This window comes from Urocitellus parryii, chromosome 6, assembly GCF_045843805.1.
Source record: "Urocitellus parryii isolate mUroPar1 chromosome 6, mUroPar1.hap1, whole genome shotgun sequence".
Lineage (NCBI taxonomy): Eukaryota > Metazoa > Chordata > Mammalia > Rodentia > Sciuridae > Urocitellus > Urocitellus parryii.
In genome coordinates this window covers 36,035,321-36,098,937 of record NC_135536.1, presented here as the reverse complement: position 1 = coordinate 36,098,937, position 63,617 = coordinate 36,035,321, and the positions used below count along the sequence as shown (strand labels likewise).

At 44.2% G+C, this 63,617-nt stretch overlaps 4 protein-coding genes and 1 non-coding gene across 7 annotated transcripts; 2 read left to right on the top strand and 3 right to left on the bottom strand.

The window, feature by feature from the left end:
- Positions 1-13,264: 13,264 nt before the first annotated feature.
- Trnar-acg (transfer RNA arginine (anticodon ACG)) lies at positions 13,265-13,337 on the bottom strand. Its single transcript has one exon. It is a non-coding gene; the product is annotated as a tRNA-Arg (tRNA).
- A 324-nt stretch (positions 13,338-13,661) lies between these two features.
- Positions 13,662-21,875, top strand: Prmt5 (protein arginine methyltransferase 5). Its single transcript, XM_026406085.2, has 17 exons — positions 13,662-13,802; positions 14,404-14,522; positions 14,822-14,907; positions 15,089-15,223; positions 15,957-16,069; positions 16,214-16,263; positions 16,464-16,627; positions 17,069-17,230; positions 17,402-17,479; positions 17,572-17,630; positions 17,713-17,835; positions 17,924-18,099; positions 19,138-19,247; positions 19,469-19,562; positions 19,741-19,857; positions 20,055-20,119; positions 21,320-21,875. The coding sequence occupies exons 1-17, from the start codon at positions 13,693-13,695 to the stop codon at positions 21,470-21,472; spliced, it is 1,914 nt and encodes a 637-aa protein (XP_026261870.2). The 5' UTR covers positions 13,662-13,692; the 3' UTR covers positions 21,473-21,875.
- A 1,533-nt stretch (positions 21,876-23,408) lies between these two features.
- Positions 23,409-35,577, top strand: Rbm23 (RNA binding motif protein 23). 3 transcript variants are annotated; one of them, XM_026406055.2, is made up of 14 exons: positions 23,409-23,564; positions 28,550-28,625; positions 29,188-29,300; positions 29,788-29,835; positions 30,080-30,253; positions 30,677-30,730; positions 30,881-30,998; positions 31,087-31,239; positions 31,321-31,458; positions 32,487-32,552; positions 34,081-34,276; positions 34,359-34,469; positions 34,566-34,650; positions 34,735-35,577. In XM_026406055.2, exons 2-14 carry the CDS (start codon positions 28,560-28,562, stop codon positions 34,736-34,738), a joined length of 1,326 nt encoding a protein of 441 aa, XP_026261840.2. In that variant the 5' UTR covers positions 23,409-23,564; positions 28,550-28,559; the 3' UTR covers positions 34,739-35,577. The 3 variants fall into 3 exon arrangements, with proteins under 3 accessions (XP_026261840.2, XP_026261841.2, XP_026261843.2); XM_026406056.2 differs by lacking the exon at positions 34,735-35,577 and having other exon boundaries at positions 34,566-34,654; XM_026406058.2 differs by lacking the exons at positions 23,409-23,564; positions 28,550-28,625; positions 29,188-29,300 and adding an exon at positions 29,582-29,627.
- Positions 35,578-45,430: 9,853 nt separating this feature from the next.
- Positions 45,431-50,180, bottom strand: Rem2 (RRAD and GEM like GTPase 2). Its single transcript, XM_026406123.2, has 5 exons — positions 50,067-50,180; positions 48,453-48,794; positions 48,145-48,218; positions 47,047-47,254; positions 45,431-46,566 (listed from the first exon to the last, which is right to left on the bottom strand). Exons 1-5 carry the CDS (start codon positions 50,167-50,169, stop codon positions 46,271-46,273), a joined length of 1,023 nt encoding a protein of 340 aa, XP_026261908.2. The 5' UTR covers positions 50,170-50,180; the 3' UTR covers positions 45,431-46,270.
- A 4,464-nt stretch (positions 50,181-54,644) lies between these two features.
- Lrp10 (LDL receptor related protein 10) lies at positions 54,645-60,793 on the bottom strand. Its single transcript, XM_026406102.2, has 7 exons — positions 60,185-60,793; positions 59,743-59,787; positions 59,119-59,254; positions 57,536-57,726; positions 56,400-57,417; positions 55,942-56,071; positions 54,645-55,824 (listed from the first exon to the last, which is right to left on the bottom strand). The coding sequence occupies exons 1-7, from the start codon at positions 60,216-60,218 to the stop codon at positions 55,237-55,239; spliced, it is 2,142 nt and encodes a 713-aa protein (XP_026261887.2). The 5' UTR covers positions 60,219-60,793; the 3' UTR covers positions 54,645-55,236.
- Positions 60,794-63,617: the final 2,824 nt, after the last annotated feature.

Genomic DNA, 63,617 nt, shown 5'->3' with positions numbered 1-63,617 from the left:
TACACTTATTACAGGTGCTGCCTCTTTACTCTTTCAAAGTCAAACCCTTCACTTGCCTCTTACCACATCTGATAAGTCTTGATCTTTCCCTTGGATGAGAGTGAAGGAAATCACCTATAGAACTTGGAGTAGGATTGCTCTGGATGAGGAAACTCTGGGCTTCTTGGACAAACAAAATCTGCTTGTGTAATCAAGGAAGGCTCATTGTGGAGGTACGCTGAGAAATGACCCTGCCACGATATATTGGGAACTCAGCGCCCCCTAGAGGCCAATCTGGACATCTCCAAAGAAGAGCGGAATTCCTGGGGTCCAGCCATGCTGTGCTGCTCCTCATACAGGAAGGCTTTCTTCTTGTTACCCATTTTGAAGGATTTAGACTAAGTTTGTTCAAGGAACCAATAGGTTTCTTATACTTTGAAATAGTGGAGGTAAAGGAGTCAATACATAATGGACTAGATTAGCAATTGTAGAAATAGTTTACCCTAAGGGGGCTGGGGTTGTAGCTCAGTGGTAGAGTGCTTCCATAGCATGTGAGGCCTTGGGTTCGATCCCCAGCACTACATAAAACTAAATAAACAAAATAAAGGTATTGTGTCCATCTACAACTAAAAATATTTTTAAAAAAAGAAATAGTTTACCCTAAAAGATGGTTTGTATTTGAATGGCTAAGGTCCTGCCTAAGTGCTAAAGTCTGGTGTCAGGAAAATGCAGCTGAAGTTTAGAAAGACCTAAATGTACAAAGCCTGGCTGAAGAAAGAACATGTAACCAAAAGCAAATAAACTACTTAGGGTTTAGAAAAGGGTTATCCAGAGAGTAAGGTCAAGGTTCTCAGGAGAAATTGAACTTGATATGGATTGGACTCACATGATTGTGAGGGCTGGAAAGTCTGAAATCTGTAGGACAGGCTGGCAGGCTAGAGACAGGCAGAAGTGATGCTGCAATCTTGAGGCAGAATTTCTTCTTCAGGAACACTCAGTTTGTTCTTAAAAGGCCTTAACTGGCTGGGTGCAGTGGCATATGCCTATAATCCCAGTGACTCTGGAGGCTGAGGCAAAAGGATCACAAATTCGAGGCTACTCTCAGCAACTTAGCGAGGCCCCATCTAAAAAAATAATAAAAAGGATTGGGGGGTGTAGCTCACTAGTAAAGTACCCCTGGATTCAATTGCTATTACTCCTTGTACCCCCCAAAGGCCTTAACTAATTGGATGAAACCCACCCACATTATCAAGGGTAATCTCTTTTACTAAAGTCAACTGATTGCAGGTGTTAACTTCATCTATAGTACACCTAACTTCATCTATAGTACACCTTCACTGCAACATATAGATAAATGTTTGATGAAATATCTGTGTTCTAGAACAATCCAGTCTTAGTGTCAGAGGACTGTCTTCAAGGTGCTGTGAAACTGAAGGGACAGATAGATCAAGTTAGATCAAGGATAGCAGAGTGCAATTTATGGGGGGGGACTTCCTAATTAAATCAGGGTCCCGGGTGGCAACAAGGCCAATTGGATCCCTGCCATTTGGGTGAGAAAAAGGGGTGTATGTATGTGTTAGGACAAAAGCGATTTCATCCCAGCTGGAATGTACCTAGTTTATCTTAAGCTAATATCAGTCAGGCACATTCCTGGAGCCAGGGTCTGATTGTAAAGCTCCACATACCACTCTAATGGCTTTGTCTATTTATAGTTTTCTGGGAAACTATACAGGAAAAACAGACTAGAAGCACTCAGGGACAATCATGGCAGTTAAACTTCAAGATGGCAGCAATCATGTCAAGCTGAATCTATACAATCTGGGCACTGTAATAAACTGGCCAAGTCAACATATTAAATTCACTATCAAACTAGTATTTCAGTTTTTTTTTTTAGAGAGAGAGAGAGAGAGAGAGAGAGAGAGAGAGAGAATTTTAATATTTATTTTTTAGTTTTCGGAGGACACAACATCTTTGTTTGTATGTGGTGCTGAGGATCGAACCTGGGCCGCACGCATGCCAGGCGAGCGCACTACCACTTGAGCCACATCCCTAGCCCCAGTATTTCAGTTTTTATCTAGCTCTAACTTGTTTGAAATGGACGCTGAACGAGGGATCTGAGTTAGGTCACCAGAGAGAATAGTTACACTGGGGACAGGAAAAATCCATGGTTGCAATTCCTCTCCATAAAACAAGAATTTTGAAGCCTGGTGTGGTGGCACATGCCTGTAAGCCTAGCTACTTGGGAGGCTGAGGCAAGAGGACTTGAAGGTAAAGGTCAGCCTTTGTTTTATTTGTTTTCAAATAAAACAAAAAGGGCTGGGAATATAGCTCAATGGTAGAGCATTTACCTAGCAAATGTGAGGCCCTGAGTTTGATTCCCAGCACTGAGGGATGGGTTTGAAACTTTATTAGATATCAGATATGATTTCTTAAGCATTCTGCATGTAGTAGGTCATTTAATTATATTAGTAAACTTTTGAAATTAAATAGTATTACTGTCTTCCATTACAATAGGGAAAACTAAGTAAGGTGTAGAAAGACACAAAGATGATAAATTGAAAAGCTCTGGCATGAACTCAGGAAGTCTGGCTCCAGAATCTGCAGCCCTAAAGACCCTCTGATGCTTGGATCCAAACATACACCCTCAAAGCAACATCATATGTATGGATTTGGCCTTCCGGGTTTCCTGATGGATGGAAGGGATGGCTCCATACATCAGATGAATACCCCTATACCACTGGAAAGCACTATCCTTCCATGTACATTGACAGTGCAACCTAAATACTGGTCTCTAGTGAAATACCGGGGACTTGAAGTTACATAGAGCCTGCTAACAAATGGAAGCATTGAGCTGACAAAGTGTGGCCAGTCCCTGAAGCAGAAGACTTCGCCAGTGTCCTAGACCTACATTCCTAAGAGATGAGCTAGCACAGCCAATGGCCATCTTTCCCCTCCACTGCCCCAACCTACTCGGGTCCTCATTTTGAGTCCCTGCAAATTGTCCTGACTGCCTCTCTTCCCACCTAATATGCGTATCACTGCCACCTCAACTTTCATGATGACTTTGGTTTTCTTTTCATAAATATTTTATAATTTTAACTTCATTTTGTCATTTCTCTGATCAAAATACTCAGGTGAGTCAGGCACAATAATGCACACTTGTAATTCCAGCAACTTGGGAGGCTGAAGCAGGAGGATCCCAAGTTTGAAACCAACCTCAGCAATTTAGGTCCTGTCTCAAATTTTAAAAAGGGCTAGGATGTAGCTCAGTGATAAAATACCTCTGGGTTCAATTGCCAGTACCCAAAACAACAAAAACCCCTTAAAAACCATACTTCAGATCTCCCCATTACATACCAAACAGTTCACATGGTTTAGCTATGGATTCAAGCCTTCAAGGTGTAGTCCCGTTTTCCAATCTTCCACCCTGCTTGCACACTAAAATCCCTGATGGACCCACCCCACTAGCACACTAAAATCTGTGATGGGCCCATTTACCACTTCATGCTTTCCTGTGCTTGTTTCTAGAGGGAACTCTTCTCATAAAATCCTGTCACCTTTGAGACCCATCTCAAATTCTGCTTTGCTAATATCATTCCAGTTAGAAAAGTTCTCACTACTGTTTAAGTCCCCACAAACACTTTGTTACAACTTCTTTAGGGCACTTACCAGGCAAACTTGAATAGCCATCACTATGTTAAGAAGCACATTTGACCTATCTAAAATATTGGAAGTTGGAGGCAGGTGGTTGTAAAGCAGATGTTCTCAATTGTTTTGGTCTCAGGACTGCTTTACTCTCCTAATAATTTTTTAGGACTCTAAAGAGTCCTTTGGAAATCTGTATCTTTTGTTTACTTTTTATGCCGTGTGGACAGGGGGCGCAAGACAGTGGTGAGCATTTTGGTGAGTAAAGCTTGCTTCAGAGTTGAGAAGAGCTTCTCACACCATATCCCTGTCTTCCTCCAGTTCTCAGCACAATTGTTGCTCTTCAGTCATATCACAATCTGAATCAAAAAAGTGTTTTTTAATGATTTTTCCCTTTATTACAACCAACCCTGATAATGCTCGTTAGTGCCTATCACCAGATCTCCATCCAGCTCAGTTATCAGACATGTCTACACAAGACCCTATAATGTTGGGCTGGGGAGGTGGCTCAAGCGTAGCGCGCTCACCTGGCATGCGTGCGGCCCGGGTTCGATCCTCAGCACCACATACCAACAAAGATGTTGTGTCCGCCGAGAACTAAAAAATAAACACTGAAATTAAAAAAAAAAAAAAAAAAAGACCCTATAATGCCTGGAAGTTGCATGGGCACTGCAAAGGAGAGAATCTAGAATAGCCAAGCCTATCAGTCTCACAGTATCACCCCTTACCCTTAACATTCCATACAGCTGTAGAGTTCATCTGTTTGTCCATCTGCTGAAATGAGAAAAGAAAAATTCATGCACTGATTTAAAACAAACCAAAAAAAAAACCTAAAAATAAAATCCTTTTCTTTCTAGCTGAACAAAAATGTGCAGTTAATACTTGGCACTTGAAAATGCAGTAGTGAATGTGGAACCAAGCTGTCTGTATATCTGGTAGCTCTCTGCTTTGTTTTCCTTACCAGTATTCTGCCTAGTGTTTGCTTCTGTGATGGTTATATTGCCTAGCAAACACACCTGTGGTTGTGAAAATAGTATAGCAAAAAACAAAAATCCCCGGTTATTGATGTACTAGATTTGTGTATGTCTTTTAAACAGTTCTAGTTTCACCTTACACAGAATAATCAGGAAAAGTGTAAAAACTCAAAAGTGAAATAAAAAATTTTATCAGTTAAAAAAAAGAGCTTTTTTTTTTTTAGTTGTTGATAGCCCTTTATTTATTTTATTTATATGTGGTACTGAGAATAGAACCCAATGCCTCATACCTGCCGGGCATGTGTGCTACCTCTGAGCCCCAGCCTCCCAAGAGCTTTTGTTTTTATAAGTTTTATCTATAGATATTTCCTACATTAAAAATTAAAGCTAGAATACTTAAAATATTTATTCATTAGCAGGGTGCAGTGGCGCATGCCTATAATCCCAGCAGCTGGGGAGGCTGAGACAGGAGGATAGTGTGTTCAAAGTCAATCTCAGCAACAGTGAAATACTAAGCAACTTGGTGAGACCCTGTCTCTAAATAAAATACAAAATAGGGCTGGTAATTTGGCTTGGTGGTCAGTGCCTGTGAGTTCAATCCCTGGTACAAAAAAAAAAAATCATTTGTTTTTAAAAGTCCATTGCATGTTGGGGCTGGGGATGTGGCTCAAGTGGTAGTGTGCTCGTCTGACATGCACGGGGCGCTGGGTTTGATCCTCAGCACCACATAAAAATAAAATAAAGATGTTTTGTCCACCAAAAACTAAATATTAAAAAATTCTGTCTCCCTCTCTCTTAAAAAAAAGTCCATTGCATGCTAACATAAATAATACATTTTAATAAAAACAATTTTCCAAAAGAGAGAGAGAAGAGAGTGGAATTGTTTCATATTTTAGCAAATCTCTTTGATATCTGCCTTAATAGAAGCAGCTAGATTCTCATATCTGCTTCTCTTTGTGGAAATATGCAGCTTAGGCGGAAGCAAATAAAGAGAATCTTGCCTCATATATTCACATAGGAGGTATTAATGCACATTTTGAACCTTGGACCACATTGGCAAATGCTATCATAAAAGAAAAATAAATTCTCTGAGAATCAGAAGAACCAGATTTCTTATTATGGCTCTTCCATTTAATTGAAGCATTAATTTGTTCAAGACACACTTCAGTTTTCTCGTCTACAAAATGAGTATATTTATAATTTCTACTTCACAATTTAATCATGAGGATTGAGATAATATGTTTAAAGTTCTTGCATGAGTAGAGCTTAATAAATATTAATCTGGCTAGGAGGACTACCATATTATTGCTATGATATGAGAGTAACTGCTGAAGCTTGGACAGCTACAGAAGCCTACAGAGAAGGGCATTGGGTAGACCTTTGTTTTTTTGTTTTTGTTTTTTTTTTTTTTAAACATTTTTACCTTAGTTCTCGGCAGACACAACATCTTTGTTTGTATGTGGTGCTGAGGATCGAACCCGGGCCGCACGTATGCCAGGCGAGCGCGCTACCGCTGAGCCACATCCCCAGCGCCATTGGGTAGACCTTTGAAAGAAGGGATGTAAACTAGAAAGAAACAGCACAATAGTGCATGCCTGTAATTCTAGCCACTTACCCACTCATGCGGGAAAATCCCAAGTTCGAAGTCAGCCTGGGCAACTTAGTGAGTAGTGAGACCTTGACTCAAAAGCAAATTTTAAAAAGAACTTGACTAAAAAGAAAAAAAAAAAAAAAAAAGGACTTGGGATGTAGTTCAGTGGTAGAGTGCATTTGCATAGCATGTATGAGGCTCTGGGTTTCATGCCTAGTACTGTCAAAAAAGAGAGCATAAGTGTAATACATACTTTAAAAATGCTGTCTATAATATTTTATCATGCTCAATATTGAAAATTGAGAGAAAAGATGATTTTTTCCATAGTTGAGGTAATTCTGCATGTACAATTTGTAATCTTTGTCATTTAATGGCTTTCTGTGTGTTTGTGTGTGCACTAGGGAATTGAACCTAGGTGCGTTTTACCACTGAGCTACATCTCCAGTCTTTTTTAATTTTTTTTTTTTTTTTTTTTGAGACAGGGCCTCACTAAGTTGTTGAGGTTGGCCTTGAATTTATGATCTTCCTGCTTCAGTTTCCTGAGTCACTGGGATTACAGGTGTGAACCACCGATTAATGGTATATTGTGAGCATTTCTCTTTTTTTTTTTTTTTAAATGTTTTTTTTTTAAGAGAGAGTGAGAGAGGAGAGAGAGAGAGAGAGAGAGAGAGAATTTTTAATATTTATTTTTTAGTTCTCGGCGGACACAACATCTTTGTTGGTATGTGGTGCTGAGGATTGAACCCGGGCCGCACGCATGCCAGGCGAGCGCGCTACCGCTTGAGCCACATCCCCAGCCCCAGCATTTCTCTATATAATTACATTTTCTTTGACAACATTGATTTCTGAAAAAAATATTTATTTATTTGTTCTAATTAGTTATACCTGACAGCAGAATGCATTTCGATTCATGGTACACAAATGGAGCACAATTTTTCATTTCTTTGGTTTTATATACAAAGTAGAGCCACACCATTCGTGTCATCATACATGTACCAGGGTAATGATGTCCATCTTATTCCACCAGTTTTCCTACCCTCATGACCCCTCTCTTGCCCTCTCTCCCCTTTGTCCTATCCAGAGTTCCTCCATTCCTTCCATGCCTCCCACTACAGAGGTAAGCATCCACTTATCAGAGAAAACATTCGGCCTTTGGGTTTTTTGTGACTGGCTTACTTTGCTTAACATAATATTCTCCAACTCCATTTACCTGCAAGTGCCTTGATTTTATTCATTTTTTAATGCTTTAAAAAAGAATAAAAGTGTGCTCGCCTGGCATATGCGGGGCGCTGGGTTCAATCCTTAACATCACATAAAAATAAAATAAAGATGTTGTGTCCACCGAAAACTAAAAAATAAATATTAAAAATTCTCTCTCTTAAAAAAAAAAAAGATTTCTCTTAATCTTTGTCCTAGTTTGTGAAGGTTGTCTATGGTAGCATCCTAGAAGGGAATTTATAGATGTTGTTTTTTATTTTTGGGGGGGTACTGGGGATTGAACTCAGGAGTGCTCTACTACTGAGCCACACCCCAGCCCTTTTTTGTATTTATTTAGAAACAGGGTCTCACTGAGTTGCTTAGGGCCTCACTAAGTTGCTGAGGCTGGCTTTGAATTTGCAATCCTTCTGTCTCATCTTTCTGAGCTCTGGGATTACAGGCGTGTGCCACTGTGCCCCATGATGATGTTTTAATGTTAAGATCAAAGGTTCTGGGGCTGGGGTTGTGGCTCAGTGGTAGAGCAGTTGCCTAGCACGAGCAAGGCACTGGGTTTGGTTCTTAGCACCGCATATAAATAAATAAAATAAAGGTCCATTGACAACTAAAAAATATTAAAGAAAAGAAAAAAAGATCAAAGATTCTCCAGCTCTAGTTCCTGCATCCATAGAAAAAAAAGCACTTCCTATCTGCCAGGGTTCTTGTGAATATAAAGTGTTTTTCACACAATTTGACACAAAATAATAGGTTAATTAATGTTTGCTGTTATTATTATCACAAATTAAATTCATATATTTAATCATACATATAACCAGCCTATTTCTGGGCTATTGATTTGGCTCTTTTATTCTATTTTTTACCAACTACAGTAACTGTTTATTTGTTTGTATATTATTTGTTTCACAGTGTTTGAGGTAAAGAGCTAAAAATTTGAGATTTCCTTCTCTCTTTTTGAGTTTTCTTTGCTTTTCTTGTCTGATTTTATTGCAGATGTACAGTAAAATTATTTTTATCAAGTAACAAAAGATTCCATTAAAATCATGATTGAATGTTGTAAAAGTGAGAAATTACTTGAGCAAGCACTGACAATTTTATAGGATTCATTTTTTTTCTAAGAATAAGGTTTATTTCTCCAATTTTTCAGACTTCTATTATATCTTTCAGCAAAATTTTGTAATTTTGCTTATATAGGTTCCTAACATTTTTTTCAGAAAGTTACAACTAAGTATTTCATCTTGATGTTACTTTTATCATTGTGGATAGGGAAAATCCTAGTAACAATAGCTAACGTATATTGAAAGTTTACCATGTGCAGAGTAGAGTCTAAAAACTTCACTATATTAATAATTTCATCTTTATAACAACTTTTTTGAGATAAGAATTACTATTTACATTCCTATTTTATGAATGAGGAACGTGAAGCCAGAGGCTACATTCACTTGGTTAGTACATGGATGAACAAGGCTTTAAACTCATCCACTCCACAGGCAATACCCCTAGCTAAGATGTTACTGGGATCTTTTCATTTATTTATTTTACATTGTTGGGGATCAAACCCGGGGCCTTACACATGCTGGGCAAATGCTTTACCACTGAGCTACATTCCCAGTCTAGATATTTTTATTAATTATGTCTTCTAAGTGTTTCTTGGTATATAAGAAGGCTACAGATTCACATTTGTCTGCATCACCTGACTTCTCTGCATTGTATTATTCTCATCACTTAAAAATCGATTCTCACAGATTTTCTATGCATTCAATCATATCATCTGCAGACAATGATAAATTTACTTCTCCCATTCCAAAATTTATAACTTCTTTTTTCTATTTCCAGTTTCATTGTATTGAACTTTTCAGAATACTAAGATTATTTAGTTATGAGACTAGACATTCTTATTTCATCTTTACCTGAGTTGTTGAGTTTATATAGATATATGTATATATGAAGAATATGCAAATATTCAGACTATTAAGAATGTTTATAGGACTGGGGTTGTGGCTTAGTAGTAGAGCGATTGCCTGGCATGTGTGAGGCCCTGGGTTTGATCCTTAGCACCACATATAAATAAAGAAATAAAATAAAAAGTCCATTGGCAACTAAAGAATATATTTTTTAAAAGAATGTTTTTAGAAAATAAAACTGAGGGCTGGAGATGTGGCTCAGCGGTAGCGCGCTCGCCTGGCATGCGTGCGGCCCGGGTTCGATCCTCAGCACCACATACAAACAAAGATGTTGTGTCCGCCGAGAACTAAAAAATAAATATTAAAAATTCTCTCTCTCTCTCTCTCTCTCTCTCTCTTTAAAAAAAAAAAAAAAGAAAATAAAACTGACTTAATATGCTTTATTCTTTGGCTATTAAAAAGGATCAATTTTTTTATTTTGGTAGTACTGGTGATTAAAGGACACACTATCATTGAATTACATTCCCAAACTCTTTTTATTTTTTATTTGAAATAGAGTCTCACTAAGTTGCTAAGGCTGGCCTCAAACTCATAATCCTCCTACCTCCTCAGCCTCCTGAGTAGCTTGGATTACAGATGTGCACCACCACCACTACTTGCCTTGTTTATTTTTGACCCATTATATAAATTTCTTTACACCTAACCTGTGTTAAGTCCTGGGGTAAATCCTAATTGGATTTATTATGTTAATACATTGTTAAATTTTGTATTAATTCTAAATATTTTAGGATTTTTACTTTATATCCATAAGTGAGACTGGCCAATAGCTTTTTTGGGGTGCTATTCTGATAGGTTTTGATATTAGGAATGTTCTGGTTTCATAAATAAATTGAGTAGTTTTCCATCTTTTTCTATGTTCAGAACAGTGCCTGCTTTTTCTATTCATTTTGACAGATAAATACCATATAATAGAGATGACAAGGAAGAAAATGCAAATTGGCACAGATTATTTTGCCTCAGTAACTCTGCCACTTTGTAGCTAGAGGACAGCTTTGATTGTGAAGAAGCAATTTGGAGCAGTAGGAGGGTCAAACCTGCTGTTATTGTGTTGTTGAAGAGTGTGGCGGGCTGGACAGGCACTGAGGTGAGCTAGGTGAACAGAGGTGGGTCTGGTGGAGAGGCAAGTACTGAGGGAGAAGGTGAGCACAACAAAAGATGAAAAGAGGCTTTACAATGGACTGGGGGTGTTTACACAAAGACCAAAAAATGGGGATCAGATAGAACTGGGCGTGAAGGCAAGGAATACTGGCAGGCTTGGTGGGAGAATTATCTGAGAATAAAGTACTCCTTCCCTTCCAAAAAAATCTCTAATGCTCTCTGGCCTGTTGGTCACTGGCTCCTACTGGAAAAAGTAACCAAAGCATTTGCCCTCTGTGTGAATCTTCATCCCAGCAAAGGCCTACATTCTATCTACAACAGTAATTCACATGCTTCAGAGTTCAGTGTGGAGGGCAGAGCAGACGGAAGCAGAGCATAAGATCAATGTCACCAACTTTTTGACTTAAAGCCTAGTACATGCAGCCAAGTCCTATAAGAGATTCTGTTTCTTTTTCAGTCTTTCCCTTCTTGCTTCTCTACAGCTCAGATAGGCAAACCCCCACTTACATACTTTTTTTTTTTTTTTTTTTAAATAGCCTATGAAAGCTCTGTAGCAAAGAATGGGAGTAATGTGGTTTGGAATTACTGTGAACTATTCAGCATGATGCTTGCCACATGGCTGAGGCCATTTTGAATGAAAAAACAAGGACAACACAGACAAATGAAATTCAGCCCATGTAAACTTACTTTGTCAGTTAAACATTTTAAGCTTTTTTTTTTTTTTTTTTTTTTTTTTTGTAGATGGGCAGAATGCCTTTATTTTGTTTATTTTTTTGTAATGCTGAGGATTGAACCCAATGCCTCACACATGCTTTAGGCAAGCACTCTGCCACTGAGCTACAGCCCCAGCCTGGCTTTTTCTTTCTTTCTTTTTTTAGACAAAGCCTTTTGAAAATTATTTTAACTGGCAGAAAAACTGACATAACTGTTTCATAGATTTCCTTCTTTTCCTCTCACAGGAATGGGTACTAACAACCAACAGAACCACCAGTTTGACATCAGAAGTGAGCTGCCAGAGGCACAGGTTGGTCCACAACCCAGATAATTAGCATCTGAAGAAGAAACAACATGTAATAAGTCTTCTATGAATGTAGAATTGGGTTGGGCAAAACTCGGGCAAACAAGCAGCAAGCCTCCTCATCAACTCCTTTTGACTTGTTAACATGTCCACAGAGCACTCATCCACTTCCTGTGGGCAACTACCTACTGGAAAGACCTTCAGGAAAAAATTCCAAATATATTCTGTAGACACTCCACCCTAAAGGAGAGGACCATAACTCCCCTTTCCTTAGATATGGGACATACATAGTAACTTCCTTCCAAAGACTACAGTATGGAAAGTTGGGGTTAGGCAAGTGGGAAGGAGAGAATCACTTCGCAGTGGAGAAAGCTGACAAACTCTACTTTTGCCAGGTGATAAAAGTTAACATCAACAGTCATAAATCATGGTGATTACTATCCAAGTACTCTTGATATGATGTAACGAAAATGGCACTTTACCTCTCTGATCTTCCTTCCTAAAAACAAACAACCCCAGTCTAATCATGAGAAAAACATAAAATAAACTACGAAAGAGGGGCATCTTACAATATACCTCACCAGTACTCATCAGAACTATCAATCATCAAAAACAAGGGACAGCTGAGAAATTGTCAAAGCCAATAGAAGCCTAAAGAGACATGACAACTAAATGTAACATAGTATCCTTCATGGAATCCCGGAGCAGAAAAGGATATGGTAACAACAATATAATAATGATTTGAAAATGGGACAAAAGCACCTCCAACCCCTTTGTAGTACATTTAGTTATTTGGTTTTCTAACTTTCATCCTCTTGGGGCACTTACATAAATATCCTCAAAGCATATCCTTTCCACACCCTTTCTGTGTTTCACAGGGCTCTGTCCCCCCCCCCCCCCCCCCCCCGCCTCGGGGCCCGCGATGATCATCCACTCTTATGGCTTCAAACTGCTTTTCCTCTGGAGACTTCCAAATCTTGTCTGATTCAGATCACTGTTCATGCAACTCTGTATTACACAGCGCCCCCTAGACGTTCAATTCAGCATATCCAAACCCAAACCCTGATTCTCCCTAAAACATTACTCTAGTTTCTCGCCTGTGTTACTGTGCAGAAACCTGGGCATCCCCCTGACTTCTTTCTCTGGGCTCCCCGCTAGCCATCCCCTGAATTCTATCAGCAATTCCTGTGTAGGGACTCTAGTACGTATTCTCCTCTGCAACCCCCACTACGGGCCCTCAACACCTGTGAGGCTCCCTGCCTTCAGGTGCTCCATTATCCTCCCTAGGTCTTTCCTAGCTTCATTCTTTTCCTCCTTTTCTGTGTCTCTAGCAGCTATTCACATGGAAAAAAAACCCGAGTCCCCTCCAGGTAGTTCCACAAATCCTGTGCACTGTAATCCTTTGCCATGGATTCCCTTTCTTTATCTTGAAGTGTAAGTGTGTGTGTGTGTATGCGTGCGCGTGTGTTGTGTGTGTAGGTATTTATTTACATCTTCTGTTCGAGACAGAGAATCACTAGGAATTAGTGGCTAATTTACCGCAGTCTGTTTTAAAATGAAGCACATTAAAGGGGCAAATTCTAATTTAATTGGTCCAGCCACTAAACTCGTTTTCTGCGTTCAGATGGACTTAAGTAATGATACAAGAAACACCTTTGAAAGAAGTGCCAGGAAGAGCTCACCAATTTGAGACATGAAAATCAGAGCGAAAGAAGATAATGAAGGAACGGTAAAAGAGAAAGAATGGGTGCATAGGGTTGCAATAAAGGAGTACCAGTCCCAACGAGCCAGCCAGGAGTCGAACCTGGAATCTTCTGATCCGTAGTCAGACGCGTTATCCATTGCGCCACTGGCCCCGAGACAATCGCGCTAGGCTCAGTGATGACACTTCAAGCTTACACTGCAGGGTTTCATGGGACGTGTAGTCTCATAGTGGGGTTCTATGGATACATGAGGCATTCTGGGAGACTGGAGCTCGTCACCGACGAGAAGCTGAGATTGGTGGATCTACGGGAGCCACACCGCACGTCACTGTGCAGCCCGCGGATTGGCGGGAGGAGCCGTCCCCCCACCCCTCCGCCTCCTGCTCGGGAGCCGTGGACGACGCTCTGGTTGTTAAGGCGACTCGTCCCGCCTCCTGGGGACCTTTTTCCGCTTTGTGATTGGCTACTAGTATCAAGGAATCCCGGCGTGGACAGCGCGAGGGAAAAGATGGCGGCGATGGCGGTCGGTGGTGCTGGTGGGAGCCGCGTGTCCAGCGGGAGGGACCTGAATTGCGTCCCCGAAATAGCTGACACATTGGGGGCTGTGGCCAAGCAGGGGTGAGGGCCGGACCTCCGCGAGTGGAATGCGGGGTCCGAACTCGGGGACTGAGGAAGGCAGACTCTATCGGGGATGAGGGCTTGAGAAACCATTACTACTTGAGGGGAGAATCCTCGACCCCAGGAACGCGAGGAAAGAAACTTATGGGGTGGAGGGTCACTGAATCCAAAAGTCAGGGGAGTTGTTGGGGAAATTCAAAAAGGGCGCACAGTTAATCTAGGGAGGATGAGATTATTGTTTGGGAGTGGGAGGAAGTGTTAGGGGGTAAGGGAGAGAAGAGGTTAATCTTGAGTGGGGAGGCATGGCCAGTACTGGGGCAAATCTGAACGTGATAGTCCTGGAAGGGCAGTGACATCAGGAAAGAAAGAATGCTGCTTTGCGTAGATTTCCATCTTTTCATTCATCTTTTCCTTGTTTGTGTTTCTGGAAAAGTTGAGGCACAATGCAGCCCCAAGGTGGGCTGAACTCAGCAACCCAGAGGGGTGAATGATGGCAGCTGCAAAGGCTATGCAAAAGCATGATAGTCTAAACCCAGTTACTTGGATCTCTGGGCACTGCTGCTCACATTACATGATGATTCTGGGTCTGTCGTGGTTGTAGGTTTGATTTCCTCTGCATGCCTGTCTTCCACCCGCGTTTCAAGAGGGAGTTCACTCAGGAACCTGCTAAGAATCGGCCTGGCCCCCAGACACGATCAGACCTACTGCTGTCAGGAAGGGGTAGGGACCATCCCCTGTGTCCTTTAATTATTAGAGGCAGTGACAATTTATGCTTTATCAGGGCCCTCAGACTCTTCCTTTTCTGACTTGGATATATTGGTTCGTCCTGGGATATAGAGAACTCTTGTTTTCTCCTTGTCTGCTTGCTAAAAGCCTTAGTTCCCTATTCTGCATCAGGCTATCCCATATCTATGATAGCAAAAGTCTCTCATCTCTACTCTGTTCCCTGCTAAGAACTAGAAATTGAAAAAGTGCTGAACCTTATTCAGTCTTTGTCTTTCTTGGATGGGGGAGTGCAGACTGGAATACGCTAATTGTGGGAAAGCTTTCCCCATGGATTCATCCAGACTCCAAAGTGGAGAAGATCCGCAGGAACTCCGAGGCGGTAAGACTTTTGAACTCTCCACAGAATCTTTCTAAAGATTAGTAGGTCTCTCATGAAGCTGGGAAGGGAGAGTAATCCCACACCCCATAGCCTGGCATATCAAGGTAAATCAACAGATACAGTACAATAAAAACTATTTGGTTGTTATCTCTTAACCTTTTACTCTTGATCTCCATTCTAGGCTATGTTACAGGAGCTGAATTTTGGGGCATATCTGGGTCTTCCAGCTTTCCTGCTGCCCCTTAATCAGGAAGATAATACAAACCTGGCCAGAGTTTTGACCAACCACATCCACACTGGCCACCATTCCTCCATGGTATGGCTGTGGGGCTCTTTTCCTGCTGCATATCATGCCAGTCAGGCTGTACTAAGTACCTTCCAGTGCCCAGCTGTTCAGTGGTGTACTGGGCACATTTGAAATGTCAGTTGCTCTCCCTAACCCCTATCAAAGAATATATAGGGCAGGAGGTGTAGCTTAGTGGTCAGCTGCTTGCCTAGCATTTGCAAGGCCCTAGATTTGATCTCCAGTCCTTAAAATAATATAGAAGCCTATAGTTAATCATTTCCATAAATAAAAGACAAGGCAGATTTTTGTACATATAAGAATATGGGGGCTGTGGCTCAGTGGTAGCGCACTTGCCTAGCAAGTGTGAGGCACTGGATTAGATTCTCAGCACCACATATAAAATAAATAAATAAATAAAAGTCAACAGCTAAAAAATATTAAAAAAAAAAAAAGAATATGTACAAGATACAGGCTGGAGTTGTGGCACAGAGGTAGAGCGCTTGCCTAGCATGCACAAAGGCATTGGGTTTGATCCCCAGCACCAAATTGAAAAAAAAAAAAAAAAAAACTAACCAAAAATAAAGGTATTGTGTCCATCTACAACTAAATATTTTAATATATGTACAAGATACAGACATAATCATAAATTGGGAAAGGCTTACAAGGGGATTAATTTGCAATCTGAATCTTTTTAATTGGGGGAAACTTTCTGGACAGGATTAATTCAAAACAAAGTTCTAAAAGGCTACCTGTTCATGTGCAGTTCTGGATGCGGGTACCCTTGGTGGCACCAGAGGACCTGAGAGATGATATAATTGAGAATGCACCAACTACACACACAGAAGAGTACAGTGGAGAGGAGAAGACTTGGATGTGGTATGTCTCCTTTGCTGCTGTATCAGGGCAAAGTACAGGATGAGGGGAAGTACAGGGTGGAACTAATAAGAGTTCTCCTTGAGCTATGGTGATCGGTAGGCCATATGCATTTGATAGTATTTTTCTGTATTTGACTCTGGACAGGTGGCACAACTTCCGGACTTTATGTGACTATAGCAAGAGGATTGCAGTAGGTAAGTCCATAAGGGTCCTGGGATGGTATGACCTCCTGAGAATAAAAGTCAACATTATCATGTATACTGAGCATTTTGATTACTTTCCCTGTGCCTCAATCTGCCTTGTACTTGTGAAAAGGAAACAAATCCTGTGCAAAGGAGCAAGGAAAGGCTTTTGACTGGCAGTGGTTGATAGGTCTCTTTCTTCCCTTGTGTAGCTCTTGAAATTGGGGCTGACCTGCCCTCTAATCATGTCATTGATCGTTGGCTTGGGGAGCCCATCAAAGCAGCCATTCTCCCTACTAGCATTTTCCTGACCAACAAGAAGGGATTTCCTGTTCTTTCTAAGGTGCACCAGAGGTTGATATTCCGGCTCCTCAAGGTGGGTGAAACAGTTCTAGAGGTGGTCTAGCTTGACTATATATGTAAGCTGCTTTCCCTCTCCCCCAACCCCTATGGGGCTGTTTTCTTCTCTGGTTTCTGGAGAATAATTTCAGTTAAGAAAAAAAAAGGACAAATGTCAGTAAGAACCCCAGAAACTTTTCAAAAGGAGCAAGACCTCATGAGAACTTTGCAGAAATCTTCATTTAGGAAGTTACACAGCAAGGATCCATGTGGCCCTTTGAGCCAGTATGATACTTAATATACTATAAAATGGCTTTGTAATTTTATTGATGATTTTGCTTCTTTTGTTGGTATTAGGGCAGATATTTGAGAACTGTAGGTCTGTCCTTATTTCATAATAGGGCTCTTTGGCCATAAACCACAATATCTCAGAATCTTGGTTTCATGGCTGTATCTAATGATCTGACTTCTCTCATAGTTGGAGGTGCAGTTCATCATCACAGGCACCAACCACCATTCAGAGAAGGAGTTTTGCTCTTACCTCCAGTACTTGGAATACTTAAGCCAGAACCGCCCTCCACCCAATGCCTATGAACTCTTTGCCAAGGGCTATGAAGACTATCTGCAGTCTCCACTCCAGGTGGGTTTGGGATGCATTGACAGGCAGGTGGTGGGGTAGAAAATATCTTAATACTAGATACCTCCAGATCCTACCAAAACTCATGAGACAGTAGGAAGTTTTTGATGTTTGGGTGCATCATCTTGCCAGAAACTGGCTAACTTACTTTGTCTTTTTCCTCTCATTTGTCAGCCACTAATGGATAATCTAGAATCTCAGACATATGAAGTATTTGAAAAGGATCCTATCAAATACTCCCAGTACCAGCAGGTACAGTGTGGGCCCAGGTTGGAAAGCACAGGGCCTGGATGACCTCTGTGAGGATGGGATTATAGCCATGAGGTCTTCTCTTCTTCTCCCAGGCCATCTATAAATGTCTGCTAGACCGAGTACCGGAAGAGGAGAAGGATACCAATGTCCAGTGAGTGTTCTCCCTGCAGTTCCAGGTACTTTCGCGCCTTTTCTCTATATGCCAAATCTGCTTGACTCTTCTCCTTTCTTAGGGTTCTAATGGTGCTGGGAGCAGGCCGGGGTCCCCTGGTGAATGCTTCCCTTCGGGCAGCCAAGCAGGCTGACCGGCGGATAAAGCTGTATGCTGTGGAGAAGAACCCAAATGCTGTGGTGACGTGAGTAGCATCTTGCTTGCTGGGAAGTTTGTTCCTGTTGGCAGGTTTCCGTAAGAACTATCATCACCGGCATCATCTCTTGTTTCAGGCTAGAGAACTGGCAGTTTGAAGAATGGGGAAGCCAAGTGACAGTAGTCTCATCAGACATGCGGGAATGGGTGGCTCCAGAGAAAGCAGACATCATTGTCAGTGAGCTTCTGGGTTCCTTTGCTGACAATGAACTGTCACCTGAGTGCCTGGATGGAGCACAGCACTTTCTGAAAGGTGCCTCCAAATTGGGTTGTATGAGGTGTTTGATGGTGGGTGGGGCAGCAACCTGGAGAACATTGCAGAATTTAGGGGGAGGTGGGTTGGACTTGGATCAAATCATGATTTGATCCATATGAGTGAACTCACTGCCTATGTGCCCTTAGCAAATAAAGTCATCTCTCTGAGAGATTTGTAAAATAAGAGTAGTAGACTATAGAGTAGAGATTCTTTACCTGAGGTCAATGGACTCCCTTGAGATATGGTATAATATGTACATTGGGCTTGATTTCATCAGGAATTTTTGTTGTTGTTGTTTGTTTTTGTGGTGCTGGGGATTGAACCCAGGTCCTCGTGCATGTGAGGCAAGCACTCTACCTCAGCCCATCATCAGGAATTTTTGTGGAACTTTGTGACCCCCCCAGAAGTTCACAACCACAACCTAAGAATATAGTCATGTATCACATAGTGTTTCCATCAACAAGGATTGCATAGATGAGGTAGTCTCATAAGATTATGACACCTAGTGATTTCATAGCCATCTTAGTTTGTGTAAGTACGCTCTATCACATTCACACAATGACAGAAATCACCCAGTAGTACATCTCAGAACTTGTTATTAATGCATGACTGTATCTTAGGTTTCTTCAATTTTAATCTGTGACTCTATGAATTAGCCTAGAAATAGAATCCCTGATGATGAGAAGTTAGGAGGGCTGGGGATGTGGCTCAAGCGGTAGCACGCTTGCCTGGCATGCGTGCGGCCTGGGTTCAGTCCTCAGCACCACATACAAACAAAGATGTTGTGTCCGCCGAAAGCTAAAAAATGAATATTAAAATTCTCTCTTTCTCTCTCTCTCTCTCTCTCAAAAAAAAAAAAAATCTATTTTCAAAAAAAAAAAAAAGAAGTTAGGAATAGGCCAGTCTGTGAATGTAACAATATCAAGCTGTCTTCCTGGCGATGACACCCTTCTATGAGTTTTGATGTGGGAAGTTTGAACCTTTGATTAGTGTAGATATATACCATTTACCTATTTTGACCTTCCTGCTGTGCAGATGATGGTGTGAGCATCCCTGGGGAGTACACCTCTTTTTTGGCTCCCATCTCTTCCTCCAAGCTGTACAATGAAGTCCGAGCCTGTCGGGAAAAGGACCGTGACCCCGAGGTAAAAAACTATTCTCTTCTGGAAGGAAGTGATACTCTTTAGTACTGTTTTCTTCCAATGGAAAAGATGAAGTGATGAAAGAGAAGTTGAGGATGGAGGAAAGTGGTTGAAGTAAAACTTATCTTTTTCTGTGTCCCTGGGTCTTTAGCCTTTTTCCCTCAGGGAAGTAGGTATCTCTTGTCTTGTCTTCTCCAGCTCTTGCTTTCTCTCACTTGGGACAGGCCCAGTTTGAGATGCCTTATGTGGTACGGCTGCACAACTTTCACCAGCTATCTGCGCCCCAGCCCTGTTTCACCTTCAGCCATCCCAACAGAGGTAGGTTCCTGCATGGTTGTCCTGACTAGAGCTGGAGTAGCTCACCCACCCTCCTGCTTTCTCCACTTGCTTTCTTAAGTCTGCCCTATCTAGGTTTCCCTTTTGGGTCTTCTCATGCTTTAGTCCAAGTTTTCCAGGACTTCTGATTCCTCATCACCCCCATAATCTTTCCTATCAGATCCTATGATTGACAACAACCGTTACTGTACCTTGGAGTTTCCTGTGGAAGTGAACACTGTGCTACATGGGTTTGCAGGCTACTTTGAGACTGTGCTTTATCAGGACATCACTCTGAGTGAGTGTCTGGGGACTAGGGTATTAGGGTGTGCTGTCTGGGGAGTTTGTGTACATGTCTCATTTAGATTCATGGTAAGCCCCAGAGTCAGTGGAAATCTTTGATTACTTGTTTCCATGATCATAGAAGAGACACTTTTCAATTTCTGCAAAAGGCATAGTCATGCACACATCAATTGTTTTATTTTGTTGGCACAGGTATTCGTCCAGAGACTCACTCTCCTGGGATGTTCTCATGGTTTCCCATCCTATTCCCCATTAAGGTAGGAATTGCTGTTAAAACTTTGTAGGGCCACGTATAGTGGGGCATACCTGTAATCCTAGTAACTCGGGGTGCTGAGGCTGGAGGACTGCAAGTTCAAGACAGTCTTAGCATCTTAGTGAAACCCTCTTTAAAAAAAAAAAATAAGAGGCTGGGAGGCTGGGGATATTAACTCAGTGGTAGAGTTCACTGGGTTTAATTCCCTGTCCTGGGAGGCATTGGGGGAGGGGGGAGACTAGGTTAAGGAGTAATTTCTGCCATTGGTGTTTGCTTCTTTCCTTTTCTCAGGATGATATTTGCTATGACCTATGTTGTGATGTTCTGGTCCTCATAGGTCCTTGTAGGGTCATCTGCAGTACCCTTCAACCTGGCCTTCCCGCATCTACTCTGGCTTCTCTTTTATTCTCTACCTTAAAGCAAGAGTCATGTTTTAAAAACTCAAATCTGATTTTATTGTTCTCCTGTTTAAAACACTTAAATGCCTTTTCATGCCCTATAGGATAAAGGTCAGAATCTGAAACTGCTTGTAAGAGTTGGTATGATTTAGTTTTTGGCTACCTTTTCAGCTGCTGTTCCCTGGCTCCCACTGTCTCAGCCCTATGTACCTTTTTTTGTTTATTTCTCTAATATTCCTTCTTTCCTGCCTCAGGTTTTTACATCTCTTTTCTTTGCCTTGCTCATCTTTTCACCCACCTTTCAGATCTACTTGAATATTTCTAGTGTCAGATAAAACTCCCTGGCCTCCTAGGTTATCACCACCCCCCACCCTTTTTTTTTTTTTTTTAAAGTACTGGGGATTGAACCCAGGGGCACTCTATTGCTGAGCTATGTCCCCTGCCCTTTTTATTTTTCGACAGAGTCTCATTAAATTGCCCAGGCTGGCCTTGAACTTGCTATCCTGTCTCAGCTTTCTGAGCCTTACAGGTGTACATTGTATACCACTGTGCCCAGTAGCATTCTTTCATAGATGCTTTCTGGCACCCTGTACACATTCACAGCACTCATCCACTCATTTATTTATTCAATAGCTCCACCGGTAATTGTTTATTCAATGTTCAATTGTTCTGTATTCTGATAGATTTCAAATAAGTTTTATGAGGATTGGAATGGCTTACTGTGTCATTTACCACACCTACCCTGATACATTGCCACTTAAAATTCATTAGCTCTACCCTGAACCTTCTTTTCTTTCTTCTTACAGCAGCCCATTACGGTGCGTGAAGGCCAGACCATCTGTGTGCGTTTCTGGAGATGCAGCAATTCCAAGAAGGTGTGGTATGAGTGGGCTGTGACAGCACCAGTCTGTTCTGCTATTCACAACCCCACAGGTCGCTCATATACTATTGGCCTCTAGCCCTATGTGCAAGAGTCTAGAGCCTTGGAAGCAGCTTTGGGTTCTCCTATAGCACAGAAGGTGCCGTACATCTGTGGGTGCAGTACATCTACGAATTCTTTGTCCATCAGAGGAGCATTTCCATTTGTTTACCTACTTTATATCAAGGTGGGCAAGGGATTAAAAATTGCAGAGCCCAAGTCACCAATCTGTGAAGACGTCAGACCAGGGTGTGTGAAATTAGTAGTGCTGGATCTGAAGTTACATCAACAAGCATTCAGCTTCAAGAGCTTCGTGGAATAGCCCTGAGAACATGTGGATTTGACAAATTTTCAGCTCTTCCCTGCCTTCTCTATTCCTGTTTTGATGGTTTTGTGTAAGAGGAAGTACAAATAAAGTGAAGTTATGGCCCTTTCCTGCTCTACCCTCCTGCCCCCAGCCTCTGTTTTCCCATACCTCACTTAGATGCAGGCATAATCAGATCTGTCCCATTATCCTAAGATCCAAAGGGGTCTAGCTTTATTCTCCACTAAAGAAGCTGAGTGAGAGCTGCGGGTGGAGCTCAGTGGAGCATTTGTCTAGAGTACATGAAGCCCTGAGTTCCATCCCTGGCACCACAAGAAATAACAAAACCCTCAAATGCTAAGTGGTTACATTTGGACTCCTACATATAGTCCTTTCTGACTAGCTACAGGGAGTTCTTGCCACTAAGACCTGGGGTTAGGTTTTTCTCTGGGGAGGAGGCATAGTTCACCACCTTGAGAAAACATGGAGCTATATAGCCCTTCTGCCTTCCTGAGCTACTGCATTGCCAGCTCCTTTTGTTACCTCTTGGGAGAAGAGACACTGAAAGCCTAGCTCTAGGAATCTTCAGCAAGAAGATAACTTTTTTTTTTTTTTTTTAAATAAAATCAGTTTGAAGACCTGAGATCGTTAGTCCATTTTTTTCCATTTTGAAGAAAATAAGTGCAATGACATTAAATATCCAAATCAAATCTAGCCAAGCTTATTGGCACCTGCCTGTAATCACAGCGACCTGGAGGTTGAGGCAGGAGAATCCCAAGCTGAGAGTCAGCCTCAGCAATTTAAGAGAGACTGGCTCAAAGAGCTGAGGATGTATCTAAGTGGTAAAGCGTCCCTGGATTTGAAAGGGGTTGAATCAGAACTCATCAGGTCCTCTGACTCCACGATATAACCAGCTGATTCTACCAGCTGTTAGGCAGCCATTGTCTCGAAGCCCTTGGAAAGTGTGAGTAGGCTCAGTTATCCCTGGTCAGAGGGCAAAATACTACTGAATCCAAGGATATACTGAGAAACAGTCTCAAACTTACCTTGCGGTGAGAGGTGTGTGTGTGTGGGGGGGCAGCAATGATTTGAATTGAATGGGACTACGCAGAACAAGGCAGACAAATCTCGCACGACTACGTTTCACAGGTCCCAAGTACCCGAGTCAGGAGGTGTTGGGTGAAAAGGGGGTGTGCAGGCCCACATCCCCCATGAGAAAACAGCACAATTACTCTCCACAAAACAGTCTCTGGGAGGACAGACATTCGCACATCGGCAAATCAGTAGAGACTGCCAATGACATCCTTCCACCCTCCGTCCCTCCTCGTTGGCTCCGCCCGCCGCTTTGGCCCAGTCCGTGCTAGTACCCAGAATGGGACAGGTGGGCCCTTCCCTCTTGTTCTGGACCTGTTTCCCCACCTTCCGCAAGTCACTTAGCCAATAAGAGAGTGAAGGCAACTACCAAAGGGGTTTTCACTTTCCTTGAGTCTCTCAGAAGCTGGCCAATCAGTGGTAACTTGATGGTTGCTAAGAGACATTTACGTTTCGCTCCACCCGTACTTAAGAGTTTTAGCCAATGAAAACCTTCACTTTGGACCGTTCCCGCGAAACCAGAGAGATGAGGTCCAGCGCCTGTTTCCGGCGCATGCGCAGATTGCGGAAGGTTCTGGAAGATAGCTGAGGTGCCGCCATTTTGCGGGAAGAGGAGCAGGTCTGACTGCTGTGCTGCTTTTTTAGCTGAGACCGTAGGATATAGCTGAGCTTCGCGCCCCACACACACCTAAAGGAACGGAGAGAACCGGGACCCCCCTGCGGGGACCCGGAACTGGTGAGAAACCCCGAAACTGTGTCCCGCGCCGCTACGTCACCTATGTGTGACGTTGCTGTGTGGCGCCTCCCCCTGACGTCACAGGCAGAAAATGGCGTCATGAGCAAATCAGGCAAACTTAAAATTAAAAAAACGAAAACAGAAAACCCAACTTTTTGTTTATTTTGTTCTGGAAACGTTCACTATCTAAATGTAGCCCACTGGCGTGACTTTAGATATCGGCACCTCATGGTTGTAACTTATACCGGTAAAGTTGCGGCTTCAAGGATTCCAGTGACGTCGCTTTTCCGGACCTCGCTGCCGAGGCACTTAGGGTCGCTCCTTCTGGGGAGGGAGCTCTGACCCTCCGCAGTCTGAGAAGACCCATATAATCTTTCTACCGTTGGTGCCTGGTGCCACCACTCAGAGAGATAAGGGGATTGAGATTTCTTCCTCAATTCCCAGTTCCTTGAAAACTTATGTTTAATGTGTTGGCCTCTGTGAGCTTTTAACTTTCGACTACACACATTCCCTAGGCTTATGGTGAGGCCTCATGAGGTTGGAGCACTGGGACGCTGGCGTTTGCAACGATGGTACAAGTTACTTATAGGACCATTTTATTTTATTTTATTTTTTGTTGCAGATGGACACAATACCTTTATTATTTTTTATTTATTTTTATGTGGTGCTGAGGATGGAACCCAGCGCTTCACACATGCTAGGCAAGTGCTCTACCACTGAGCTACAACCCCAGCCCTTACAGGACCATTTTTTATTTTAAAAAATTTTTTAGTTGTAGTTGGACACAATACCTTTGTTTGTTTTTTTTTTGTGGTGCTGAGGATCGAACCCAGGGCCTCGCACAAGCCGGGCGAGCGCTCTACCGCTGAACCCAGCCCTAGCCCTATAGGGCCATTTTTAAAAGAGCAATTTTGGATCGTTGCACAACATGGGGAGGGTAGTCCTTTTTGCCTTTCTAATTCTTGGTATTAATTAACCTGCCTTTCGTTTTGGAGTTGTTTATGCCGCCTCAGTGATTTAATCCAGGAAATGGTGCTTCCATCAGTCCAGTGACTCCAGGATTTGGTGTATTTTTCCTGAATAGTGGTTCTTCTCTGCCCCTTCAACAGTGGTGTTTGCAAAGTTCAAGCACTGCAGTGGTTGTAGGCTTCTATGTAGTTTTTTGATCAGAGATGGAAGCATACACTGGTGTGTATATATGGATGGGATTGAGTGCACCTTGACCCATAAACTGGGATATAGAATTCGAAAACTACCAATCTAAAAATGTATATTTGGCACCTTGTTGCTTTTAGGACATCTAAAAAGACAACCCAGAGAGACTGCCAGTTTCACATTAACATGTTCTACAGTCATACATTGCCTAACAATGGAGTATGTTCTGAGAAATGTGGTATTAGGCAATTTCCTCCCATTTAAAATATCAGAGTGTAGTTTCACAAACTAGGAGGGCTACTATGTTATTTTTTAAAAAATATTTTTAGTTGTCAATGGACCTTTATTTATTTTATGTGGTACTGAGAATCGAACCGAGTACCCCACACATGCTAGGCAAGTACTCTACCACTAAGCCACAACCCCAGCCCCTACTGTTATTAAACAGCATAATCTTATGGTCCATGTCTTATATATGGTCCATTGACAGAAACAACATTACATGGCACATGACAATATGTCTGTATTTAGATGTGTTTCAGGGTGAAAATTTCATACATAGAGTTCATTTGGAGAGGATTATCAACTTTGGTGAAAGTTTCTGGGGTTTTTGTTGTTTGTTTTTGTTTTTCTTTTGGTGCTGGGGATTGAACCAGGGCCTCCAGCATGCTAAAATTCTAAGCACATTGTATTACACCCAGCCCCCTAACTGAAAGTTTTTGTATATGTTTTGTTACCTGTGCTCTCTGATTCCACTCAATGATAGCAGTTCTTGAAATTAGAAGCATTTAATTTAGAGAGGAAAAAGCGGATTGTAAAGAAGAGTTTTTAACACTTAGAAAATTTGTGTAGATTTGGGGCTGGGGTTGTGGCTCAGTGGTATAGTGCTTGCCTAGCACATGGGGGGCCCTGGGTTTGATCCTCAGCACCACATAAAATAAATAAATAAAATAAAGGTATTGTATCCAACTACAATTAAAAATAAATATTAAAAAATTGTAGATTTGGCAGGCAAAGTAACTCAAAAATGATTTTAAGGTTGAAAACTTATTTTTAGACCCATTTTTCCACAGTGGGCCAGATAATACATGTTGTCATTAGTGTGGTATAGAAGCTGTGAAGGTGTGTCAAATGGGACTGTTTTGATAAACCTATCAGAACATTCATGTTCAGTGATCTATATTTAAAACTAAATATTTTAGTATGCTGGGTTTTTTTTTTGAGAATTTTTTAATATTTATTATTTAGTTTTTTCGGTGGACACATCATCTTTGTATGTGGTGCTGAGGATCAAACACGGGCCGCACGCATGCCAGGCGAGTGCGCTACCACTTGAGCCACATCCCCAGCCCCTAGTATGCTGTTTTGTTTTTTATTTCTTTTAAGTTTAAACCAAACGAAAGAGGTAACCTGATATAATTGTTAGATTTGGAGTCAGAAGACCTCTGTAATCAAGAAGTAACCCCTTTATTTGAGCTATTTGACTTTATACAGTTGAAAAAAATCTCATTTAAAAAAAATCTGTGAATGGGTCAGATATTATCTGCAGCATATATTACCTTTGATTGCTAAATAAACATTAGATGCTGTTATGAGAGTTTAATTCACTGGGTTTTAGACACCTATTTGATTTTGGTTTGATTTTCATCCTCTTTCATCTTCTTCTAAGATTTTTATCTCTATAATATACTTAAAACAGTGCCTAGAAATCACAATTCATATGAGGTAGGTAGGTATAATCATTACACATACTAAAGCATCAATATAGGGTATGGGCTTTGAGGGCAATCAGAATAGCACTGTTGGGTTGTGCATTACCTGTTTTAAGGAAGATAAAGCTTTTGTGGATATGGAAAGTGATTTTGATAGAAATTCCTCAGGTTAGTTTTCTTTTTACAGTATCATTGATTTATAAGCAATTAGTATACAGTAAAACTGTAGACATTAATGTGTAGTTGGTTGGGTCTTATTATGTGTAAACACCCATAAAACATTACTCCCAAACGTTTTCTTATGCCCTCTTAAAATCTTTTCCTCCCAGCCCTTCTTCACCTGCTCCTATACCTACACAACCACGGATCTGCTTTCTGTGACTGTAGATTTGTCTGAATTTTCTAGAATTTTATATAAATGGAATTATTCAGTGTTTTGGTCTGATTTGTTTTACTCAGCATCATTATTTTGAGATTCATCCATGTAGATTCATCCAATAATTCCAAAGCAATAATTTTTAATATTAATGTTGTTTGATATCTTTGTTTTTCTGATTTGAAAGACCTCTGATAAACAACCAGAGTGAAGACAGATGCTAGATGTGAAAGCTTGAGGGATGTGAGCACTTTTTCCATGTCTTCCAGACAGAAAGGCTTCAAAGTGAAATTGGTTAAGCCAATTTTAACTAAAAAAAAAAGAAAAAGAAAAATACACACACACATACACACACACGTTTACACATATATGTATTTTGGGGTGGGTACTAAGGATTGAACCCAGTGATGTTTTACCACTGAGCTATATCCCCATCTATTTTTTAATTTTTTATTTTGAGCCAAAGTCCTGTTTAGGGCCTGAGTTGCTGAGGTTTGCCTTCAACTTGCCGATCCTTCTGCCTCAGCCTCCCTAGTCACTGACGTTATAGATGTGTGCTATTGTGCCTGACTTAATCATAATATATTTCTGAATTGCCTAACCTCTCGTTTATGTTGCGCTGAAAATGCTTAGTGACGAGGCCCTAATTATTGATGTTTGGGTCATGTGCGGAAGAGCTTAAGGCAAATTTGCATCATTCTGGTTTTGCCTTGTCTTGCTTCTGATTTTTGGTCTTGTGCCTTTACTTTTTTATTGGAAATGTGTGCCTATTTTTATGATTTAAGTTTATTAGTATCTTTTTTAAAACTTTTTATAGTTGTAGATGGATAGCATGCCTTTATTTTTATGTGGTGCTAAGGATTGAACCCAGTGCCTCACACATGCTAGGCAAGTGCTCTGCCACTGAGCCACAGCCACAGCCCCTATTAGTGTCTTTTTACATTATAAATTTAAGCCAGTTAGCCAGGTGGGAATTTTGAACAGTAGAATGGAAGCCTAATGTCCCTTGTAAAGTGAATAGTAATTTTGAGTACCAATATTTTCAGCTAGGTGTGGTGGTATATGCCTGGAATCCCAGCTGCTTGGGATGCTGAGGCAGAAGGATAATAAGTTCAGTGCTAGATTGGACAATTTAGTGAGACCCTGTCTTAAATAAAATAAAATAGGTCTTGGGATATAGCTCAGTAGTAGAATACCCTGGGGTTCAGTCCCCAGTGCCTCCAAAATGAAACAAACATTTGACAGTGTTTTCACAGAATAAGAGTTATATTGCATTTGTCTCTACCTGGGTATTCAGTTTCCTTCTAGACCCATGACCATTTCTTTTTTCCCCCATATTTAGTGGTACATATTGGTAGGATTTGTTACATGTTCATACAAACATTGGTCCCTTTCCTCTACAGATCTCCTTTTGATTTTCAAGAGATCCGCCCCTACCTTTCTTTTCCTTTTTCCCAAGTATGAGAGGAAATATATGATCTTTAGCCTTCTGAATTTGACTTATTTTCCTTAACATAGTGGTAGACCCTTGACTGTTTCTAAGCCACAAAGCATAACTAGTTTAGATCTGTAGGATGTAAAAATAAATGTAGAATAAACAATAGCTGGTAAGATCCTTTTAAATTTTTAAGAAAAAAAAAACTGTATTCCTGAAGTCTGTTTCTTGGAGGGAAAGGAATGTGGTGCTAGAAGGGAAGGAAAAATGTAAATCAGATTTTTATGTTTTAATATCTTCTCCTCAGATCTGACACGATGGCATCTGATGACTTTGATATAGTGATTGAGGCCATGCTGGAAGCTCCCTATAAAAAAGAGGAGGTAATATTCCCCACCTCACTCCTGGAATTGGGTTAATAAGAAAGAGCAGTTGTGGATCATCAGTTGAAACATTTTGTGGATCTTCTTTCCCTGCTTGTTTATTATGCTCAGTGACTATTCTTAAAAGGCATAGTCTCTCGTAATCTTTGCTGGGGACCTGTACTCAAGGACCATTCTTTTAGAGAGGACCCTGAAAGCCAGGGGTGGGCACATAATGTGGTGGTGGTATCATGTGCTTTGCTGGTAACTCTCAGTGACAGTAGAAAGTCAGTGAACCTCAGACCAGCGCCAGTTTCTCACTCTCCTGGGACATAATGTCAGTGAAACAGATGTTAGGTAGCTGACATTTGACATCAAAGTCTGTCATTCTGATCTCTTCCTTTTTGGTAGTTTCCTTGCTTCCTCTATTATTCCCCTTGTTAGGAGATCCAGGTGCTCCAAAACTGGCTAGATAATTGAGAGCTTTTGATTTCTTCCTTGTCCACCTTTGTTCTTTTTGCGCAATGGAATCTGTGTGTCTGCCACCTTGTACCTTGTGATATTTTCCTGGCGAACTCCTCAGGATGAGCAGCAAAGGAAAGAGGTTAAAAAGGACAGTCCTAGCAATACCACCAGCAACACCGGCAACAGTGGCAGTGGTACCAGTGTGAGCACCACCACTGGGGAGACAAGCAAGTGAGTGTGGGGTGAAGAAACGGGTTGGCAACTTGGGGAAGGGAAACAACGGCATCCATTGGAGAAACAGCCAGAATAGGGAGGCGGTGGCTCTTAAGACTGCTGACATTTAGTAATGGCTCCACTGGGTCATGGGAACATTGGTGAGTTGGTTTAATGATCTTCTAGTCTTCGCTTTCCAGTGTAGATTTGTGGATCAGTCCTAGCATCGATATATTTCATTTGAATAAAATAGCAAGAGGACCCCTGATTTGGAAACACCAGCTTTTGCTTGGCTTTGGGGGGAAATTGGCCACTTCAGATGACTGACAGCATTCAGGGCTCTGTGTAAGTTGGTGTTGTGCAGTTACTGTGAACTACTGCCAGATCATCTTCTGGGCTTTGGTCTTTTGGTGCTTTCTGTTTCACTCTGTCCTTACTCTCATTCTTTTTCCTTGGGAAAGATAATAAAACTTTCTCAGTAGTAAGAATTTCTGCTCTTTCACAGGAAGAAGAGGAGTCGGAGTCATAGTAGAAGCAGGGATAGAAAGCGCAGGTCTGTAATTTTGGGAACTGATGGGTTTGGGGAATTGGTGTTTTTTTTTTTTTAAACATGTTGATGGACCTTATTCATTTATTTATATGTGGTGCTGAGAATCAAACCCAGTGCCTCACAGATGCTAGGCAAGTGCTCTGCCACTGAACCACAACCCCAGCCCAGATTTGGGGAATTGTTAAAATGGGAAGATAGCATGGAAGGCTATAGGTTAAAGTTCAGAAGAGGTTATTTTTATCTGTAGTCGTAGCCGAGAACGGGATCGGCATAGACGGAGAAACAGTCGCAGCCGAAGTCGAGATCGGCAGCGTCATCACCGCAGCCGCAGCCGGGATCGGCGACATAATAGTGAGTCGAGAAGTCGAGACCGGCGACGTGAAGATCGTGTGCGCTATAGGAGTCCTCCACTTCCCACTGGGTATCACCATTTCTAAACAATGTCACCCTTCTGTCTTACTCTGGCTACAACAAGTGCACTGTGGATCCTGCCTGAGGGTGCTTATCACCCACTGTGATAGGCAGGTTGCACAGTTACTGGAGGGATGGTACAGGTTGAGTACACCTAGGTGAAATGCTTGATACCAGCAGTATTTTGGATCCTGGATTGTTTTCGATTTTGTAATATTTACATATACATAATGAGATACTATGGGATTGGTGGTAACTTTTAATGCATTTTAGTATGCCTATGTTTTGACTGCAATCTTCAATTTTCAGGTTAGGTATGCTCAACCTATATTAATAGTTCGTATATATGAGATAAGGTGCTGGAATCTGGTTTTCTCATAATGAAAGACCCAGCATTGAATAAAGTTTTATTTTTGTTTTTCTCTGTTTCTAGACGTAGGTATGGACACAGTAAAAGCCCTCATTTCAAAGAGAAGAGCCCGGTCAGGTAGGTTAATAATGAGCACTTTTAGGGATTGTGAAATATGAATAAAATGTTGGTAGAGCCAAACTATAGGAATGTGTTTTACTTGAGGGTTAACTGGAGAATAGTAACCAAGGATTGAGAGGAGCAGTCTAAACATGTTTTATGTTTTAGGCAGCCAATTGATAATCTGAGCCCTGAGGAGCGTGATGCCCGCACAGTTTTCTGTATGCAATTAGCTGCCCGTATCCGGCCTCGAGACCTGGAGGACTTTTTTTCTGCTGTTGGCAAGGTAACCTTCCCAACTCAGTGTTCCTCTGAGTAATTTATCTTCTATCTACCTTCATTCTCAATAGGATTTTCTTTGTGTTCTGGGATAGGTTCGTGATGTGCGTATCATCTCAGATCGGAACTCACGTCGTTCTAAAGGCATTGCGTATGTGGAATTCTGTGAAATGCAGTCTGTGCCACTGGCCATTGGGCTGACTGGGCAACGACTTCTGGGAGTACCTATCATTGTACAGGCCTCACAGGTGAGCAGGTTAAGAAGGTGACATAATAAAAGGTGGATAGGAAAGTGGAACATAACCTATCATGTATTTCTGCTTTTTTAGGCTGAGAAAAACCGATTGGCAGCCATGGCCAACAATCTGCAGAAGGGTACTGGTGGACCAATGCGCCTCTATGTGGGCTCCCTGCACTTCAATATCACTGAGGACATGCTCCGGGGCATCTTTGAGCCTTTTGGCAAGGTGAGTAGAAAGGAAAACTTGTGAAGGGGATTGAAAAATGTGGATGGGGCTGGAGTTATGGCTCAGTGGTAGAGTGCTCGCCTCCCATGTGCGAGGCCCTGGGTTGGATCCTTGGCACTACATAAAAATAAAATAAATAAATGAAATAAAGATATTGTGTCCATCTACAACTAAAAAAAAAAAAAAAAGATAGAAAGAAGGAGAAAAATGTGGAGTAGGTGTGTGTGTACTGTTCTTCTGTCTAATTATGATTAACTCATTGCATATGTCCTTGGCAAATGGTCCATGGCATGAAAGTTAGGTTCCATCTCTAATCATGGTGATCAGTAGAAAACCAAGTCAGACACAATAAAATCAAATAAGAGGATCCAGATTAAGTAAGATTAGTTAAGTGTTTTTGAAAAAGATGGCCTTTGTCTTTTTTGATACTGGGGTTTGAACCCAGGGGCACTTTACTGCTGGTCTGTATTCTCAACCCTATTTATTTATTTATTTTTTAGGTGTTGGTGGACCTTTATTTTATTCATTTATTTATATGTGGTGCTGAGAATCAAACCCAGTGCCTCACACGTGCTAGGCAAATGCTCTACCACTGAGCCACAGCCTCAGCCCCTCAACCCTTTTTAAGTTTTTTGAGATAGGTTCTTGCTAAGTGACTGAGGGACTAAGTTGCAGAGGCTGCCCTTGAACTCACAATCCTCCTGCCTCAGCCTCCCAAGTCACTGGGATTACAGGTGCACACCATCACACCCTGCCTTTGTCTCTTTTTAAAAGAAGGTTTGGGGGGCTGGGGTTGTAGCTCAGTGGGAGAGCGCTTGTCTAGCATGTGTGAGGCACTGGGTTTGATCTCAGCATTGCTTATAAATAAAATAAAGGTTCATTGACGACTAAAAAAAGGAGGTGATTTGGGAAGATATAATTTGTTATCCGGAGGTAGAGAGAGGTATTTAGAATAATTTGGGTAAGAGAGATGAAAGATTGTGGGCTACTGAAAATATAATTAATAATTCCTTCCTGTTCCTCTGCAGATTGACAATATTATCCTGATGAAAGACTCAGATACAGGCCGTTCTAAAGGTTATGGTTTTATTACGGTGAGTCTCTTGTCTTCTAGTTTTTAAATTTTTCTTTGGGTTTTTCCACTTGTCTGATTTTGCAGCTTAGCTTCATCCTCCTCCTTTAGGAACTAAGTGACCCATAAATCCTGGTGCCTGAAGCTTGGACTAGCCTTCTGCCCCTTGAGATGAGTGAATTGCTTGAGATCTTGGCTTTGCTCCTACACTGTGTCAGTGGCCTTGGTATGGGGGTGTCCAGGAATTTCAGCCAGCTTCCCTGGTGCTGCATCTTGCTCTTTGGGTAATAGTAATGTTTCCAGGCTGCAGCTAAAAGGTTGGGGGCATGAGGGAGGTTAGGCATGGGTGTTTAATGACAGATTTATAGAATCAGTGCATTCTCATGATAAGGATGGGAATAGGAAGTTAATACTTCCCCCTGGCACTACCTCATTTGAAGCAGTTTCTCCATTGAGAACAACACCACTATAGGAACAACATCGTAGGAAGAATAGTGAGGCTACCCTAGTAATGGGTAGCCTTTTCCTGACTCTCCCAACAAAATTGTTTCTACTTCCTATAACTGGTTCTTCCAGCCCCTTGTGACTCCAGTTTGAGAACTGGCTGCCAGCCACAAAATTGGATAGAAACTGATATTTTCTGGGCTTAATCCAGACAGTGTATGTCCTCACAGTTGCCTACAGGGCAGAGAGCAGTAGGTTGTGTTCTGTCATGGGAATTGCTCACCTTAGAAGTATCCAGTAAAAGCAAGCCACCTACACCACCACCTAGGAACTGTCAGTACCACATGCCAGGCCCTACAGCAAGGATTGCCAGAGTAAACAAAGCCAGCTGTGGTGTTGATGATTCCTTAGTGGCAAGTAACCATTTCTAATTCTGTGTGACTCACACATGGAAAGGCTTCTGTTGCTGCCTTTTGGTCAACAGCCTTGACATACCAACAGCCAACTGGGAATCTTCAAACTGGGTACTGCGGGTGCGGCTGATAAAAAAGGACTAAAGAGCAGAGACTGGTTTTGAACTTGCTGGTCAACTAAAGAGCAGAGACTGTCTGCCCATCATTTAATAGCCAGCACTGGATAGGGATGAGGATATACTGTCTGCCCTCAATACCACAGTGTGTTTCTTCTAAGCTTGGGCTCTGGAGTCCCAGAGTCTGGGCTCTGGAGTCCCAGATTCCTAGTACTTGATTGAGAACTAAAACTTACTAAGCCTGGGGGATGAGTGAAAAACTGAGAAGATTTTACTTCCATTTTACATGCCCATTTGTAAAACAGCCTGTCAGGCTAGATTCCTTACAGGTGATATACTTTTTGCATTGGTAGATATCTTAATGGAGCTGGAATATTGAAAAGTGGTTGCCACTCAGTCTTTTTCAGACGATCATTTTGAGGCAGTGGGGGTCTTAGGTTACATTCCCTGGGAAAGAAAATTTTGTACTATAGTGAATATGTAACTTTCCTGTGATAGAGGGTCCAGGGAATGTTAAGTGGGGCTTTGAGAACATGTCTGACCAGGAGGTGACTGACACAGCCTGGGTTTCTTGTAGTTCTCTGACTCTGAGTGTGCCCGGCGGGCCCTGGAACAGTTGAATGGTTTTGAACTTGCTGGTCGATCTATGAGGGTTGGCCAAGTGACTGAGCGGCTGGATGGTGGCACAGACATCACTTTTCCTGATGGGGACCAGGAGCTGGATCTGGGATCAGCAGGTGGACGTTTGCAGCTTGTGGCCAAACTGGCAGAAGGTAGAGTATCTGCTGGGTGGAGAACACAGGGATGAATTTTAGATCAAGGATTGGTACTTAATCCCACCTCTTGTTCTTTTAGGCTCTGGAATCCAGCTGCCAACCACAGCTGCTGCTGCTGCTGCCCAAGCTGCTGCCTTACAACTGAATGGAGCAGTTCCTTTGGGGGCCCTGAACCCAGCAGCTCTGACTGGTAGACATAGGCTTAGAAAAGGGAATGAAGGGGTGGTGCTTGGAAGAAAGGAATGCTTTTTGCTCACTCAAATCACTCTACATATCTTTGTTTTAGCTCTGAGTCCGGCTTTGAACCTTGCCTCCCAGGCAATTGCATCCCAGTGCTTCCAGCTTTCCAGCCTCTTTACCCCCCAAACCATGTGAGTCTCAAGGCTTAGCTCATTTTATTGTTTGGTTATTCTCTTCTCTTTGGGCTTCTCATTTACCTCTTTTCCTTGTCACAGGTAAATCAGTGGCACAGCACACTACCTCTCTGTACCCTCTGGGTCCTGCCACTCTCTTCTCCTTCTACTGCCCTGTCTTCCATTTGTGGACCAAGCCATCCTGAGGGCATGGACATTGATTCTAGAGGAACTTGGGACCACTCTTAAGACAACAAGAAGAGCTCCTGCCCATGCCCCACTGGGAATGGACTCTGCTGAGCAAAGCCCCCAGTTGAAGAGAACAATCTACACCTGCATTGAACACTTTTGTCTTTGTGTATCTTTTCCCAAGACCACCTTCTTTCCCTTTCCCATCACCTCTTAGTGATTCTTCCTCCATTGGGAAGGCCATAGCGCATTAACTATAGGACCTAACCTCTCTTCCTATATTTTTACCCTATAAACTATCACAGGATCTCTGAATATAGAGGACATTGAGTTACGGGGTGCACTTTGAAGGTGCTGGACTTTTGCTTTAAGGACCCTGGCAGATAGCATGGATATGGGCATGTACATTATGACACCTGGCTCAGGCCTCAGCTTAATTATAGCTTGAAGCCAGAACTACTACTGTAGGCTCAGCATCTTATTGGGAGGCACAGTAGTGATCTATTCTGCCAGGCAATTGGGATTGAAGCCTCAGGGGCTTTCAGGAGTTTAAGTAAAAGGTGGGATACCTTTCCATCTTCCTTTGTACACTTGTCCTTCTCAAGTCCTCCCTTTGGCCTAGGGTGTGAGGATGGAGGGGAGGCTGCTATTTTCCACCACTTCCTATGTGCCTCAACTGATGTTTCAACCCTGGTGGTTAAAGCCACTCCCATCCCCTACCTGAGTATGGGTGAGCCCTTCTCACTTGATTTTATATCCTTGTGTCTATGTACATATAAAAGAAAAGATTATATATATATATATATATATACATATAAACTTTATATAAAAGCCAATCTCCCTGTTGTGGCTGCTGCTGTCCATGTGGTCTCAGTTAGTGTGTTGTTCTGATGTTAAACTTCGGAGCCAAAACCATGATGGTTCCAGGGAGATATATAAAACATTTATAATACCAGTGCCTTTTCTTTATTGTATTTGACCTTTATGGAAAAAAACAGAAGAAGGCTCACATCTGGTGGAATTCCCCATCTGTATCTACCTTCCATTCTTAGCCATGGTCTCCATCTATTGTCATCTTTTTGTGTGGTGGGGGCAGGTACTAGGTATTGAATCAAGGGTTTATTTTACCACTGAGTCACATCCCCAGCCCTTTCTATTTTTTGAAACAGGGTCTCACTAAGTTGTGGAGGCTGGCCTTGAACTTCTGAAACTCCTGCATCAGTCTCCCAAGTCACTGGGATTACAGGCGTGCACCACCTTGCAGGGCTTTATCACCTCAAGTGTCTTCATACCTGCCTGCCCTCTGAATAGACTTTTGACTCCTGTCTGTGCCTAAGGACAAAGCTTGTCTTTCCACCAGATGGCAGTGTGACAGTAGCACATTCTATACCTTTCTTTGAGGTGTTTTGTGATCTTGAGGAGCTTAAGTACCAAAAACGTCTCTTAAGACTCACAGTTTTACCCTGTAGGTTTTGTGCCTACCTTTCACCTTCTGTATCCCAATCCACTATCTAAAAGGATCTGGACATTATATTATATCAGGGCTTCCCTGACCTGACTTCAACAATTATTTTTTTGGCCAGTTCTCTGAATCCCTGCTTTTCATATAGCTTTGCCTGAGAACAGGCTTGGGACTGGTGAATTTCCAAAGAGCAGAGTATTTCAGGAATAGCCCTGCCTAAGGGGAGTTATACCTTCCCCTGCCTGCTCTGTATAACAAGGGGTGGGAAAGAACCTAGCTAGCTTACTACCTAGGAACCAACCAAAGGAGAAGGCCTGAATTCATGGGCAGGGCTCTGTGGGGTTCCTTCATTCTTTACTGATCTCTATGGCAACAGAATGTTAAGACTTTATTATGCTAAAAATATGGATAATTGCAGATAGGTTTTAATTTGTCAGTTCTCAGACTTCTTTCTAAGTGGGGTAATGTTTTGTAGAGATGTTAGACTCTCAGGTTGCTTTCTATACTAAATCACTAAGCACTGGAGGCTTGCTTGTCAGGTGGCCAGTGGGACTGTGGACTAGTTTCTGATTCTTGCTGGTCTCACCTGCCCCTGTTCTTTGCTACTGCCCCACTCCTTCCCGGTCCTATCCTGGTTTACTCTATTGACCTGGAGAAAGGGAAGGAAGATGCACTATTTTTAGGTAGGAACTGCTGGCTATGGCCCAGTCCCCCTATATGTATTGATTTAGCTGCTAATGCATCTTGAGAAGTGCAATGTGGGCCATTATTGTTACTCATCCTGATGCTGTGAACTGGGTCTCCTTGTGCTTGTTTAGACTCCTCCAGAATATTAGACCCACAAGCCTTGCCTCCCTGCCCGTCTTCTCAGATGAGCCTCCACTTCTGCTTGGTTTACTTATGTTCTCATCCTAGCTACTTTGGTCCTTCTACCTCAATTTCTCCTTGTTCCCTGTTCTTAGTTCTTCATATAGTCTCTTGCTAAGAGGAAGACAGTGGTGGAAACAGGGAAATATCTAAGACAACTGCTCTAGTTTTACACTATGTAAGGTGATGGCATTTCATGGATGATAGCTGGTGTCATTATGTATGACTCATCATCTTGTTAACTCATCCCTCTATAGGGGGTAGTTATAGAGGGGAGAGAAGGGGACAGTGAACAGCCTTGTACCCAGCCTAACGTAAAAGAAATCTCCCTCCAACTCTCCCACCTGAGCATGAGTGGGTAGAGAGGTAAAACTATGACCCAGATCCTTTATCAGCAGAGGTAGAATTTCTCCCTAGTTCTCACTTTTTTTTTTTTTTTTTTTTTTGCAGAACCAGGGATTGAACCCAGGGCTTCACACTTTTACTAGGCAAGTGCTCTAACACTAAGCTACATCTCTGCCCTTTTAAAATTTTTTAATTTTGAGCCAGGTACAGTGGTGCATGCCTGTAATCCCAGTGACTTGAGAGGCTGAGACAAGAAAACTGCAAGTTTAAAGCCAGTCTTTGAACTTAGCGAGGCCCAAAGCAACAAAGGCCCACAGTGAGACCCTATCTCAAACAAGGGCTGGGGATGTGGCTTAGTGGTTAAACACCCCTGGGTTCAATCTCCAGTACAAAAAAAAAAAAGTTTTAACAGGGCCTTGCTGAGTTGGCCAGGCTGGCATCAAACTTGTGATCCTCCTGCCTTAGCCTCCCACGTAGTCAGGATTACAGAAGTGCACCATCATGTCTGGCTTCTACCAGTGCCAATTATAAATGAAATTTTCACCTGATTTTTGGTTTATATAGCCTATGATTCTGTCTTCTGTAAGGCAATACCATTTCCTCCCTATTCTTTAAACTTGGGTTCTTGTCATTCTGGATACTTGGGTCCAACAGCCCCTAGATGTGAGCTACCATTTCTGGCTTTCAGGGGGCTTGACTTGTGAACCTTTGTTTTTGTCACTTAAACAATGAAGGGAAGTGAGTTAAACACCTGAAAGAAATTATACCACAGTCCCTCTTTCCTGTGGAGAAGGTCTGGTGAGAATCAGGGAGTAATACTTGGACAATGAAAAAGTCTCTTGTGGCTCTGAAAATAAAGTAGAATGTGTTATATAATTGTTAACATTTATGCAGGATTTGTTGTGGGTTAGGCATGATACTAATAGGTTATATCTACTAAATCATTTAATCCTCACAATAACTACCTAGGGTTAGTTGTTTTATTGTCTACTTTGTAAACAAGGAAACTAATACCCAAAGAGATTAAGTAACTTGCCGCACAATCTCACACTTGGCAAGTTCAAGTTTCCAATCCAAGTGGCGTGGCTTTAGGTCTCTTGACCCTCCTCCTTAACTTTACCCCACTGTTCAGCGTTACTATGGAAGAAGCCAAGTCTTGGAGTCAGTGGGCAAGTATCATTTTTCCTCTTTCTGTACCTATGCTCTTGGGGGGATGCTGGAATATTTATTTTTTATTTTCCTGGGGTCCAAATTCAGGGCTTCAGGCATGCTAGGCAGGCCCTCTACCACTGACCTATAACCCAGCCTGACCCTGAATTTTTCTTCCTTTGTGTCTTTGCTCATCTTGTTCTTTCTTCTCCATTTCTGGTCAAAATCCAATCCTGTAGGACCCTGAAACTTTCTTAGTTGGATCTGATCTCCCTTTTCATTATTCCTTGTCCTATTTGTGGGTCTCATTCTGCCTTTATTTACAGTTCTTTGCAAACTCTTTTACTAGATAGTTATAGCATGTTGAAGCCACCACACAAGTCTTTCATTATTAATTTGCCTTGCACATATTAAATTGTCTGTTGAATTAATTCCCTCTCTATCAAAGTCAGATCCAGGCTTTCCAAAGTTTGTCCCTTCTAGCCTGCTTTCCCCAGCAGCTTCATCTATTCCTTTCTTACTCCTCTAGGAGAGAGGATGCAGATCTACTCTTTTTGGTGTTACCATGGTAGCCTGTGATACTTTTTGTCTGAAGTGCTGCATACCATCCACTAGCAACTGATGTTTCCATGGCAACCAGGTGAAGGCAATAGTCATGAGCTGGATAAAGGAGAGGAATTTTGGTTTGAGAGACGGAATCTTCTAGTCTCAGATATTTCTCTTTCCTCCCAACTTTGCACTCTATATCCAAAACTAGTATGCATTATCAAGGTTTGCTCCTGGTTGAAAGAACTCTGAATGTGAAGTGAAGCAGACCAACCAACTTAAATCATGTAGGAAGGTAAAAGCAAGGAAAGATCTGATCAAAGACCACTTTAGAAAGTTGGACGAGTTCTGTTAGCTGCTCCAGATGATCTGTTCTCAAGAGCCCTTAAGAGTTGGCTGAAGTTACTGGAGAGCCATTAGGCAGTTATTTTTGAGAGCAATGGGTAGATGGATGAGGTGCCTGAAGACTGGAAAGGAGCCAGTCAGCACTGGGTTGTACAGAGGGAAAACAATGACCTTGGAAATTAGAGACTTGCCATACTATTGCCAATGTTCCAGAAAGGATAAGAGCTTCAGTCAGTTTTTATGTATCAGGAGACCTACTTGTTTAGAATGAGGGTTGCTGAGAATTAGCTGCCTCCTTTTAACTCCAGCTGAAAGCAAGCTAGGGTATTTTCACTCTGTAGCAGAATGGTCACTCAAGCCACCTATGGGGTTCAGCTCCCTCTTGTCACAAACTAGCTGAATAAGCTTGGGGACTTATCTAGCTCATATTCTTCATCTATAAAAAGAAAATGAAAACAGTACCTATCTCAGGAATGTTGTGGAGATTAAATGAGATGCTAAGTACGAAGAGCTTAGAACTGTTAGCTTTTTGATGTCGTCATTATTACCATTTCTCTGGGTGCTTACTCACTTGACTTCCTGCCTGACCTCATTCTCCTCCCCAATTTTAGAGAATTCTCAAGGCTTACAGGGGGAGAAGAAAGGATGGGGCAATGATGTAAATGAATCTTAATCTTTCCTGAGTTACATTCCGAGGCTCACAAGGTCCTGTGTCAAAATTCAACCAGCCTAATTTTCAGGAAAATGAATCCCAACAAGCCCAATCTCCCTGCATCCTTGAGGATCCACCCATATAGTCAGATTATAACAAGATGGTTTAGAAAATTCAAGGTGAGCCTCACCAGGTAACTTCAAAGTACTTACTCCCCTTTTCTTTGGGCAGGGAGGAAAAATCCCAGAGCAATCTGTGTTACAGCCCATTGTTTAGGGCCTGCCTAACATCTTAAGAATTCTAGCACCTGTCTTTGTTGGTCCTCCTTCTCTAGCCCTACCCTGGCAATTTCCTTTCTGAATAAATGTTTTAAATAAGTACAGGTCCTCTGCTTAAAGAAAAGTTAGAATTTGAACAACACAATGGAAATTATGTAGAACAATATTCTCATTGCGGCTTCAGTTGCCAATCTTCCTCCCAGTCCTCCAAATGACCACCTCTGTTAATGGGTTACCTGTGAGTCTCATGGGAGGTCTGTTGGACCTTGTGGACCACTACTTAGCAACTGTATCTGCAGACTGGTGCTGAACTATAACTTTACTAAAGTGCTTGAGTGTCTAAATACGGGGCCAGAACATAGGTTGCAAAAGACATTGCTTCCACTGTTCATCACTATACCACTTGACAAAGATCTTTGCCCTTTATTCTCACAAATATCCTACAAGACAGGTACTTCATTATCTTTATTTTGTAGTTGGGATAGCATAGCTGAGGTTCAGAAAAGGAAAGAGACTTAAAGTGACTTAATTCACATAAGTTGGCCCCATCTAAGAAACATCCTGAATGCAAGTCTCCACTGAATTCACATCCATAGCTTGAGTTTATAAGGCCAAGCTGTGGAAGCTTTTCATCATTATTCAGATAGATGAAAAGGCATCTTGAGGATGTCATAAAACCATCAAAGTCAAGATGAGAAAAAGCAGAATGCTTTTGTCTGGTTTTGGGGTCCCTAGACAACTTTGTTCCACCATTCACCCAAATTGTACTACCTTATATTACAGGGAGGGTCATTTCCTCATTATGTATGTATTGGGGTGCCCACCATTTCTCTTCCATGCATTTACTCATGTATTTTCACTGCAAGGAATGTTTTCCCTACTTTCCCCCATTTATCTATAGCCTCCATGTCCTTCAAGGCCCAGATCCTAAGATACAAGTCTCCCATGTGTAATTTTCCTTCCATTCAGAATTCCTGGAGCACCTGATGGTAGCCTACAGTTAGTTAGAATGGGGTCTAATTGATTGCTGTTTTAGCATCATCACCACCCTGTCCATTTCCCCAGCTTAACTGTAAGCTATTTAAGGGACAAAGATAATGTCATAAATGGATTTGTCTACCCCCGGTTCCCAGGAGAGTGGTATGTTGTTTATGTTTAGAAGCTGAGGGGAACAACTTCAAGTATTTGTGGATAAAAGATAATGTGTTCAGGAAAATTTACTTATATTGGCATAGATCAAAACTGTTAAGATGGGAAGCTGGGGCTGTGGCTCAGTGGTAGAGCACCTGCCTCACACGTGTGAGGCACTGGGTTTGATCCTCAGCACCATATAAAAAAATAAAGATATTGTGTCTATCTACAACTAAAAAATATTTTTAAAAAACTGTTAAGATTGGGAGCCGGGTGTAGAGGCACTCACCTGTAATCTCAGTGATCCAGGAGGCTGAGACAGGAGGATTGCAAATTTAAAGCCAGCTTCAGCAACTGCTAGGCCCTAAGCAACTGAGTGAGACCCTGACTCAAAATAAAAATGAAAAATGCTGAGGATGTTGCTCAGTAGTAAAGCACTCGAGTTAAATCCCCAGGACCACCCCGCCAACCGCCCCCCCCCAAAAAAAAGCCACCAACCTGTTAAATTAATAAAAAGATGTGAGGACTTCCTGGGAGTCCTAGAGGACTTCCATCCATGATCTGGCACCCTTTTGGAAGAGGGGAGCCCCTGCTCCAGTCTCTCTAAAGAGGGTTAGATGTAACAGGGCCTAAAGGAATAACTAGAAGGGCCCACTCCTTTGGCCCCTCAGGAGAGAACAGTCTATGCTCTAGGCAATGAGGAGGTTTTGTGGGCAAAGAGGAGCTAGAATAGTAGGGGATGCTAAAGGAACATAGACCTTTAGACAATTACAGTGCTTAAGAGGAGCAGAGGGAACCTTACCAGGCACAGGCAGCTCAGGCCCCAGGGCTCTTTTGCTGAACTCTCATCCCAGCCCAGATCAATGGCTGTATTTTTCCTTGATCAGAGGGAGGGCAAGAAGTGACTTGGCTCTCAAAGAAGACCCTATTTCTCCCAAGTCTAGCAGGAGCCCTGCTTCAGCTTCAGTCTGTTCTGAGCTCTTCCCTGTAGGCGTCTGGAGGGAACACACAGATGGGTCAGGCTGATGGGATGGGCTGAGTTGGAGGGAGAGAAGTTTATGGTGTGTGGCTCCCCTCATGGAGTAGATCCTGCTGTCATCTTCAACAGATGATATACACATTTTAAGCTTCTGCCACATGAAAAGCAATGGGCCTTTCTTGTTCTTCATCCTCCTACCTTGACTCATTTAACCATTGGGGATACTCTGCTAGAAACCTGCCCCTCTGTTGCCTGCCCCACTTCTACAGTAGCCACAATATACTTAGCCTGAGTTCCTCCTCTACCTCTTTCACAGATGCTTCCTCTCCTCATCTATCCCCAGGAGATACTTTATTTGGTTTTAGAACAGGTAATAAATGCCATAGTTGGGCTGGGGCTGTAGCTCAGTGGTAAAGCACTTGCCTTGCATGTGTGAGGCACTGGGTTCGATCCTCAGCACCGCATAAAAATAAATAAATTAATTAATTAATTAATTAAATGCCATAGTTGAAAATTGAAAATGTAGAAAAAGGGCATGAAATGAATATGTCATTCTGTTTTTATTTTTTAGTGGTGTTGAGGATTGAACCCAGGACCTTAAGAATGCTAGGTAAGCACTCTACTATTGAGTTACAACCCCAACCCTCCTATGATGAAAAATAAACTCCCACCTGCCACCTGTCTTCTACTCACCCAGTCCCCCTTCTGAGGGGCAATCAGTATAATCCATAGTTTGTAATTTGTTGGGTCTCAAGACACTTTTGTGTATCTGATGAAATTCATGAACTCTGTTCTCAGACAAATGCATGACTACACAAAATATTAGATTGTCTGTACCATTTTACAAGAATCATCTCTGGTCTGGGGCTAAGGCTCTTGGCCAGTACCATACTCTCACCTTTAGTATTTCCTTAGTATAACTTGTGGGTCTCCTTAGTATAACTTGTTTCATGCAAAATGAAACGCAGGGCTTCTTGTTCAAATAATTTTAGGACAACAGCCAAGCGTGGGCTCCTGTGTGACTTCAAAGGTCATACATACAACAAAGCAAGCCCTGTATCTCATCCTTTCTTCTGGCTCTTCCACTTCCATTTTTATGATGATTATTCTCATATCTGTCACTTGACCCAAACTGTTCTGAATTTCAGACTCTGCTGTTCAGGGAGTGTCTGAAATTCTCCATATGGATGTTCTAACATCTCAAACTCTGTGTCTCCAATATGGAACTCACTCACCCTATCCCTAACTCTCTGCTCTCTACTCGTAGTTCTTTTCTATATCCCCTCCCACCTGCAGCTTGTCCCTCTCTTTATGCTCATCCACATCCCCAGCCCCTATACTCATCCATACTGTTGCCAAGTCTAATAAGTTCTATCAAACCCATGCCTCCTTTCTTTTCTAATGCCATCCCCATTGGGATGGTCCTTTATTACTCTCCAATGTATTACTGGCCCTGAATCTCAGCTGCACAGGCCTTGCTGCTCCAATCCATGTACAACTCTTCCAGCTTGGGAGACCATCCTGATCATGTCATTTCTATTCACAAAGACCTCTAGTGATCTCACTGCCTCTAGAGTTGGGTAGGAATGCATTTGCCTGACATTTAAGGTCCTTTGTTGTGAGGCTCAAAACCTTTTTCATATTCTTTTATACCCCTCCTCTTCATGTCCCTGAGGTTTCAACCCAACTGTACAACCATCTGGTTGCTTATTGGCCCCATGTGTTTTCCTCTGTTTTAGAATTTGAACTGTGTCTTTTCATGGTCCCCAGGGTTTAGAGCTTGCTTACTACACTCATAGACATGTCATTTCTCTGACCCTTTTATCACAGCCACTGAACATGGTCCTACCCATTATGTTCCTGAATCTCTTCTGTGATACTTCCACCTCTTCCATGCATCCTTACTGAAAAAGGAGTTTCATGCCAAGCTGGATAAAATCACCTTTGTATTAAGCAGACAGTGGAATCCCAGCTCTATTACTTACTGGGTGCTCTCAGGCAAGTTACTTACACTCTGTTTCTTCCACTATAAAAACAGGTTGTAGACTTATATATAATGTCTTATTTCTCTAAGGACAGTGCCATTATTCATATTATCATCTCATAACCAATCATTCTGCACTGGTCCTCCTTGGCTCCTCAGCTTGCAAGGACCCAAGATACATCTCATCACTCTTTTCACCAAGTTCTAGGAGGCTGCACTTGGGGTGGAGGCCAGGCTCTCAGGTACTCAGGTAGCTGTATTTATTATATTCTAGGGGTGAGGAGAGCTGCTGCCTCTGCTCCTTTTGTTCAAACTCATGGCTCAGGCAGCAGCAGGCGTGGGTGTCCCCAGAGGAGGCAGTGACAGCTTCAGTACTCACACAGGCTATGCAGGTGACAGCTGAGAATGTGGGGCTCTGTCAGGAGAGGTTCTGGAAGACCCCACCATGCCCCAGCTGATGGGTGTTACTCATGGATGTGGACCCCATCTTGAACAAGTCCAAGAAAAAGCTCAATATCTCTGGTAGCTGAACATAGCTTCCAGCCAGCTTCCTACAAGTAAAGGGTGGAATAAAGAGATGGGGGCCCAGAGTGTGGAGACTTGGTCACTGTGTCACTAAGTTACTAGATTACTTTTAGCAGGTACCTGTTTCTCTCTAGGCCTCATCTACAAATAAAGTGGACCCAATTATCTGCAAGGGCTCTTCGCCTCTTGAAATGGTCCAAGTTAGTTCCAGAGCCTCCCTTGCTTCTCTGAGTACTAGGATACATTCCCAGCCCTTTTTATTCTTTGAGACAGGATCTCCCAAGTTGCTTAGGGCCTTGCTAAATTTCAGACGCTCCCCTGGAACTTGTGGTCCTCCTGCCTCAGCCTCCTGGGGGCTGGAATTACGGGCTGCACTTCCTTGATTTTTGTCCGTGACAGCAGTTTCCATCCACATTCATCCCTTCCCTGGAGGCTCCAAGAACAGAAAGCAAGGTAAACGGATGCAATACAAAATTCCTTTATTGAAAAGGGAAAGGGTGGCCTTTTTCTAGTGCCTCCTCTTCATTCTGGGATCTGAAGGCAGAAGAAAATCTGTCCTCACTTTACCTTTAAGAATCTTAAAGGTGAAGTGCCTCGGTGGCAATGGTAAATCACCCAATCAACTATCGAGAATAGCACTTCCAGGCCCTTGCCTTTAAGAACTTCTTAAGGGCAATGTGCACCAGTATAGCAGATAAAAGCCAGAACATTTTTTTCGGAAGTCTCTAGAAAAGGGCCTCTTCCAGTCTTTAAGACTCTTAAAGGTGAAGCATGTTCAGCATACAAAGGAGGTCAACTCCGTCTAGGAGTCTACAAAACACTTTTCCAGTTCTCTTGTCTAGAATCTCTACAGAAGAGGTGGCCACGCGCGACTTAATAAAAGCAAAATACCTTGCAGGACTGTTTTCTTTCTTGACCCTCCCAAACAAGCCCCGCCCGCGGCCGTTGCGGGAGAGTCCTGCGGCTCGAGGTCTGCGTCCGGCGCTAGAAGGCGAGCTTCCCAGCGAACGCACGGTACCCCAGCTGGGTGGAGATGACGCCCATCGGCCCTTCCCCCGTGGTCACACCAGGGAATCCTGGGAATTTTTGGTTTCCTAGACGGCTTCCACATAGGAAGCCGGACGGGGGCGGGGCGAGCGGAGGGCGCCGTGGCCATGGCGACCGCAGCGGCTGTGGAGACCTTGGCTCAGAGCACAGAAAGGTCGTGACATGACCTGGACCGCTGCTTGAAGAACTTAGCGTTGCGCGGCACTAGGTTGGCCAGGAAACGCTTGGCCTTCTTGGTGAGGCTCTCGCGGCGCGCAGACGGCGCGGGGCCTTCAGGGCTGCCAGACTCGTGCCGCTGGCCTCCAGTGCGACCGCGGCCCCTCCGCAGCCGGATCTGGCGTACGGCGCCCTCGAAGAGCTCCCGCGTGTTATGGTGAAGCGCTGCCGACGTCTCGATGTGCTTGCAGCTCAGCGTTCCGGCCAGGTGGCGCCCCTCTGTGGGAAGGAGTCTGCTTAGGCACCCGCTGGGCCGCCCTGGGCCCACAGTTTGCAGTGGAAAGGGTTTGGGACTATGAATTGCAACACAACTCGAAAACTAGGCTGGGATCCTAGGGTGGGACCGTGGAGGTGCGAGGGAGGGGCCGAGGGGCCTTGGAGAGGCTAAGGCGATTGAAGAGCAGAAGGGATTCTTAGGGCCCTAGAAGAGGAATATTGGGGCTCTGTCCTTAACCTGGAGCTAACTGCTGGTGAATTCGTGGGCCTGTGAAGGTTTTAGAAAGGCCTCCGGGAGGGCTGCGCCTGCCCTCGCACGTATGAGGCACTGGGTTCGATCCTCAGCATCACATAAAAATAATAAAGATATTGTGTCCACCTACAACTTAAAAAAAAAAAAAAAGGCCTCAGGGAGAAGAGGTGATACAGAAGCGAGAGCGGTCCCCTAAAATGGCAAGTATGGAATCGGTTCAGAATACACACCCTCCAGGGATACCTCCCGGGAGCGGGCCAGGTCACTCTTGTTTCCAACCAGGATGACAGGTAGGTCGTGATGGGGCCTCCCAGCTCGGAGCCGAAGTAAGGTCTCTGGAACTTTGGAGAAGCTTCGTCTATCCGTGACTGAGAAGACGATGAGAAAGGCGTCCCCTGTCTGAAGGCAGTGGTCCCGCAGCCACCCCCCAGCATCTCCCTGGAAACGTCAGAGATTGGTAGAAAGTTAGGGCTGAAGACAGAGTTGACCCAGTCGAGCACCTACATCTCAAAGATGAGGAATCCCACTGTGTGAGAAACCACCTGCTTAGGACAGCTGAGTTGGTTAATGACATCATTCCCAGAGTGTGTTTGAGGTTAGTAATGTGACCCCCATTTAGGGGAAATTGGAGGATCCTAGACCAGGGTAGCCATTCTACATTCTTATGCTTAAGCTCTTGATGCAGAAACAAATGCTATTTAAATGTATGTAATTTGGCCTCTCATTTCTATGTAATAACCTTATGTTCAAACATTGAGTACCCCCCTCCCCCCGCCTTTTTTCCCTTTTTGATACTCCAGCACTCTGAGCACTTGTCCTGTCACATCAGACTCTTTTAGGCTGGAAAATTTATGGATGGAATCAACTTCTGGGTTGTCTAGCCTGGCTTGAAGCTGCAGTTTGTCAAATTCAGATCCTAAATTTAATGTCCTTTTTTTTTTTTTTTTTTTTTGAACCTAGGGACACTTAACCACTGAGCCACAAGCCCAGCCTTTTTGTATATTTTATTTAGAGACAGGGTCTCACTGAGTTGCTTAGCACCTTGCTTTTGCTGAAGGTGGATTTAAACACAATCCTCCTGTCTCAGCCTCCTGAGTCCCTGGAATTACAGGTGTGCCAGTGCCTAACTTTCCTCAGAAGATCCTGGAAAAGTAGTAGTTCTTATGGCCAGGGGCCTGGTATACATTACACATTGGTGTGGACCTTGTTGTCTGAGATAGTACAAATGAATTGTACACATTTACACCAGGATCTGTAGTCCCACCAGCCTTCAGCCAGACTGCCCTTCCTCAGTTTTCTCCCAACTTCAGCCACATCTTAATCCTCACCTGTTCCCAGATGTCATAAACAACTAAAGTTACTTCCTCCTTATCCACCATGATTCGTCTTTCATAGGTGTCCTCTGTTGGGAAATAGAATAAAACCCATTAGGAGGTTCCCCAACACTTGTGAAAACTGGTAACCATAAACACCTCAGATCCCAGCAGCAGGGAACCCCTGCCAGGGAGTCTGCCACAGAAAGCACCGGAGAAGTTTCTCTTAGGTTTAATTCTCCAGGGGCTGCTTATGCCATGAGCACTTCATCCCTCAATAGGGCCCCAGGGTCCCCTCCACCACCACATGCTCTCCCAAATACCTGCATTCTCCGGCTCATGAGCACTGTCTCCCTGGAGACCACCGAAAGTGCCTGCAAGGGTGCTTTTGCCTACTCCACTCTCCCCTACTAGCATGACCTTGAAGATGCCATCCTTTTGGGCAGGGGCTGCCTCTCCTGAGCCCAAGGAGTCAGAGGAACCAGAAGATGAGGCCTGAGGTGGCCAGTCAAGTTCATCTACAGCCTGTGCCCTACATAGCTGGTGCTTGTAGGGCACAGGCATACTGCCTCTTCGTCTGGGGACCCCAGGGACAGGGGGTAGCCCACTCTGGTCCAACCCTGCCAACAGTTTCTCTGGTTTCTTCAGAAGTGTGGCATCTGTTTCTGGATGGGCAAAGAAAAGGAAGCCATGAATGATATATGTCCAGACATCTGCAGAGAGCTAACCCAAGCTGCTTCAGCTTTGGAGGCCAGCCACACCCAGTTGATGACCATGACCCTAAACAACAGAATCTTTGGCTCAACCTTTTACACTAAAGTCTCCTAGAAGCTTGGACTGGTAAGCCTTCAAGGATGTGACATGATGACTTCCCCATTGTAGTCCTAGCTACATCTGCTCAAAATTACCCCATACAGGAGAGGTACCTGTGTGCAGGTCACATACCCACTCACACTTCAAACTGACATAAGCATACTCCCAGGCTTGACCTCTGGCCCAGGGGGGCTGAAGGAGGCTGTCCATCCTTCCATCAAGGGGCCTGCCTCCTACTGGTAATCCTACTTCTTCCTGCACTGGTAATGCCCACACTGAGGAGGGCAGAAGGTATGAGAAACTGAAGCTGCTGAAGATTCTGGGGAGTAGATATAAGCAGAGTCAAAAACTTTGTAGGGAGTCTGTTTCAAGGGCTGTGTGAGATGATGTGTGTTTGGGTTGCGGACGTGTGTGTGAGACTTCTTCCTTGTGTGGTCTCTGTGGATGTGTGTGTGTGTGTGTGTGTGTGTGTGTGTGCGCGCGCGCGCGCTGCTTCTTCCCGTGCCCTGTAGGTGAGCATCCCCCAGTGCATGGCTGTGTGCGAGAATCCTGCATCCCTGGTTGTCCCTGTGAGTGGGAGAGAATATTGCGTTCATGGAGAGGTAGAGGTGGGGAGAGAGAGAGTATGAGTGAGAGGGAGGGTGACAATGCATGGGTCAGGGTAACTGGAGGAGGAACAACAGACATAACAAAGGGGGATGGAGAAAGGCTGGAAATAGCCCAGGATCAATACTTGGCTGACAGCCAGATCCTTTAGGAGCCAGAAGAAACCCTTACAACAGGTCCCCATGGTAGCCCCCTGCCCGTGATTCCCAGGCTTGTGGGCTTCCCCTTCCCTTTCACCCTTGCCTCCAGTCTGTCCCAGACTATAGGGAATGAGGCTGACCTGAGCACCACATATTGCTTTCTCAAGCAAAACCCCAAAGCCCTGGGAGTGATGGGGGAGGGGGCATTTGGGCAGCTTTTCTCCTCCTCCACCCTAGCCCAGCCCTTTATGAACAAGGGTCTTCATTACTTCCTGACTTGCCTTTCCCCTCTTGCTGATTAAACCTCTAGTTCTGACCACCAAAGCTTCAGCTCCCACCCCCGTGGTTACAGCCGGCACCTGCTACGTTAGCCCTCACCTGGTGTAGGTGTCCCTGATGGGGAGGCCTGGCAGCTGTCGGAGGGACAAAGTGCTGTGTTTTCTGTATCCATGTCCATGTCGGTATCAGGGTCCCTGTACATGCGCGTGTGTGCGTGCAAGTGCAGCCCAGCAGCTTGCAGCACCCGCTCCCTCAATCAGCAGCACTGTCAGCTTTTCCCTTTAAATACCACCCCCCCACAAGTCCTCCCCCTAGACACCTGGGGAAATTGTCCCGCCCCCTGATGAGGTCACATATGCTAATGAGCAGTGATGTCAGCGGGATTCCCTCCTTCTGTCCCCCTCCCTTTTCTTTGTGTCACTTCCCTCTGGGAGAAAACTCACCATGAGCCTGGTTAAGGCGTGAAAGAACAAAGTCAGAGGGGCGGATGAGATGGAGATTCAGAGAGGTGGGGTGGGGGCAGGTCCCGTGGGCAAAAGAGCTGAGAATGGCAGGAGGCAGATACCCAGGGTAGGAAAGGTCTTTTTCTCCAGGTGTCAGAATGAAAACTATGTATCATTTGTGTCTGTTTCCAGCCCCCTATCCCAGCATGTAGCCCCAGAATGGGTGCTCAGTGGTTGAAAAGAAGGATGAGAGGCAAAAAGACAATAAGCTGATCTGAAAGACAAAAGAAAAATATACCAAAAGAGATGCAGGGGTAGTGGGCCATCCACCCCACCACTGTCTCCTCTTCCACCCTGCTCTGGGCTGAGAGCCATAAAAGTACCCATTTCCAAGTGTGGCCTTAGGCAGATGGGGGATCTGTAAGAAAAGCTGCTTTGTTTGGGCAGCTGCTGCTGCTGCTTCTTCTTCTTCTTCTTCTTCTTCTTCTTCTTCTTCTTCTTTTTTTTTTTTGCCACTAGTTTCAGGTAGGTGCAAACCATTGTAGAGGCTTCTTCCTTTACCTCATCTCTCTCCCAACCAGGCCCACCCAGCCAGTGTTAATCAGAGCAGGTAAAAAAATATACCAGAATGAATGGTGTCTACCTATGTAGGCAGCTCCTTACTGCCCTTTTGTGCCCAGCTTCTTTTCCCTTCAGGTTTCGACTCTTGTCCCCTTTCTTCTGGACACTCTCAAGAACCCAAATACACCTTCTGATTTCCTCTCCCCAACTTCACCCTCTATTTGCCAGATGCTATGCTAGAGATAGTTTTGCATTATCTCCCTTCTTCTTCCTGATCTGAAGACTTATAATGGTAGGTGGGTGGCCTGTTCAAAGTAATAATGCAGGGGTGACTGGGATTCCACCCAGAGCTTTCCAAGGCCAAAGACTATTTTTTTTTTTCATTTCTATGCTATGCTGCTTTCCTTGTCTTAAAAATTCCAAATCTTTTCTATTATTTGGAACAATCCATTTTGTCATCCTTGGAGGACTTTTCCAATAGAAGAGGCAAATAACATTCTTGGGAATGATGTGCAGTGACACTTCACTTGTCTGGAGAACAGGATCTAAAGGAAGCAGGGAATACTCCTCAGCTTCTAATATATTTGTACATTTTACTAATTAGACTCTTCAGTCCTCACCAACAGTCTGCTTGTCCTTATTTTATTCACACTTTTAATGTGTCCATGTGTGTTCCTGTAGTAGATTAGAACTGCCAGGTGTGGTGGCACATGCCTGTAATCCTAGTAACTCAAGAGGCTGAGGCAGGAGGATCACAAGTTCAAGGCCAGCCTCAGCAAAAATAAAAAGGGCTGTGATATGGCTCAGTGGTAAAGTATCCCAGGTTCAAGTCCCAGTAACCCCCAAAAGAATAGATTAGAATCATATTTAGAGCAGCAAGTGCCCTCTAATAGTCTGGTAGAATGAGACAACCTCAGGAAAAAAACTTTTAAAGCATCCAGAAGCATTAAAAAGGAGTCTAAGGGCCAGGCATGGTAGTGTACACCTGTAATTCAGGGGGCTGAGGCAAAGGATCACAAGTTCAAGGCCCACCTTGGCAACTTAATGAGACCTGTCTCAAAAGAAAAAAGCTTGGTGGTAGGGCACCCCTGGGTTTAGTCTTTAGTGCTGCCAAAAAAAAAAAAAAAAGTCTAAGGTTATTTAATATATAGTCAAAGAGTGTCCCCCACAATAGTTATAGCTTATGAAGACACTGCTGCAAAGAAGTCATCAGATTTCATGGATGATTCTCGGCTATTCAGAAAATTTTTATATCACAGGTCTTCTGAAGATGAGCGGAACATTTTAGGATGATTTTCTTCCAAAATGAGTTTTGTTTTGTTTTAAATTGTAAAGTAGTGATCTCTATGAATCCGGAAAACTCTCTCGGGTGGTTGGATTCCTTTCTATACTAGATAAGAGTGAGTCAGGGGCTGCAGAGCCCAGCAACAATTCTCTACTTTGAATTCTGCCTCCCCCAGTTCAGCTTTGGGCCAAAGGAGCAGCCTGCTTTTTACTTTGAACCACCTGCCCCTCATCCAGTAAGGCACACACAGATCCTAGAGAAACTTCCATAAACAAAGGCCTCCCTAGGGAATTCTTGCCCTAAGGCCCGGCCCTCCCTCCCTCCAACATTCTGAAGCATTCTACCACCACAAGGGGTGCTTTTATTTTAAATCTTTGTCCACTTTGTTTATTTTTAAATTTTTTTTGGGGGGAGTGGCATACCAGGAATTGAACTCAGGGGCACTCGACCATTAAGCCACATCCCCAGCCCTATTTTGTATTTTTTATTTAAAGACAGGGTCTCACTGAGTTGCTTAGAATCTTGCTTTTGCTGAGGCTGGCTTTGAACTTGTGATCCTCAACCTAACCTTTGTCTAGTTTAAAACTGCAAATACCCCTAAGAGAGAAAAAGGTCTGGAAAAAGTCAAGGGATGAAGATATCAGGTTGCAGATTTTTGAGGTGGCTAAGGAGGAAGAGAAGAGCAAGGGAGAATGTAAAGAGGAGGTGAAGAAGTAGGGAAGGGGAAATTACCATTCCTACTGCATTTTTCACTGAGACATTGGGTGGATCCAGTTTGTCTGCACTGGGAGGGCCCAAGGGAGAATCATAAGCAGGAGCCAGGTTTCCTGGAGGTCCTTCCACACACTCTGGAGAGGAAGTGGAGTGGAAGGAGCTCAGGTTTTTCCTGGGCCAAATTACTAGGGTCCCAGAACTGCACACGGGTCCACACCCCCTCTGCCACTTCCTCAGGCTCTTGCTTACTAGGAGGGAAATTGTGTAATTACTACTGACTGTGAGGATGTTGACAGGGTATAATCAACAGGGCCCTTCCACCAGGGAAGTAAGGGGCCCATTCCCCTGGGGACCATCTCAGCTTTGCACCTGAGGTCTCACTCCCACAGGCTCCTTCTATATCCTATGTCCCAAGATTTTCTTTCTTTTTTTTTTTACTATTTATTTTTTAGTTGTACACAATATGTTTATTTATTTATATGTGGTGCTGAATATCGAACCCAGGGCCTCACATGTGCCATGCGAGTGCTCTACTGCTGAGCCACAACTCCAGCCCCCCAAGATTTTCTTTTTAAACTCTTCAACAACTTGTCACCTTCTCACCAGAGGCAGGCCTCCATTTCTCAGGAGATATCTCTCTCCAGCTCTTTGGCTCTGACCATTGCTTATTATGCTCAGTTGTCTCTTCTCAGGAAGTCCAGTGTCTAGCCATCATGTTTTGTTGTTGTTTATCCTGCCCTAGAATTCACAGCTCTCTCCCAACTGTTGGCAGAACCCATCCTCTTGGATTCAGCCCTGGTGATGCCAGCCCTTCCATAGACTGAATGGTTGTGATTTTCCCTTTGACTAATCATTCCCTGCTTTTTTGTTTGGGGAGGGGGGGATATCAGGGATTTAACCTAGGGTACATTATAACAGAGCCACATCTTCAACCCTTTTTCATTTTTGAGACAGAATCTTGCTAAATTGCTGAGGGCTTCACTAAGTTGCTGAGGCTGGCCTTGAACTTCGCATCTTCCTGCTCAGCAAGGCATTGGGATTGCAGGTGTGCAGTATGGCACCCAGCTTTGGTCCCTGTTTTGAGGAAGCTGCACTGAGAGCTCATCTCTTTGGTGTAGGACAGGCTGTTAAGTGCCTGATGGGGATGGGAGGGTAGAGAGCAGGAGTCACACAGCTCCTATGTTCTACCAGGGATAGAATCCTCCTGTGTGACATCTGTGCTCTGAGAGTACTCCATAACTGGGAACCTTTCTAGCTGTAGGGCCCAGCTGGCTCCCTGATTTCCAACCAGGGGTGAGTAAAGAAATTTGATGCTCAACCCTATGTCACTGTAGGGCTGGCCCCAGGCAATGAGCAGAGATGAAGAAGGGTGGTCCTTAGGGTTCCTTCATTTTTTTTTCCCCTTTGGTACCAGGGATTGAACTCAGGGGCACTTAACCACTGAGTGACATCTCTAGTCCTATTTTGTATTTTATTTAGAGACAGGATCTCACTGAGTTGCTTAGCACCTCGCTTTTGCTGAGGATAGCTTTGAAATTGCCATCCTCTTGCCTCAGCCTCCCGAGCTGCTATTATAGGCATGCACCACTGTACCCTGCTTCCTTGAATTTTCTTACCTTTCAAGGGGCATAAAAATCAAGGGTGGGGTGGCTGAAAGATGGATAGGAAGAGGGCAACATGCAAAGGGCTAACAAATACCCTCAGAGAGAGGAGCAACAAGAGGGAGCATAAACCAAGATGGGGAGAGAGGCTAGGCTCAGGCTTAGAGCTGATTTACAAAATGTTAAAATTTATGATTCCTTTATTTTTTTTACCTTGATTTCTTGGGCAATGCTGTAGGTGTGGGACAAAAATATTTGTTGCATTCTTTTTGTGAGCCAGGCTCTATAGGGATGGAGACTGGCAAAACCTCAGGCCCTATCCAAATCCTCCCCTTGCGGCTGGAGGGTCTCCAGTCAATTGTCACTCTTGTGTTTAAGGCCACTTTGGGGTTGGGATTTGGCAAGGATGGAGTGTCCAGGCCTATGACCCTTTAAGAACTTTGCTTTTTAAAAACACTCAACTGGATAGTGTAAGGATAGGGAAAGGATGGTGGGAAAGGAACTGTGGTCTCTGGCTGTGTAGAGGAAGCTCTCAGTGAGCCCTCTCCCTGACTGAGGGACACCTAACTTTCTAGTAGCTATAGTGGTCAGTGGGGAAGCTAAGCCACTCTCTAAAAGGGTGTGCCACTGCGACTAGACCCACCCCCTAGAGGAGCCAGGTCCCCTCAGGCAAGCAGTGGTTCATCCTCTGTTTCTACCACCCAGACCGCTGGCTCAGCTAGTGGCATCAACAACACATCATCCTCATCCTCTGGGGCCAGGACCGCTGTGTGAGGTCCAGGCGGAGTCCAGGTTGATCCTTGGGGCCACAGGCTGGGCAAGAGGCGGCCTCGCAGGGCATGCACCACTCCAGACAATACTGATGGCTCCAGAGGGACTGAGGGCAGTGGCCCCTGGGTCTCAGGGACAGAAGGGAGGGTTGGAGATGTGCTGGCAGATGGGAGGGGGAACTTGACAGGCAGTGGTGGGGCTTGCTCCCCATCCTGCCCACCCACTGCTCCACCCTCACGGGCTGCACCTGGGCTGCCATCCAGGGCCTCAAGAGAAGCAACAGGAGGTGTGACCTGGGGTCTGGTCTCAGAGGCCCGAGATGAGGGGTTGGTTCGGGGAAGCAGTCCCCAGCGGCGGAGCCTGCGAACCAGACGACGCACTGAGCGGCCCCGCTGGCGGCGGCGACCACCTGAGGCACTTCCTGGAGTCATATCCTGGCGCAAAATCTGTAGCAGAGAACGCAGATTGCCCAGCACTGAGTTCTGCAAGGAGAAGAGGCAGATATCAGTCAGAGGGCCAAGTGGCTTAATGCAGGAGGGTGCAGTAACGAGGCCACAGCTGGCTGGAACAAGTAGGTGCTTGAGTTGGGGATGACTTACATCATTAGGATTCTCTGTAGGGAAGTCTTCTACAGGCGGGATGGCACCCTGAGCAATGAGCTGCCCGTAGGAGGGAGGTGCCTGTTGTTGCACAATCTCAGCCTCCATCCGGGAGAGGGGGGCAAAGATGCTGGAAGGAAGGAGGGCTAGTCAGTCACTGGTGGTTCCCAGCCAGGGTGGCCTGCTCCAGCTTGGATAGGCCTCTTCCCTTCACCCTCAGGTCAGGACAGCTGGAGCTCTGCTATAGCTTTACTCAGGTCATCTTATATCCCTTCCTTCCTTGAGACTTCTTTCATAAATAATCTAGACCCTGTCTTTCAAGCGTTAAGCAACAAGCTGGTCACAGGAAACTCAGTCCCAAGGCGGGCACCCTCATGGTCTCCTGTAGCTGCACAGGTCCTGTCTCTTCATCTGTAAAGAGTGCTCACTCTTTTATTGCCAGTCCCATTCCCACTGACCTGTACTCCTGTGTGCGAATGGCATACAGCCTGCAGGTGCATCCCAGGGCGATGACCAGCAGCAGGCCGCACACTAGACTGCCAATGACTGCAGCTGTGATGACCTTGCGGGGCAGGGCATAGGAGCAGTCCCACTCATCGCTGCCATCAGCACAGTCTGGCTGCCCGTCGCATACCCATGTCTCATAAACACACTTCTCGTCTCGGCATCGGAAGTTGCCAGGCTGGCAGTGCCGGCAGCGTCTCTCATCTGCCCCATCAGCACAGAATGTCTGGTAGTTGCAGCGATCAGCAGGCAGGTAGCAGGCTGTGGCACCTGGGGTGCCAGCAGCCCCGCAGGGGAAATGTCCAGGTGGGCAACCAGGACAGTCTTCCTCATCTGTACCATCGGCACAGTCCCATGAGCCATCGCAGCGCTGGGCCTCACTATAGCAGCGCTCACCTAGGTTTTCACCAGCCCCCAGGCCTGAGCCTAACCCACATGGTCGGTCCCAAGGCAAGCAGTAGCCCCGAACATGGTAGGTAGCATTGAAGCCCCGACCATTGCTCCAAGCAACTGTGTGGTAAGCAACAACAGCCTGACCAGACAGTGTCTCCACAGTGACAGCTTTGCCATTGCTAAAGTGAGTGAGACTGCGTAGCAGCCGAGGGGTCTCTGGGGGCCCAGCGCCATCATACACGTGCACTGCATCTCCATAACCCAAGTCCAGGGCTGTGAAGCGCACTGCTAGCCGCCGGCCATCATGGGGGTCCAGCAGCCACAGGCAAGACTGGGGATGAGAGACTGAGGCCAGGTGTGAATAGCCAGGGGAGGAGAAGACCCCATAGAAGTCCTCCAAGGTGAGATTACAGGGCAGGGTGGGGGTGGGGCCTGGGGTCAGGCTAGGAAATGGGTCTGAACTACAGCCTGCCTCATCAGAGCCATCACCACAGGCATCAACTCCATCACAGCGCTGGGCAGCAGGTACACAGCGGTGGTTCAGGCACTGGAATTCTTCCTGCAGGCACATCAGCCAATCTGCAGAGGCATCATGGAGAGGGACTGTGAAACACCAGAGCCCTCAGGATCTTTCTCTCTTTATTTGTGCTTGTACTGCCCACTCTAATAGCCCTTCAGACTTCTCCATCCAGCCTACCTTGGCTGTAAGAGAGCAGGAACCCCTGGCCCATGGGTGCTCTGGCCCCAGCATAGCTGTACGTGATGGTGACATTGCCCCCTGGCAGCTGAAGAGGGCTAGAAGGTGCCTCACATAGGGAGATCAGTGGCTGGAGAGGGGAGCTCAGGATTACACGTTCTGAACCACAGGCCAGGTGCAGCTTCTGGAACCTACAGGGGTAGAAAAAAGCAGTACATAAAATGTTCTTGATTGATGCTGGCTTCCTCCTCCTCCAGCACCACCAGGCCCTTCTAGCCTAAGAAGCACAAACACCTGCTCATCCATGATTCAAATGAAAGCTCAGCCAAATTCTTTTGCAGTTAATCTCATCAATGGGAATAGTCCTAACAGAGACCAGTGACACAATGATACCATGAAATATATCCTAGAGCCATCTGGAAAAATCTGACCTGTGTTCAGAAATTAAGTGAAAAATAGGTTTATTGCTTTTGAGTTGTTGCAGCATGTCACCCAAGTATTGTGGCGGCAATAACTGACAATTACTATACAGTTCAATTAAATAGAACTCACCAACACCCCAGTACTAGGAAGGTGAGACCTGAGATTCTCATAGCATACGGATCCCTCTGCCAAAACAGCCTCTCCCCAGATTGCCCTTCCCCTTTGCCTACCCTTTTCTGAGAAAATTCATAGCAAGTGAACCATGTAAGACAAACAGTCAGGTACTTAAAATGGGCCCCAATGCCATGACCCAAGGTCAGAGAAGCCTAGGGAGATGGAATGTTTAACAGATATGGAAGGGTGCTAGACTGTAGCTCAGTGGAAGAGTGCTTGCCTAACATGTGTCAGGTGCTGAATTCAATCCCAAGCACTTTGAAAAACCCCACAAAAACAGATCTGAGGAAGTTAAGGAAGGTTCTAAGCTGATTAAGTAGTAGGTTGCTATTGTTTATAGTACTGGGGATTGAACCCAGGGGTGCTGAATCCCTGAGCTACATTCCAAGCCCTTTTTATTTTATTTTTTAAATATTTATTTTTTAGTTATAGGTGAACACAATAACTTTATTTTTTATTTTATGAGATGCTGAGGATCGAACTCAGTGCCTCACGCATGCTAGGTGAGCTCTCTACCTCTGAGCCACAACCCCAGCCCCTCTTTTTATTTTGAGACAGGATCTTGCTAATATTTGCCAAGCTGACCTTGAACTTGTTGTGATCCTCCTGTCTCAGCCTCCCAAGTTGGTGAGATTAGGGGCATGCACCACCACATCGGCTAGGGAGTAGTTTTTTTTAATTCCAGACAGGGATGTGCAATGCTTTGAAGGACTTTTCAGAACAGTCCTGCCTGAGTCCAGGACCATTTAGAATAACCACGGTCCTTAGGAGATGTTCAGGACTTAAGCTAGATGTCCACTGCAACCCACTGTTACCATGACAGGCTGGAACAAGTCAATGTTTTAGGGTAAACTAGGCAAAATAAAATTCTACTCTTCTGTTGGCAAGGATGATAAGTCCACAAACAAGTGATCTCTGAAGATTTTTTTCCACAGTGGAGCGGGAAGGGGCAGGGGAGAGGAATGGGATCTTTCCTTGCTTCTCACCTGACTGTTACCGTCTGCTCCTTGCTACCCAGGATGAGCCAGGTGCAGTTGGCAGGGGAGCTGCGCCTGTCCCAGCCCAGGGGCCTCTGTAAGGTGCCTTGCACTTCCAAGAGCAGTGCAGGAGGGTTCTCACAAGCTGGAGGGAAAAAGGTGGAGACACTGATATAGAGCCCCTTAACATCCCACTCCTATCCAGGCTGATGACCTCCAAGGGCCTGGGCTCTTCAAGATGGAGCAGAGCCCACTGCCCCTGATAATAGTCCACTGGCCCCTCTCTCCCTCTCTTCACTCCTCCTGATTTAAATATTAACACCACAATATTGAGCTCTGCTTTGCACCAGTCACTGGGTGAGGGAGGAGGAGTAGGTAATATTTCTCTATTTTGAGGAGGACTCTTTGAGTTAGAGCAAGCAGAGACATTCCATGGAAAAACCCGAAAAGGTACATGACAACTGCTAGGTGAGGGCCCACACTGGGTGTCAGTTTTACCATATGCAAAATAAAAGATTGATGAACTCCACTGTAAAACTATGGCAGTTCTCATGGAATTCAGAGAAGAGAGTCATTCTCTAGGGTTCCCTTTCATCGCCAAAACCCGCGGAGCCTGGGGCTCCATCTACTCACCAGGACTTGGGAAAATGTTCAGGTCTGGATGCGCCAGAGCGCCTCCTACAGGGAAAGCGAGAAAGGGCAGGGCTGTGAGTCGCTCAAAGTTTTTTTCACCTGAACAACTCAAGGAGGAAACGAAGCTGGTCTGGGACTTCTGGGCTTCCGGGGTTCATGAGAAGGGGTAGTGGAGCTCAGGGGAGGCTGCCACGCGTGACCTCAAAGGCAGGTCGTCCAGCAGTGCCTGTGGGGTTGATAGGGTGATCTGGGGAAGCTAGAGAGGACGAAGGCTGAATGCAGCCTATGGGGACTTTCCAGAGGTTGGGGCCGGCAGCGCTGGCTGCGGTGGGGGCTGGTGGTATGGGCAGGAAGGTCCGGTTGAGTGATCGCATAGGAGGGAGTTACAGCCCAGTCCCAGCTCGGGCGGGGTGTCGCACGCTTAGCTCGTCTCGGTTCTTACCAAGGAGAAGGGGGAAGAGGACAGCAGGCAGCATCCTGGGCCGTCCCGAGGAGCAGGAAGAGTCCTGGAGCTTCTGTCGTCTACCCAGTGGAGAGGCGGCGGTGCTGCGGGCGTCCCGGCTCCCCAGTGCAGCAGCCCCGCGGGGGCTCCATGGCCCTGGCTCGACCTGTGCTCCGGATGCCAGGGCTGGGGGCGGGGAGGCGCCAGCCGCCCTGAAGTAGGGGCGGTGCCTCTCGCCAACTTTGGAGTTGTTTTCTCCGGCCGCCGCCGCGCGTCCTCGCTCGGGGCCGGCAATCGAAGGCTGGGACTCGGCTCTGCCAGTGTTGGCGCGCGCCCTCGCCTAGAGCCGGCCCGCAGGCCGCGAATGCCCCTCTCCAGGCCTGGCCGCCACCTGCCGGGGCTTGAGGCCACTTCCTCTTCGGTCCAAACTTTGGCGACTGTCAGACTCCAGGGCTGGCAGGGCGCGGCTCAACTTCCCCAGCGCGTCCAGCCCGCGGAACGCGACTGGGAAGCAGGGGAGGGGGAGAGGCGGCTGGGCCCGGCTCCCTGGCCCTCACCCAGGCAGTACCCTAGGCTGCTCTGGAGTCCTAGCAGCAGGGGCGGAGGGAGGGCGGGTGGCGAGTCTGGTCCCACCCCTGCCAATCAACCCGCGGGCCCCGCCCACCTTCTTGCCTTAACCCCTTTCCGGCCCTGGCTGGGACTTGCCCAGCCGGCCCTTGACAAACAGCTTCAGCTTCCACTTTAACCCTGCTTTGGCTAGACTTTCTTTCTTTCTTTTAAAAATACCTTTGGTTGTAGATGGACACAATACCTTTATTTTGTTATTTAGTTTTTTTATGTGGTGCTGGGAGTCGAACCCAGTGCCTCACTCTCGCGCTAGGCGAGAACTCTACCACTGAACTACAACCCCAGCCCTTGGCTAGACTTTTTGAGTGTAACTTATTTTTTGTTACAGGATGCATTTATAACATGTTTGTCAAAGATCATGCAATTCCATAGATATAATGGCTTTCCTTTGAATCCTTAAGTTTTCTTGTCCCAGTGCCTGAAATCTAGTAGCACTTTTGGTAGTGAGCCTTTAGTGCAGCAGTTACCACGGGGTATTGTAATCATTTGTTGTGGCATTTATTTATGCATCATTCCCAACCCTACCCCGCCCCTTCTCTGGAAACTGAAACTTCCCGTAGGCTGAGGCCTAGACTGTTTACCTTTGTACCCACAGAGATTCTCTCCTGCACACGGTAAGAACTCAATAAATGATAGGTAAATATGTGAATAAATATGATTTACTACGTGCTGCCTCTGTGATTTTAAGAAAATTACTTAACCTCTCTGTGTGTCTCTATTATAAAATGAGGTTTATAACAGTGTAATTCCCTCTTGTGAACATTTAGGAAGATAATGCAAGTTAAAGCACACTAGAGACAGTGCTCTATATCTGATGGCAACTATTATTAGCAATCACAGAACATATTTCTAGTTTATGTAGGGTTGGGGTTACTGATTTCCTATGACAGGAATAGATAATAAACAATAACTAATTGCAAACAAATGTATGTGCATCATATTTTCTTTATCTATTCATCTGGTGATTCATAGGCTGATTCTGTTCTTAGCTATGATGAAAAGTGGCACAATAAAGCACGGGCATGCATGTATCTCTTTTGTATGCTGACTTCACTTCCTTCAGATATTTACCCAGGAGGTGTGTACAGCCCGACCAAATGGTAGTTCTATTTTCAGTTTCTTGAGGAACTTCCATGCTGTTTTCCGTAGTAGCCATACTAATTGACCTTCCTACCAGCAGTGTAAAAGTGTTTTGGTTTTTTTTTTCCATATCCTACCAACATTTGTTGTTGGGTCTTTTTTGTTTTTGTTTGGGGTTTTTCTTTCTTTCTGATAATAGCCATTCTAACTGGCTTTAATTGCAAACTTTTTTTAGCCTCCCTCCCCCAATATTTCAGCCAAAGACCTAAGTAAGCACTTAACTTCATACATAGTAAATATGTATTTGTTCATTTAATCTTGTCAACAACCCTGTGAACTAGATACTGTGGTGACTCCCATTTTGCATATAAGGAAATGCAAGCATGGATAAGTTAAGTATTTTGCCCAGGGTCTAGTATAGGTTGAGCATCCCTAATCCCTAATTCAAAATCCAAAATGCTTCCCAAATCCTAAATCTTTTGAGCATCAGAGTGACACCATAGTGGAAAATTCTGTGCCATGAAACTTTGGTTCAGGCACAAAATTATTAAAACTAGTGTATAAAATTACTCTCAGGCTGTGTGTATAAGTAGTTTATGAAACATGAATGAATTTCATGTTTAGATTTGGGTTCCATCCCCAATATTTCTCATTAGGTATCTGCAAATTTTTTAAATATTTATTTATTTATTTTAGTTGTAATTGAACGCAATACCTTTATGTTATTTATTTATTTTTTATGTGGTGCTGAAGATTGAACCCAGGGCCTCGAACATGCTAGGCAAGCGCTCTATTGCTGAGCAACAACCCCAGCCCCTAGGTATATGCAAATATTTTTTTAAAATTCCAAAATGCTTCTGGTCCCATGAGTTTCAGTTAAGAGGTACTCAGCCTGTAAATGGTGAAGTTAAGGATTGAACCTGAGTGATCTTGGCTCTGGATAGACAAATTCTGATCTTTACTACTCTTTTCCCTCTACAAAATCGTATCAAACCCTTCTCTGTTAATGCCTTTTGTTGCTTATGGACCTCAGTATATCCTGAAGCCATAGAGTTAGTGGTATAAATGCACTTCCTCCCCTTGGACCTTGGTTCCATGCCCTAACTGTCTCTACTCTCCCCAATGACAGTAGGATTTGATAGGACCCTGAAGGTAGGGGGAGGATGCCAAGGGAAGCAGGGCAAAGAGGTTGGGAAACTGAATCATTTAAGTCCTAAAAGCACTTGTGGAGTTTTGGTGTGAGTGTTGGCTGTGCTCCCTGTGCTGGGTACCTGGCAGGTGTCTGGAACTCTTATTTAGGACTTCACTTTAGCTCCAAAGAGCTATGGTCTGGTTGGAAAGAGAAGTCAGAAGCAGATTTAAAATGCCAAACAACTGTGGGTGTTCTTATGGGAGTGGACATGTTGAGGAGTAGGGGATTTGGAAAGGAAGCAGGAGAGGTGATGGTGAGATGGGAAGAGGTGTGTGTGTGTGTGTGTGTGTGTGTGTGTGTGTGTGTGTTGGCAGTGGGTGGGGGGTACAAAGAGAAGGAGAAGTGAGCCCATAGTCTGGGATGCCACATAAACTGAAATTTGCAAAAAATAAAATCAAGATCTAAATTGTTGGGATCAATCATTATCACTAGGAAGAAATGGCACCAGAGAAGAACAAACTTATATAAGTGCCTTCCAAGTGCAAGGTATTGTGGTAGACACTGAGGAATTAATTTTTTTTAATAAAAAATTGG

What these genes read in the sequence shown, in the direction of transcription:
- Prmt5 (XM_026406085.2), top strand. Translation starts at nt 13,693, where the DNA reads ATGGCGGCGATGGCGGTCGGTGGTGCTGGTGGGAGCCGCGTGTCCAGC. An exon ending in CTGGCCACCATTCCTCCATG is followed by an intron (nt 15,224 to 15,956) that starts GTATGGCTGTGG and finishes GTTCATGTGCAG; the next exon opens with TTCTGGATGCGGGTACCCTT. An exon ending in TTATCAGGACATCACTCTGA is followed by an intron (nt 19,858 to 20,054) that starts GTGAGTGTCTGG and finishes TTGTTGGCACAG; the next exon opens with GTATTCGTCCAGAGACTCAC.
- Rbm23 (XM_026406055.2), top strand. Translation starts at nt 28,560, where the DNA reads ATGGCATCTGATGACTTTGATATAGTGATTGAGGCCATGCTGGAAGCT. An exon ending in TCTTTGAGCCTTTTGGCAAG is followed by an intron (nt 31,459 to 32,486) that starts GTGAGTAGAAAG and finishes GTTCCTCTGCAG; the next exon opens with ATTGACAATATTATCCTGAT. An exon ending in GAACCCAGCAGCTCTGACTG is followed by an intron (nt 34,470 to 34,565) that starts GTAGACATAGGC and finishes TCTTTGTTTTAG; the next exon opens with CTCTGAGTCCGGCTTTGAAC.
- Rem2 (XM_026406123.2), bottom strand. Translation starts at nt 50,169, where the DNA reads ATGTACAGGGACCCTGATACCGACATGGACATGGATACAGAAAACACA. An exon ending in TTTATGACATCTGGGAACAG is followed by an intron (nt 47,255 to 48,144) that starts GTGAGGATTAAG and finishes TGACGTTTCCAG; the next exon opens with GGAGATGCTGGGGGGTGGCT. An exon ending in CCGGGAGGTATCCCTGGAGG is followed by an intron (nt 46,567 to 47,046) that starts GTGTGTATTCTG and finishes TCCTTCCCACAG; the next exon opens with AGGGGCGCCACCTGGCCGGA.
- Lrp10 (XM_026406102.2), bottom strand. Translation starts at nt 60,218, where the DNA reads ATGCTGCCTGCTGTCCTCTTCCCCCTTCTCCTTG. An exon ending in CCTCTTCCCCCTTCTCCTTG is followed by an intron (nt 59,788 to 60,184) that starts GTAAGAACCGAG and finishes CTTTCCCTGTAG; the next exon opens with GAGGCGCTCTGGCGCATCCA. An exon ending in CCTGCTCTCTTACAGCCAAG is followed by an intron (nt 57,418 to 57,535) that starts GTAGGCTGGATG and finishes ATGCCTCTGCAG; the next exon opens with ATTGGCTGATGTGCCTGCAG.